Source organism: Cryptomeria japonica, chromosome 7, assembly GCF_030272615.1.
Source record: "Cryptomeria japonica chromosome 7, Sugi_1.0, whole genome shotgun sequence".
NCBI lineage: Eukaryota > Viridiplantae > Streptophyta > Pinopsida > Cupressales > Cupressaceae > Cryptomeria > Cryptomeria japonica.
In genome coordinates this window covers 290,605,077-290,677,165 of record NC_081411.1, presented here as the reverse complement: position 1 = coordinate 290,677,165, position 72,089 = coordinate 290,605,077, and the positions used below count along the sequence as shown (strand labels likewise).

At 36.9% G+C, this 72,089-nt stretch overlaps 1 pseudogene; it reads right to left on the bottom strand.

Annotated features, from left to right (window-relative positions):
• Positions 1 to 18,658: 18,658 nt before the first annotated feature.
• Positions 18,659 to 54,560, bottom strand: LOC131074745 (berberine bridge enzyme-like D-2; annotated as a pseudogene).
• Positions 54,561 to 72,089: the final 17,529 nt, after the last annotated feature.

Below are 72,089 nucleotides of genomic sequence, written 5' to 3'. Positions count from 1 at the left end.
AAAACTATTTGACAAAATGCCTCAAAGATTTGTCATCTCATTGAATGTCATGATTGCAAAACATGAACCAAATAGATTTATCAATTAAGTATTTACCTAGGAACTTTGAAGAAAGTCTAATTGGTAGGTGCAAATTTAAATTTCACAACCTTTTCCAGCATCCTTCGTCCTTGGGCCAAAATGGGAATTTTGTAAAATGTTATGGACAACCATCAAAGCATTAGTTAGAGGCAATTGCAACTATCCCGATATACATGTATGTAGAATGTGGAAACATAGACAAGGCACATGAATTGTTTGATGTAATGCCTCAAAGAGATGCCATCCCATGGAATGTATCATGGCTTGTAGGATATGCATAAAAAGGATTTTGCAAGGACACTATCAAAATATTTAAATATGAAGAACTCTAGAAAATATCTTGACATTGTAAGATGAGGGTTGCAAATACTTCAATTACAGGAATAACCATTACTGCATAGTACAACATTACCATTTAGCCTTGTGCTTCCTTGATAGGAAGTAATATATTTTAAACGTATCCTCCATATAACATTTTCGTGAGCTATGACTTAAAGTATTTTTTATTAGATTTATCTTTCCATAATATTTATGTCATTTATTCTCAAAAATTGATAATGAAACCTTATAATTGTCTTTACAAATAGGATATATATAAAGTTTTGAAAAGTGCAATTCTATTATTTAAGCCATTTACAAGTACCTCTCAATGCATGTACAAATGTGACAAAGAGAAGTCCTTTATCCTCCTCCTTCCTTGAGCTTGTAGCTATTGCAGTATGATTATAGTGGCGACCTAATTGTGTTGTTCATAGAGGCATTGAGTGGATACAAAGTAAAACCTGACATCATCAGTCCAGCCATCCATTTTCTAGCTAATTCATACCTCTCAATCCTATCTGCTCCTTCACAAGCATCTATGTTGACAATGTCTCATACAAGACATTTCTTTTCAAATTTCATACAATCTTTTCTTTCCCTTGGAAGTGTAGCATCCAAAGATGCAAAGACTGTTGAGTAATAGTTTAAAGCTTCCACAAACTGGGGCAAGAATGGTGTAGTATTAGTATTCACCTCTTGTTCCACTACTGTGACCACTTTAGGATTTAGAGACTTTACCATCCTTAGAAGTTGATCATGAGGATTCCTTGTAGACACACTTTCATCAGCTATGTGAAGCAGTTGGAATGCAAAATTGACTACTAGAGCAATTGGGGGTTTTTACCAAATACAATTTACCTATCTATAAAATTTTGTAGCAGTGATTGCAATTATAACTAATTTTTCCAATCCAACAGAAAGGTGTTTCTTGGAGTATGAAATGTCAAATTATTCATTCAGAATTAACATCAATCCTCATTTCCTAATCCACCAAATGACATTGGGATCATAAATTCTGTATACAATATTTGTTCCATTGAACAATAGTTTGAACTCTGGATATGAAAAGAATACATTTGACTTTTAGAAATTTCAAAAATGATCATTTTTTAATAGTGCAGCCCTGCAAGAGAAGTCATGCTCTCTTAAATATTGTAAATTAGTTTCTTTATCTGCTTATTGAAGTAGTCAATTTGACTCTATTGAAACCATGAGCAGTGCTCTTTGATCTTTGTTTTTTTTCTTAGTTACTTAAAACATTCAATTGTTGCAGTATTTTTTCATGAAGCATGAGAACTCAATTTTATTAAGAACTATACCATTGATTTGTTTCAAGCAAACTTAACATTTTTGGGGTTATGTTGACTATCTGACCTAGAAATAGTGCATCCTCTACTATTGATTTGTCTGAAGAAAACCTAGCATTTTTGGGGTTATGAAGACTATCCAACCTAGAAATATTGCACCATTCTATTGTATGCACCGAGAACACAGATAAATTCAAAACCATTCTTCCACTCTTTGGTAGGAACTAAGCTACCCTGCAACCCTTGTTAGTAGAGGTTTTGTGTTCATTTCCTTAAAAGTATTAAGGACTATCTCTATATTATATCTCTAAGTTTTATTCATAATGCTTAAAATCTCAATAGTAATATCATCTTATGTAGATAAATTAAAAGTAATTTTAATTTTAAGTTGAATTTGGTGATAATTTTGTGCATGTTATGGTACTAGATAGTTTTTTTTTAATAGAATCAAATATTATGTGTTTAGAAAAATAAAATTATAAAAATAAATTATAATTTGATAAAAAACATTATAAGGAAGATAATTATAAATCATAAGGATAAAAAAAGTTGAATAGACAAAGTTATAAATAATGTATTTGGATAGGGATCATGATCATTCAAGGTGCACCATTCTATCAAGGAAATCTTCTCCTTCATAAATTTGGGTTCCTACCTAGTAGAAGCAAATTGTCTTTGTTAGGTTGGAAGTTCAAAATTTTATGCTACAACTAGATTTGAGAATTATTCATTTGTTGAGAATAATAAGACACATATGACTGAAGTTATTTTATTATATAGGAGGGTCACACCCATTCTATTGAGATCATGTTAATAGAAAATAGTTAGGTATGACCATCCCACAAGTTGCAAAATAGGCAACTAATGACTAAGATGTTGCTCAACTAGTGGAGTAAGAGACCCCATGAAATGACTTTGCAAGGAACAACATGCAAAATCGAAACATAGATATGTTATCCCTAATGGGTATATCTAGAACAAGAATGTAAGGAGGGTGACACTTTGGCCATAGAGAAAAGGACATTCCTTAAATGTTTTAAAAGAACATAGACATGTACCACCTCTAATGTCACTTTGTTGCCCTATACATGAATCTACATATGAACATTATATACAACAAATGAGTTAGTGTCAGTATAAAAATGGTGTTGGGAATTAAGGTGTCTGAACCCTAGCAATTTCAAATTATTTATTTATTATTATTTAATATTTTTTTATGTTTATTTGATATTTATGCTATTAAATAATTGTGCTTGATCAAAAGGGGTGTGAGTTTTATCGGTTGGCACTTTTGTGACATTTTTATTTGCCTTTAAAATCAATTATTAGCTATTAAAATATGCCTATCAAGTGGTATAACATGAAAAGCCTATTTTTTAGGGATGCTATGATGGATTATATGACAATTTTAAGCAGGTGTAATGTCATGTAAGAGACAATGTTTCACATGTAGGGTTTGTATTGATTTTTACCATGGTGTTTTGGAACCTTGTTTTGATCCATGGTAATGTTTTATGGTGATATTTATGAGCCCCCATAAGTTTATATATTGAGGGGTTGAGTTGGAGACAAGTATTAGATTGTTCAAGTTTTATTTTATAGGGGTTATGCTATTAGATTGAAGAAAATATTAGAGATTCAGAGTTGTATTGTTATTTCATATTGCCGGTAATACAAGTCTTTCATCTCTTTTTGGTGGAGTTTTTTCTCAAAAAGGTTTCTCCACTTAATTTTGGTGTTATGTGTTTAATATTATTTCCTATTATTTATTGATGTTATAGTTGATTTATTTCATACGATAAAAACTATCAAATCTCATTTATAGTTAATTTGAAGCTACTATACATATATTGTTGTTCACCTCTTTTATTGTAATATATATCTATTTCTTGGGTGGTAGAAGGAAGTTTTCTTTAGAATTTGTGGGAGTTTCAATTGATCTATGTTTTGCAGATTTATGTTGATATCATGATTGTAACTTCATATCATTTAGACATGGATAAGTTCAATGGAATGGGTTATGAGTTGTGAAAGTTGAAAATGGAAGATCTCCTTGAAGAACAAGATCAATGGGTTGCTGTAACAAACAAAGAGAAACATGTGAAACTTTCTAATGAAGACTACGAGAATATGGATAAAAAGGCACAAGGTACCATTGGGTTGTGTCTTTTTTATTATGTTCTTTTAAGTGTGTCAAAAGAAAAGACTTCATATAGTTTATAGAATCAAATCAGTGATATTTACCAAGCTAAAATTCTAGTAAATAAACTTTACTTGAAATGGAAATTGTTTTCTCTTAAGATGAAGTAAGGTGACACAATAGCCAAGCATTTGAATTCTTTTAATTTAATTTTGAGTCAACTTGCCTCTATTGATATTTCAGTTGAAGAAGAGTATAAATGCATTATACTTTGTCGATCGTTACTTTGTTCATTGGAAAGTTTTATTCTTTCCATCACTGTTAACCTCAAAGATCCAAAGATGGATGCATTTGTTGCAGCATTGTTGGAATAGGAAATAATGAGAAACACTATGGATAGTTTAGGTGATTCTCTCAATGTTAGGGGAAGGCCCAAGAAAGAGGGTCTAAAGGAGATTAGAATGGGCCTAAATACAAGTCTAAGGGTAAACCTAGAACTATTGGTAAAAAGAACAAAGTGAATTGTTGGAACAATGGAAAGAGAGTACATGTTAACAAGGTGCATGAATTAAAAGAAATAGTTTGATTCCTCTATAGAGAAATGCTCAAACTCAAATGATGATGCTTTGTTTTCTTCTCTTCATGTTATTATTAAAGAGCATTGATTAATTGATTAAGGATGCTCGTACCATTTGACTATTAGAATGTACTGATATTAGGAGTAAATTCAGAGGGGGGGGGGGGTGAACTGACTTACTAACAATACCAACAATCAATTTAATTCTAAACCTTAAACCAGAGCACAACATAATGCAGAATATAACATGAAAGAACAACACACATAACACCAATATTTTGACGTGGAAAACCCATAAAGGGAAAACCCATGGTGGGAAACCTTACCCACAATCAGATGAATACTCTGCAGTAGTATTGTGAATGACTACAATTAGTTCTATGCATGCGGAAAGGCCAACAACCTAGAGCACACTTCTCATCACAAAGGGAAGTCTCACTGACTTACATAATCATCAAACTACAATCTGGAAAGAAATGAACTGTGAAAGTAGCATCTACTTATGCCCGATATAGTTCTGGTTAAGCACTGATGTCTGCTCTGCAATACAAAACCTTTCCAACAATCTCTGAAATGATATGACTTTATTCGAACATAATCCTTTCTCTGATAATGCAGACTTAGCCACCCATAACCATGACCATTACAAATTACATGAATAAGTCACTTATAAATACATATCATCAACTTTATTGACAAGGTTAGCTAAACCCTAAACCCATAAACCCATAATTACAAAAATTACATCACACGATATCATTGGACCAATATTATGATTTACATTACATAGCGTGGACAAAAATAAAATAACCAAACAATTATATCTGTCGGGAATTCCGCTAAGACCAAAATCCAACATGCTTCACTAGCCGGTAGAAGCCCTCAGTGAAAGTTTAACCGGATCCAAATAGGACCACCATAATAGCACACCATCCAATGCAAAGTCATCAAATAATTGGGATATGATCAAGAAGCACCAACAACATGATAGAAACTTATTCCATAAGTTGGAGCCAAAATCCACTGATCAAGTCACCAAAATGCATACCGGTAAAGCCAAAAGCTAGCCAGTAAAGGCACGAGCTAATCCAACACCAGTAGATACCAAAAGCGATAACCAAACCATGAACCACCAGAATATAGCAAGCATATAACCATCCAGAATAAGCATGTAAAATAGATTCTAGAGATCTGATCATACCAAATCAGAAACACAGCCAAAACCAAAATGATCACCAAGACTATTCGGGATAGATGCAACTGGGATAGTCTCCAACTGGGATACAGTGTTGACATCAATGAAAACATTTAACCAAATCCAACATATTGCCAACATTGACTCCTCATAAGGAGTGGTTTTCCACATATGAGAAGTATGATAGAGGAGAAATCTACCTTGGTGATAATTCTTCATATCCTATTATTGGAAGAGGTAAGATTTAGTTGTGTTTCAATGATGGGAGAATAAACTCTCTTTCAAGTGTTTTACATGTTCCAGGATTAGAAAAAAAATTAACTACAATTTCTATGTTGAATGATATTAGATTGCATGTAAGATTTGACAAGCATGGTTGCAAGTTAGTAGGAGGAAACTTAGTGGTAACAAGGGCCTGACAAGGAAGGGGAATTTGATTGAGATTGAAGCCACTACTATTGTTAAATCTTCTAATGTAGTTGAATTTAAAAATACTTGTATGGTGTGGCACCATAGATTGGGTTACATTAGTGAGAATGACTTAAAAAACCATTTTGAATAAAAAAGTTGCTAGATGGTTTTGCTTATTTTGATGAGATTTTTTTATTTTGTGAAGATTATGTGTTTGGCAAACAAAAAAGAAAATCATTTCCTTCAAGTAGTAGTAAATATAAAAATAAATTAGAACTTATTCACTCATATGTATTCAGTCCAATGGATATTGAATCAATTGGAAGATCTAGATATTTAATTTCTTTCATTGATGATTTTTCTAGATATACCTAGTGTATGCGGGAACACCTAGTTATATTTTATAAGACATAAATCCAAAGTTTTCATTAAGTTAAAAGATTTTAGGGTCTGGAAAAAAAGTCGTAAAATCAAGGTTTTAAGAATTGATAATAGAAAAGAATACTATTTAAATTTGATGAATTTTTTAAGCATGCAAGGATTGTAAGACAAAAACCTCATATCTTATGGTCTTTTTCCCTTCACTTATATAAAATCCTCATAATACAAAATTTGCTACAAAATTTGCTACCTTGCCATTATTTTTTAAAATAAATAATACTCACAGAATTAACAATTTCTTGTTTTTTTTTTGGGTAAACACCATCTGACAATTAAAAATGAATATCCGAATACGAATTTTCAATTTCCAGGCATAACCCTAAATACATTCATTTTAATCAAGTTTCAAAAGAACTCAAACTTTGTGTTACAATTTTTGTTTACAATCTTAGTCTTTAATGGCGCGCAGATTGCATGGCTTCTGACCACATTAGTTGTTATAATTCCGCACGACACTCTTTTGAAGTTCCGTCATCGATATCAAACATGCGTAATTACGTGATAACACGGTAACGTACATGCAAATGCTTTATTCTTACCGTCAATGAATGTTTGCGATTTCGAATCTAAACTTTCTTTCCCTGCCCATTTGCTATGGAATCAAATGCACATGTTCATTAGAATTCGACGACGAGATTTAAATCTATGTGGAAAATGATTAAAAAATTCAATGCTAACCCACTTGCATACATGGCACCTTACGCTTTCTCTAATCAACACGCATACTCATAAACAATGCTATCGTTACCATATAAGCCTACATAAAATACTATAATAATTTGTTTATAACATTTTAATAAGACCCGTTGTAATGTATCGAATCTATCTCGCTTCATGTCATCTCGTACCTATAGACGGGTTTGGTATTATTGTGACTGAAATCAGCATACCCACGTTTATTTCGTATTTAAATTTTGTTTTCATGGTGATATTAATGTTTTCAATTTAATAATATATTCACTAGCAATCACATCTTGGTGTGCCCAATGCCAAAGATATGTAATAGATCAATTAAAATAAAATTGTTTTGTTTTTGCATACATTTGTGTAATAGATGAAGTCAATTGGTAGGACATTTAGAAAATGATTTTTATGCAATAGAGGTATCAATGGAGAAGTGATAATTTCAAATCAACTATGCATCCACTTACAAGAACTTAAACAAGGCTGAAATAAAACCTCTAAACTAAGAAGATAATCATGCTCCATTACCAATAGAAAGAGAGAGGGAAGATAAAGACAGGGACAGATAGAGATAGAAAGAGGGACAGATAAAAGGGGAAGAGTAAGAGAGAGAGGGGAAAGGAGATAGAGATATGGGATATAGATTGAGATGGAGATGGAGATGGAGATGGAGAAGGAAAGGGATATGAAGAGGAACGAGAGAGATAAAGTGAGAGAGAGGGGGGGATAGATATGGATATGGTAAGAGAGGGAGAGATTGAATTATTAATATAGAGATTTGAAGTGGTATACAAAGAAAGGGTTACATAGAGGGGGAAAGAGAAAAATAGAGGTAGAGATGAAGATAGAGAGAGAAAAATAGCTAGATAGATAGAGTTAAAGGGATAGATAAAGATACAAAGAGATACATAAATATATAGGGAGAGCTAGAGAGGAAGAGATAAAGAGATATAGAGGAAGTGGGAGATGGAGAGAGAGATAGAGATATAGATGTTGAGATAGAAGGATAGGGAGATATATATACAAGGAGTGTTGGATTTTGCCAAGATCAAGGGCACAATGAAAAGCATAAAAGAGACAATAGAATGACAAGAACAAACTGTATTCTCATCAATATAAAAATGATCAACAGGATTAACCAATACAATGAAAAGAGGCCTACTTATATAGGCAAGGCCATATGGATGTATGAGCATAAAAATATGACAAGTGGCTCAATGAGAAACAAGGGTAGGTAGGAAATAGGTGTGGGTAGGTAGGAGAAATAATATAATATTCCACATGAGGTGGATCACCCACCGAAGGTGGAATTATCACTCCACAATAAGTGGATATGATAGTGTAATAACAAGATCAACACAATGCAATGCAATCTCTCACAAACGGAGAAAGGGAGAAAACCCAGTGGGAAAAAACTCCCCCCCAAAAGAGAGATGAATGTACAAAAGAATCTCAAGGAAGAAGGACAAAACCTCAAAGAGGAAAAAGTCCCCCCCATAAGAGAGGAAGGAGAAGTCAACTAACCCCCCCTAATGACATATCCCGCACCCCCAAGAGAGCTCGCAACTGCTGGAACTTACTCTCGGTGAAAGGTTTGGTGAATATGTCAGCAACCTGCTCTACTGTAGAACAATACTGCAAATCAATGACCTGCTCCTGGATGAGCTCTCGGATATAGTGCATATGAATCTCGATGTGTTTGGTCCGCTGGTGCTGGACTGGGTTCTTCGAGATGGCAATGGCACTCTGATTATCACAATATAGGACTGTCGGCCGTGGAGTAGTGAATCCAAACTCTGTGAGAATCTGCTGGAGTCAAATGGTCTCAGTTGCTGCATTAACAGCGCCTCGATACTCAGCCTCAGTCGAAGAGAGAGCAATAGCATGTTGCTTCTTGCTCTGCCAACAAATGGGGCCTGAACCAAGGTGAAAACTGTAACCAGAAGTAGACTTACGATCAACTAGATCGCCAGCCCAATCGGAGTCTGTGTAACCAACCAAGCGAAGTCCTGTGCCTGCTGCATAGTGAATCCCATAGTGATGTGTACCCTGGATGTAATGTAGAATGCGTTTGGCAGCTTTCCAATGAAGCTCATGTGGTTCCTGCATGAAGCGGGAAACCATGCCAACTGCAAATGAAATATCAGGGCGTGTATGAGTCAAGTAGATGAGACTACCCACAAGCTGACGATACAAAGTGGCATCAACTAGTGGAGAAGAACACTGAGCCTCAAGCTTGACTCCTGAAAGAAAAGGAGTCGGGGCAGGCTTACAATCAGCCATATGAAAGCGTGCAAGTAGATCAAGAGCATACTTGTGCTGCGATAGAGTAATCTCGGAAGATGACTGTGAAATCTCTATCCCGAGAAAGTAGTGCAAAAGACACAAGTCAGTCATAGAAAATCTGTCATGCAAAGCAGATTTGACCCTGCTAATGATGGATGAAGTACTCCCTGTAATGATCAAGTCATCAACATAGAGCACAAGTATCAAGTGAGAGTCATCCTATTGCAAAATGTAGACATTCGGATCGGAATGACACCTGGTGAAACCTGCGGAGAGAAGAAAGGAATCCATCTTGGCATACCAAGCCCTGGGGGCCTGCTTAAGGCCATAGATAGATTTCCTTAGTCGGCAAACCAAGGAAGTATCCTGGATGAAACCCTGTGGCTGCTCCATATAAATCTCCTCATCAAGGTCAGCATGAAGAAAAGCACTCTTCACATCCATCTGATGGACAACCCAACCATGAGCTGCAGCTATAGCAAGTGTCAACCGAATGGAGTTCATCTTAGCTACGGGTGCAAAGGTCTCAGTATAGTCAACACCTGTAACCTGCGAGAAACCTTTGGCAACAAGCCGAGCCTTATACTTATCCACACTACCATCCACTGCAAACTTGGTCCGATAGATCCACTTACATCGAACCATCTTTCTCCCCTTAGGGAGATGGACTAGATCCCATGTGTTGTTCCTCATCAAGGAACTATACTCTTCCTCCATAGCTTGGTCCCACTCAGGAAGCCCTGATGCTTCCTTAAATGTCTGTGGATCGGAAGCGGTAGCAATAAATGCATGTGGAAGATCCTGATTTTGTGATCGAGTTCTCCGTGTATCCGAAGGATCCCCAACAAGAGAACCCGCGGACTCAAGTGTCTATCGAGCCCAACGAGGTCTAGGTGGAGGTGGAGAATGAGGCACCTCAACTGCAAGTGGACCCTGCGGAGGTGTAACCCTGCAAGTCAGAGTTGAGGGAGTCTCATCATCGGAATCACTAACATCACTATCCATAATGGAGGAAGGTGGAGGAGGTAGAGAGGCTAAGCTAGGAGAGCTTTCCTCAAAGTGAACACTCCTCTCAATGAATACCTCATGTGTCTCTGGATCCATCAATCTATATGCCTTAACACCCTCAGGATATCCAACAAATATGCAAGGCCGACTCTGTGGTTCCAATGCCTTGAGTTTCTGTGGAGGTATGCGAGCCCATGCTGGACACCCAAAGACTCTGAAATGTCTCACAATCAGTTTCCTACCAGCCCAAGCTTCAAAAGGAGTAATACCTTGTAAAGCTTTGTGAGGAACCCGATTCTGGATGTGTGTGGCACAACTGATAGCCTTTGCCCAAAAGGCGGGATCAAGAGAACGTGCATGAATCATACAGCTAGCCATTTCTTTGAGAGTTCGATTCTTGCGTTCTGCAACCCCGTTCTGCTGTGGAGTGTATGCAACAGAATGCTGAAGATCAATCCCCTCAAATGTACAAAAATCCTCAAGTCTCTATTTCACATATTCCCTGCCATTATCTGTACGAAGAATCTTGACCACTTTCCCTGATTGCTTTTCCACACGAGTCTTGAAGTCCTGAAATCTATCAAATACTTCACTCTTATGAATGAGAAAGTAGACCCAAGTGAAGCGAGAGTAGTCATCAATGAAGGTAAGAACATAGCGGGCCCTACTAAATGAAGGTGCTGGAAATGGACCTGCTACATCACTGTGAACAAGTTGAAGAACTTCCAAAGCTCTCCAAGTTTTCTCTTTATCAAATTTCTCTTCGGGATGCTTGCCCATGGAACAACCTGAACATACACCCTCTGAAAAGCTGATTCGAGGAAGACCTGTGACCTTGTCTTTAGTGCTGAGCTGCTGAAGATAGTGGTAGTTGAGGTGACCAAACCGCTCATGCCATAGCTTACTTTCTGAATTTGAATGAGTAAGCAAGGCCCTAGAAGGTGAACGTGGCACAAAGTGGGAAAATGAATAAAGCCTTGAGTTGTCATTGACTTGTCCCACTGCTACCAAGGCATCATCATCAAGTTCCTTTACCACAACTGAATCTGGTGTAAACTCAACCTTTTTCCCATTCCCATAGTGAGTGATTTGGTAGATGGAGAGAAGGTTGGTAGACAAGTTAGGAACATAGAGAACATTCTCAAATGTTCCATCATCCATGTCAACTGAACCTTTCCCTTCAACCTCTACTTGTGTATCATCACCTATGTAAATGTGAGGTACCTTAGATGGCTCTAATGAAGAAAACTGCTCTTTTGTAGAACCCATGTGATATGAGGCACCCGAGTCAAGTATCCATTGCTGTGAAGAACTTGTTGTAGCCACAAATGCTTGCCCTTTTCCCTTAGACTGTGAGGAAGAAGAAGAAGATAAATCCTTCTTTGTGTAGGCGGATGGCAAGTTGATGTTGTTTTTCTTGAGAAGATTGGTTAACTCATCAACTTGCTTTGCATGGCATCGATGCTCATCATGACCATACTTTTTGCAATATGCACAAGTTGGTTTATCCTTCTTAGGTGGTGTCCCCTTCTTGGAAGAGGATTGAAGATTACCTTGTGATGGAGAGGATGATTGTCCTTTTTCCTGTTGTGGTTGAGACTTAGATTGCTTCTTCTTCTTGTTGGAATTTTTGCCTTGACTTCCTTGATTTTCTACCAAAGCCTTAGACTTTGAAGACTTGAGAAACCCCATGTTCAACAACTTAGATTGTTCCAATATCAACATTTCTGTGAAAGCTTCAAAAGAAGGCATAACATAAGAACTCCCCACTGTCAAACGATGAGTTTGGAAGCTAGATACAAATGCTGCATATTCTGGTGCAAGCTTGTCCAACAAGTTGAATATCAATTGAGCATCCTTTTTGTCTATTCCACAATCCTTTAGCTTTACTCTTAGCTCATTTGCTTTGGTTACATAATCTTGGATTGTATCAAAATTCTTGGGATCTAAGTTGGTGAGCTCATTATCAATCTGATAGCCTCTGATTTCATCAACTTGTCCATACAATTTCTGAAACATATCCCAAGCCTCTTTAATTGTTTTACACTTCTCAATGTGGAAAATGAGGTCATCTAATACATACTTGCGTAAGGTTCCAAGAGCCATGCAATTCTTAGTGAGCCATTCTAATTGAGTATTTGGATCAGCCTTAAGATCAGGTGGTGCTGTTATTGTTCCATCTATGTAGTGTGTGAGACCCTTTTCCATTAGTTTACTCCATACTTTAATTTTCCATGATGCATAATTATGTGGAGTTAATGGTGGAAACTTATTAGGACTCATTGCAACAAGAATGGAAAGAGCACAAGAGAGGCACAATCACACAAGACACCCCCCCAAATTCACTCAATCAAAGAACCCCCCCCAAATGTGATGATTTTGGCACTTTATAAGTAGTGCGTATACAATGGGCCACTTGCAAAAAATGGCAAAGTGGAATTTTGATTTACAATTTTACAACTGCCTCAAGAAGGCCAAAAGAGACTCAAACTGATAATGGAAGAGATCTAACTAAGATCCAAGCAATTTACAAGTACCTAATAGGCCAAATAAGACCAATATCTGAAAGTACAATTGTCACTCAATCTCTGAAATCTGATCATAGATTCTGAAAGTAGATGAAAAAATAAGCACTTTAAAAAAAAACGGCACCTGAAAAGGAGGTCGTATGAGCTCAAACGAGCCCTTTGAAGTTGCAGAATTGAGGATTGGACAGGTACAGCTGAGAGAATCTGAAAATTTCGAAAAACTTGTGCATCAAAATCAGAAAATAACCACACCACTACGAAGATCACGAAATTTTAGCCCATTTCAAAAAAAATTGCACCAAAAAAGGAGCAAAAATGAGCAAGATATGGCCTTCCAAAGTTGGACTACAAAACTGAAAAGCCCAATGGAGAGGGGTTTAAAAATTTTCAAAAAATGCTGATGTGGCACTGACATCAGCAAAACACTGTGTTAAATTTGACGGCCGTATGACCATCACGAGAACTTCGCTCCCTGGCTGACTGGGCGTCCGTACCGTACGGACAGATCTGCGTGGTGTGCTGACTGTATGTTCCGTACTGTACGGAAATGCTGACTGTGCAGGCTGATGTGGCGTATGGCTTCCTGCGTGGCACTGTACGGAAGGGCTGACTGGCTGTACGGTTTTCCGCGTTTGTATGTTTTGCCATGTAGCGGGCGTGGATTCGCTGCCTGGATTGCGGACGAGCAGCGCCGGTGGTGACGGAGGCTGCCGGAGCTGCGAGAGGCGAACGGAGCCGAGGCCGGAGCGGCGCTGGAGGAAGTAGCGCTGGCGGAGGTGGCGCCGGGTGCTGGGCGGTGCTGGGAGGGGCCGCTCGCGGGAGGCGGCGGCTGTCTTCGGTGCGGCGCGGGGCGGTCACTGGCGGGGAGGAGAGGACGCGGGACGCGCATGCGAGAAGTGGTCGGCCTCGGACAGCTTCAACGCGCAGACAGGTACGGTCTGCGGCACGGACGGAATCTGCAGGTGCACGGTCTGACAAACCTGCAGGTCACGGGTCACACAGGGGTACGGGGGTCTGCGGACCCCCAAACAACCAATTTTTTTTGTTTTTTTTTTTTTGATTTTTTTTCTCCCCTTTTTTTCCGATTTCGGATTTTTTCGAAATTTTTTTTTATTTTTCTAAAAATTGAAAAATTTTCCAGCAAAGAATTTTTTTTTTTTTTTGAAAAAAATAGTAATAAATCCGAAAATCCATACTATGTAGCAAAATTGGGGAAAATTTTTTTTCCTCACCAAAATAGGTCGACTTTATAGTCAAAATTTATGGAAATGGCCTCCCGGATTCAACGGTGATGTCCAAATCGCTGTAAGATGCCTCCAAAAAATGAAGATCCCCAAATCCGAAAATAGAAGCCTTCCACGATGTCTCCAAAAACTGATCAACGAAGCCCCAATAGCTCTGATACCATGTTGGATTTTGCCAAGATCAAGGGCATAATGAAAAGCATAAAAGAGACAATAGAATGACAAGAACAAACTGTATTCTCATCAATATAAAAATGATCAACTGGATTAACCAATAAAATGATAAGAGGCCTGCTTATATAGGCAAGGCCATATGGATGTATGAGCATAAAAATATGACAAGTGGCCCAATGAGAAACAAGGGTAGATAGGAAATAGGTGTGGGTAGGTAGGAGAAATAATATAATATTCCATATGAGGTGGATCACCCACCGAAGGTGGAATTATCACTCCACAATAAGTGGATATGATAGTGTAATAACAAGATCAACACCATAAGAGGTGGAATTTCTCCTACACACACTATCCCAATGTGACACAAACACCCAAGTGTCTCATATCCAAACTACTATGAAATGCATTATCCTAAGTAAACTTAAGTAAGTGTAATAATATCCATGATGAATAATTATTTACACCAACAAGGAGATATAGAGACAAAGGGATATATAGAAAGGCAAACAAATAGAGATGAGAAAGGGATAAAGAAGGGGAGAAAGAGAAAGGGAGAGAGAAAGAGATAAAGAAATATAGCAAGAGAAAAAGAGAGGGGTAGACATAGAGAGATATATAGGAGATAGGGAAGGAGCAAGGGGAGACAGAGATGATGAGAGATAGAGGGGAGAGATAGAGAGAGGGGGAGAGATAGAGAGAAAGGGAGATAGATAAGTAGAGAGAGAGTGGAGGAGAGGGAGATACATAGAGATATAGGGAGATAGAGGTATAGAATGACATGAATAGAAAGAGAGAGGAGTGAGAGTGGGAGAGATTGAGAGAGGGAGATATATATAAATATAGGGAGAGTGATACAGAAAGATATTGATAAAAAGAGAGAGAGAGGAGTTAGAGAAAGGTAGAGAGAGATGGAGAGATAGGTGGAGCAAATATGATAGATAGAGAGGTAGAGAGAGGAGAGGGGGAGAGAGAGGGAGATAAATTATTAGGTAGAGATGGATAGGGAAAGGAGAACATCTAGTGTTAAAGGGATATGTATAGAAAGAGAGAGAGATGGAGTCAAAGGTAGAGAAAAATATAGAGATAAAGTATAAAGCATGAGAGATGAAGTAAAGAAGAAAGAGAGTTATAGATAAGGAGATATAGATAGAGGGGAGGAGAGATAGAGAGATATAGAAAAAGGCACCAGAGATAAAGAAAAAATTGATAAATACAAGTAATAGAGAGAGGAAGGATAGAAAGATAGACAGGGTTACACACTTATACACATATATACACAGAGAGAGAGGTATATAGAAAGAGGGAGTTATAGAGAGAGATAGAGATACAAAAGGTGACAAAGATAGATATAAATTGAGAAAGAGGTTGTGAGAGATAAATATAGAGAAAAGGAGAGATAGAAGGAGAGGAGGAGAGGGAGGGGGAAAAATAGAGATGGAAAGATTAAGACAATTAGAGAGGTAGAGATAGAAAGATATAAACATAAGAAGTGATGTATAGAGAGAGAGAGACAAATACATATATAAAGTGAGGAGTAAAGTGAGTGTGTGTGTGTGTGTGTGTGTGTGAGAGAGAGAGAGAGAGAGAGAGAGAGAGAGAGAGAGGAGGTGACAAAGAAAAGCAATAGAGGAGATACATAGAGAGAGGGGATAGATAAGGAGATAAAGATAGAGATAAGGAGACATAAACAAGGAATGTGTATAATATTTATAAATATAAATATTTACATATACATATACAGAGTTGGACATTGAGGGAGTGAAAGAGAAGGAGAAATAGATAGAGATATATGGGAAGAGAGAGTGAGATATATAAAGTAATATGGGAAAATAAATGGAGAGAGATGTATAGGTAAAGAGATAGATACAAGATGTGGAGGGAGTGTGGGAGAGATAAAGAAGAAAAAAATGGGGGAGAGGGATAGCTAGCTCAATATATATAGTGGTAGAGGGAGAGGGAGAGGGAGAGAGATATATAGATATATAGGGAGATAGAGGTATATATATATATATAGAGAGAGAGAGAGATAGAGAGATAGAGAGAGAGAGAGAGAGAGAGAGAGAGAGAGAGAGAGAGAGAGAGAGAGATCTCCATGGATAGAGAGGTATAGGGAGAGAAAGAGAGAGATAGGGAGATAGCGGGAAATAAATATTGATAGAAAGAGAGATGACCAAGAGGAAGGTAGAAAAATAAAGAGTTAGAGCAGAGGATATGGAATTAATAAGAGAGGTATAGATAATTAGATATAGATAAAGACCTGACGAGACAAAGCCAAGGAGATAAAGATAAATGACAAGAGTGAGAGAGAAATAAGGTGACAAAGATAAGTAATAGAGAAAGGTAGAGAGAGAGAGACAAAGAGGGAGAAAGATAGAGAGATAGAGAAGGGAGAAATAGTGAGTGTGTGTATATGCATGATAGAGAGATATGGAGATTGAGATAGAGAGGGATATATCAAAAAGAGGTGATAGAAAGATAGATATAACCTGGAAAAATAGAGGGGTTGACAAAGAGATAAATATATAAAAAGATAGAGATGAAAGAAGAAAGGAATAGGGAAAGGAATAATTTGAGATAGAAATTGGGAGAAAATGAGAGAGGGGGAGATGGAGAGGTAAAAAGATAGAAATATAGGAAGTGGCGTATAGAGAGAGCTTTAGATGAAGAGATATAGAGAGCTACAGATGTAGAGATACAAATCCTCATTATAATGCATATAATCCTCATCTTAATATGATATCATCATTATACCATATTTTTCATCAAGCACATTATCAACATCATCATTAGGATCAACACATCATACTGATTATAGAAATTGGACATCAAGAAGGTGGACCTCCACAACATAGAGAATCTGCAACCATCATCCATCTATACTCAATATCAATAACACGTAACACCAATCTCCCATACTCTGACAATCATCACGCTGGACATATCATCAATGTCAACACACAAGCTATAGGCTAACATCACTGACAACAACTGCCAATAAGCATTCCCTTTTATATGCATGGTTACCACTCAACCTTTCCTTTTAAAAATATTTATTTAATTTATGAACATGAATTGCACATTCATAATAATCATCCCATGCCTTTCATAGTAGTGGTCGACATGAAACTAGAAAAAATATACCTCATCATATACCTTGTATGATGAATGTTGATGATGTGACAGCTCTTTTCTTCCTTCATGATATTGTTAGGCATTAAAAATTTTAATGTCATGATGATCCTATGTGAACACCTATAGATTTACCTTGTAATGATTACTCTCTCATGTCTTATTTAGTTCTTATAGATACACATGACATTGTTTTAGCTAGTATTTCTACTCATGTTGGTGATACTTCTTTAACTCTTCATGTTGACATTTTTGGAATTCACATATATCCTTATTCCATGGATGTTGATATTATTACACTTACTATTTTCTACATAATGATTGTGGTGGGATGGACAAACCCTTCTTTAGATGAGATAGTAGATTCTTTACTATTTCATACATTTAGATGGTGATACCTTATGGATTAGTGAATTGAGGCTTCATTTGAACAATATTAAGTTATAATAGTTTGATTCATCTTTTTAATTCTATCATTTAGCTGAGTGTTTAGAAAACATTTGTATCACTCATTTTTTAGCCCTAGTACACATGAAGATACTATGAACCATGTGATAACTTCTAATGATGAGTCTTTTTATGTTTGATAACTTACTTTTGCTCTTATGGATTATCTTATGTGTCCTCTCATGGCCTATCTTGGCATGTGGAATATATTAGTGCTTTTGCATTAAATTTTATAAAACATGTTTGATAAAATTTCTATGTTAGAATATATTTAAAAAGAAATTAATAAAATAGTTTTTTAGTTGATCTTTATCAATTTATATTTCATTAATTGTAATTCATAAGATCACATCCCTTATTAACATAAATTTTATTTTGTCCACAAAATATTTCTTACATCTAAATAGCATTAATAAGATAAGAATTTGTCAATTTCTTAAAATATCAAAAAAATTAAAATCGACAAATAATGGTATAGAAAATGAAGTTGCCAAACTTTGAAAAATAAATTTTATTTTATCCCCATAATATTTATAACATTTAAATAATATTTAGAAGATAAAAAATTCACCAATATCTTGGAATGCCAAAAGATATTAAAATTCACAAGTAATTCTACTGAAAATGATGTTTCAGAGTTGACATGTAGAGACGCGGTAAGACAAATAGAATTGATTGTATTATTGTGAGATTGAAAAGCTAAACAGCTTTATAATATTGGCTGGTACATTACACAGTGCTAAACAGAAAGCTAATGCATAATTTCATAGCTTTAATGAGCGTCTTATTACGCCAATACAAATATAGAATAAGCACTAATTGGCTAGAGGAGGAATGCTCTGAGAGTTTCTGAAGAAATTCTGGGGATCCACCTGGGTTTTTGCCTTGACAAGCCTATCATAATTGTGATGGAAATACTTGTCACCCCAAGCTCTCGCCTCTTCAACAGTAGCACTCCCGTTAAAGGCACTACCCAGATCAAGGTCGAGATAGTTCACATACGCAGCCCTTGGGGAATGGGACACATAAGGCTCTATGTATTTGTAAAGCTTCCTCATCCATTCAAGGTAGTGATCATCCTCACTTCTGTTGGTCCAAGTCACTTTATACTGAATGTCGAACAATGTCCCCTTCCGCTGAGGAAATGGCAATGCAGTGGGTGGTATCCTATTCATAATTCCTCCAAGAGGAGAGAAAATGGCGTATGCGCTCACCTCCTCTTCCATTATCGACCACAATCCTCAGAGCAGGTTTTGGCAGTGGAGTTTTCCCGAAGTCTGATTTGATTTTGAAGAAAACTTTGTTTGTATAATACCGGTTTGTCAATTGGCTCACGTTGGTGCTATCAAAGTTGCCGATTGTCTCTACCCATTTCATTTCTTTACAATCTGCAGCGACCATTCCCAACTCCGGGAAGACCTTGCCCATTTTAGTCAGCAGCTCGGGCTGACGTCCCAGGTATATTCCATGGAACGACGCTCTGATTGTTGTGCTGTTGTTCACTTTTATGCCGAAGAACTGTACTCGCATGAAGATATCTTCCTCCATTTGAGGACCCACATATTGCCATCTATGGACAGCCTCCGTGACATTATCTGTACCGGTTCTTAACACGTTGAAAGCCGTCAGAATGGTGGGCACGCTCACCAGCTGTAATTTCCAGGCATATACAACGCCCCAGCTGCCACCGCCGCCGCCTCTAAGAGCCCAAAAGACGTCTTTACCCATGGCGTTCTTACCCATCACCTTCCCTGACGCATTTATCAGCAGTGCATCCAACACGTTATCAGCTGCAAGGCCGTATTTTCTCGACAGGAAGCTCAGCCCTCCCCCGGTAATATGACCACCAGATCCGACAGTATGGCAAACTCCAGCAGGAAACGCCAGGTTAGGCGAGCTGTTTGCAATGGCAGAATAGACTTCACCCAAGGTGGCGCCCGCTTGTACCCAAGCCGTCTTCGATTTTACATCCACTGTGATTTTGTTGAGTTTCAGCAAATCGATGAGCACGAATGGCACGTCGGACGTGTAGGACAGCCCCTCATAGCTGTGTCCTCCGCTTCTCACACGAATCTCCCACCCGTGTTGTATGCTGCACACCACGGATTTCTCTAATTGGGTTTGGCTTTGGGGAATAATGATAACATAAGGCCTTGGTGTCTGAGGCTCAGTGAATCGAAGATTTTGAGCGGAGAAATTCAGAAGAGAATAAAACTCAGAAGCAGAGGAAGAGATGGTTGTAACGTTGGTTAGGCCGCTGGCATGGAAGCATGACAGCAGTCCTTCACGATCTCCATTTTTGGGTGATGTTGCAGTGGCTGAAGCGCTGCAGACTGCAATAATTAGAATCAAAAGCGCACAAAACAGTGGAGTTGAAAATAGGGTTTTAACGATCTAAAGTTCAAGCTTGCTACTTTTGAATTAATGGTGTCAACGTCATGAACGGTGCTGATGATTTTATCAGCTTATTAGTTTAATATATTATTAAAACCGCGAATACAATCAATATTATGGTTCCTCTGACAATAATGATATCAAATGGTTGAATCTGATTAATTTCGATGCCAAGAGTTTGCACATCTTTAAATTTTTAAAGCAATCGCTTTGCTGTAAACAACCATCACATTGTGGTCAACGTGCTTATTAAAATCGGTAATACAATATACATTACCCGACTTTTCTGGTTTTTCAAATATTTTTTTGTTTCGTAAACGTCGTCTAGCAACCACTAAAGAATATCAAAATATTAATTTTCAATTTACAGACGTAACCTGTAATAAAAGAACTTTCAAACTTTCTGTTCCAATTTTTATTTAGAAACTTAGTCTTTAATGGCGCGTGGAGTGCATCGCTCCTGCAGCATTAATAAATTTACCACAATAGTTGTCACTTAAAAATTATCTTACGGCACTGCTTTGGAGTTCTATAATCGATATCAAACACGAATACGTACATGACAATACCCTAAGGTAGATGAATATGCTCTATTCCTTTCTACAGTATGAATGTTTTTTGGGTTCAATCTGGCCAGCTTCAGGATAGGATACACCAATAAGAAGCCCATCATGAAGCTGAACCATCTTAGAATAGGAAACACTTAATATTTTAAAAATAAATATTATATAAAATAAAATATATCTTCATTAAAATTAAAAATTAAATTTTTTATATAGATATATAAATATTAAATAAAAGCAAAAATATTTAAAAATAATCTATTATTTCATAATTACAATATTTAAAAAAAAAATATTCTATAAATTTTTTATTTTTAATAATTTTTCGAAAATAATAAAAAGTTTAAAATTTAAATATAAAAAATTAGATGTCAATTATTGAATAAAAAAATTGTAGATACAATCAATCAATTAAAAAAATATTATAGATATAATATAATTTAAATATCCTTCTATAAATAAAATAGTTTCAATTGACATCTCTCGGCATTTCTTTAGATAGATATATTTATGACATCTATAGTAGTTTACATACACACATGTTTGTTTTTTATTACATTAGTAGGGAAGGGGCCCTGAACCCTCACAAAACAACAAAAAAAGAGAACAACAACACAACCACTGGCATCAATAGCCACACATCCAGAAAGAACAACAACGATTTTCAAAAATAATAAAAAATGAGCATACCTACATGACTAAACAAAATAAATTTTTCCATCCACCTTCTATCCATAAAATAACTACTAGTGCATATAAGTGTAAAGAGTCCATAATTATAACAGAAAACTTAATTCTGAAAGTAACTTTAGCAATATGACACATAGGCCTAATCAAATAAAAGTCCATAGTAAAACTTAAACTGATATCTTTCAAAGTAAACACAAACCAAAAAGGACACTGGACCAGTTGACACCTAGTCATCCTTGATGAGGTTCCAGTCTCGAACAAGCCACTGCATCTGTTCATTCCAAATCTAAAGGTAATGTGTGTCCTATTTCCGCTCCTCCTCCTACAGGTTGTCATCCTTTCCCAACTTCTTGGCCTTTTTCTTCATCCTTCTTTATCCGGAGACAATCACCATGCCACTTTTCAAATAAATCCATCAGTAATCACACATAGGGCATTCAAGGCTTTTCCTATTTGCTGATATCCCTGCCTACATTCTTCCACTTTCACTTCAAGAAACATGAATTTAACCTATAGGTCGTCTACCTAGTTTTGCTTCTTCATGGCACTGGAATTCCCCTTATGAATAGGAGAGTCCTGAGAATAGGGCACCATTTCCACATCCTCGAAGGATTTTTGAGTTAGGGAGTTTTGTTCATAGTCAACCTTGTCCTCCAAAGAATCACTTAAACCTTCAAATTCCTCCTTATTGTCCTCCTTATTATCCTCCTCTTGCACTTGGAGTTCCTTGTCCTCTGTCTCCTCACCAGATTGGCCATCATCATCATCTATATGCTTGTATAGAATATAGATGAGTCCCTAGTGGAGTAGCGGGGAAGCACCCTTAGAAATACTAGGAGAAAGTGAAGCGAAAAGAAAATAAGGAAAATTGATTCTATCGCCATGCCTAATATGTTTCAAGATAGGAGAATGGTAGCCATGCACAATAGTGTATTTTATTTCTAGGGTAAAGCATTTCATAACAAAATAATTGATTATAGCATAGGGTTTAGGGAGGATAGAATGATCATACCCGTTCTACACCACCATTGAATTTTCCCCCTTCTTGAAAAATTTCTTCATGTACCGCTTGTTATCACCAGAGCTTCTTTTCTCAAACTTCTTACTCTCCTTTTGCAACCCAATCACCTCAACAATTAGTTTTGGCGAGCCAATAAAGGAGATACAACCAATTGAAACTTCACCATTCTAACAGGAATTGCAGAATCTTGATGAGAAGGCTCTATTATAGCCCTTCATGGCTAGGAAAAAAAGTGCAATCCTCGCTCTGACAAAAATGTCCCACACCTCTTCATTTTTTTGAAGATCCTCACAATTTTTTGGATCCTATCTCTTCAATGGGCTCCCCATGTCAAGAAACAAAATTGCAATGGCTTGGTAAAAGAACCGAAAGAAACACAAAGAGAAACCATAGTATCAAGAAACAAGATTGCAGTGGCTTGGTAAGAGAATTGAAAGAAACACAAAGAGAAACCACAGTTCTAAACTTTAACTCCACCAAATCAAAAATGATAACCGAAAAGGAAATCTTTAAAATGATCTTCACCGATGTCCCTACAAATGAAGACATCTCGCATCATGAGAAAAATTGCCAATATGTGAAACATAACCGCCATGTTTTCAATGAATAATTTTCTCATCCTTAGATCTAAGGCTAAGTAATGGCTAAAACCCTCTATACCACTGACACTAAAAAAAGAATTAATGTCCTTAGTGCCATCACTAATCTTATTAGGATTCCCACATGATCCCTACAATAAGACCACGTTAGCATCATGGTCATTATCCAGATCATCACCTTGATTTGACTTTGAAAAAAGTTGGTGCCCATTTCAAAATGACAAAAGATACAATCTACCACCACAAAACACTAAATACAAATATAGAAGACAAAGTTAGTCAAGTATGACTTAGTCCTTTCCTTCAACAAAATATTTTTAGGTCAATAGGGCTCTAAAGGAAATTGAAAAAAACATAATCTTTGTGATCCAATCATTGATTCACATATTCAAGAGCTGCACTACTCCCCTCCCTAAAAGTATTTTGGATCTATAGTTTAGGAAATGAGCGCATCAACCTTTTTCTTTCTTCCATGACATTTTTTATTTCCTAGGGGGTATTTATCTTTCCATTCAAGCAATCCACAATTAGCTTAGAGTCACCTTCCAAGATGAAATTTTGATATTTTAAATTATTGAGGTGCCTAAGCCCTTTCCAAGTAGCAATTGCCTCTGTCCTGTTATTAGATCCTATTCCCAAATTAACACAGTACCCTTCTTTCAGATGTCCCCTGCTATTTTTGATTAAACCTCCAACTCTAGATAAACTAGGGTATCCTTTCAAGCAACCATCAAAATTGCATTTTACCTAGCCATCATCCGGAGAAGACCAAAGGAAATCATTTCTCAATATCAATTTGTGCTATTTCATGTTAAGAAGGTTATGAGTGATTCCCAATCCTTTTTTTATTCTTAAATCCAATAAGTTTGAGATAACCATAGAAGGCCTAAAAAAAGCCAGATTCACATTCCCTTTAATAAGTTGTTTTATGATTTGGGAAAACACTTTACTATTACGAGCTTCTTCTCTAAGTATCCTATTGTTACGCTCCTTCCAAATGTTCCAAGCAATAAAGGGGGGAATTTGTGGCCACATGTTTTTGATAATTGGGTGTGTGAAAGGACTATGATTCCATTGTTTTGTAAAGTCTTTCATTTTCTTCGGGAAGGTCCACATAATCACAAGATCAGTAAGTAGTTCACTCCAAATCTCTTTTGCAAATTGGCAATGCATGAATAAATAATTTATACTCTCAGAATATCTATAGCATAAGGTGCACTTGTTAACACAGGAGAACCCTTTCTTATTTATATTATCAATAGTTGGGAATCTTCTACCATGAGCAATAATCCACCAAAAATAATTGATTTTTGGGATAAGGCTATTAATCCATACCATATTCCATTTGAAGTTCTCCTTAGGCACTTCCTCAATGACATTATAGAAATATTTGACTCAGAAAGAACCTAAGGGATTGCAATACCAAATCCATTCATCCTCCCAGGAGGGAGAAAAAAATGAGTAGTCCCCCAAGGTAGAGACTAAAGACTAACCTTCCTCCATAATTTGACTTAGGTTAGCTTCAATGTGTTTTTCTTGTTCGAAACTTGATCTACAATGTTTCTCCATCTGACTTGATCCCCCTACCATGAAACATAACCATGAACCAAGGCACCATAGCACTGAATTAGGACCCTTTTGACTATGTTGAATTGGTTCATATCTATGAGGGCCTTATATTTTAACCAAATGTCATCCTAGAATCTAGTACACCTTCCATTACCAACAATTTTTTTCCCTCACTTTCTTATTATAGTCTTGATTTTAGAGATATTATTCCATATACATGAACAAGAAGGCAACACCTTGTCAAGAAGAAGACCACAATAGCTGGCATTATTTAAGTATTTGGCCTTAAAGATTTTGGCCTAGTATTTGACAACTTGAATCAATTTCCATCCAATTTTAGAGATTAAGTCCATGTTGAAAGGTTTAAGTGGGTAAGTGCACAAAGATGGTGGCAAAAAAGGGGGGTATAAGTGGACATTTTTTTTTCTGAAATCAGGTGAACCTAAACTTGGAGGCAAAATTTGAAAGTCATCCACTCAAGATATGAAGATAATCAAAGAACAAATATTGTAGTACTTTGAATATAGTTTCCAAACTACTAAACATTTTCAAAATTGGATAAGATTAAGGGGGTCAAATCCTTTGCGCATGAAAAATGAACCTTGATTTTTTCTGAAAAACATAACATAGTGTTTGATGTGTGCATCAAAAAAAGTCATAGTTAGATTTAGTATTTTGACAAATCCTTTGGTAGAAAGATAGTTAGGAGTGAGCACTAGAATATGTGTATTTTTGTGTAATTTTTTGTTGAGTATTTTTTTTTTAATGATTTTACCAATCGAGCACATCCTGAAAATTAGGTACCTATTCATGCGTGAAGCATAAGTTGCACTAAACAAATAGAAAATACAATTTAAAAAAAAAATTGTAATGAATCAAGTGCACTACAATAATATATAATTTTTTTAAATTTTGGATAATTATATCAAAAGTTATTCAAAAAATGGTGCACCTATGTCTATGAGAACTATGGAGACACTAGTAAAAGAAATTCAATAATAATATGTTATTGTTGTTCAAATTGAAAAAAAATTATACGGTTAGAAAGCTCAGAAGATGGGTGAAAATATGGTGGCAATTTTATAAATATCCACTTGATGAAGTGTAAACCTGATGATGACAAAGTCGATAAACCAAGTTGATAAAATAAAACATGTCAAAAATGAGAGAAATGGAGGGAAATCAAACTTCCAAACTGTAGCTTTGTCATCCAGGCCTATTTCCAAGCCTAAATAGTCAAAAGTGCATACGGGGTACGTATGGTTTAAAAAGCGCGTACGGGGTACATATGGTGTAAGAAGTGTGTACGCGCTCTTTTTACTATAAACAGCGCGTACACGCTATTGTATAATATGATATTGTATATATAATATGTGTATATACATATTATATATCACATATGATATTGTATATAATATGTGTATATGCATATAATACATAATATATATATATATATATTAATATATAATATATTAAGTATATATATACACATGTAAGTGTATTGTCTCCCCCTCTCAAATGCATACAAGGTCTCTCTCTCTCTCTCTTTCTCTCTCCATAACCCATCCCTCTCTCTCTCTCTCTCTCCCTCCCTCCCTCTCTCCCCTTCTCCCTTCCTCCATACCCCATCCCTCCCTCTCTCCCCTTATCCCTTCCTCCATACCCCATCCATCTCTCTCTCGCTCTCTCCCCTTCTCCCTTACTCCATACCCCATCCCTCTTTCTCTTCTTGTCTCCCTCCCTCCCTCCATACCCCACTGCAACTGTGTCTGCACTTCTATAGAAGTAAGTGAATTTATTTCTTGTCTGCAACTTCCTCTTTGATTTTTATCATGTATGCTCTCCTAAGAAAATTGACTAATGGATTTGTGTGTGTATATTGAATAGGAGGAATAGGGTTTGAAATTGAACCACAGGTGCATTACCGTGACAAACAAGGAAACTTGCAACAATATTCTTCTCGAATATGTTTTTAATGAGCAGAGTAGATGTGGAAAATAGTGTCAACAAAGCAAAATGATGAGTCAGAGTACCTGCAATATGTTTTGCAGACGGAAACAACCGGTAGGAAGATAAAGAGGGAGAGTAACACAGATGATGTCTTAGAGAATGATAGTGGTGGGTATGCGAGAGTTCCCATGTTGTTACACAATGCCTGTCACCTAAATAAATTAAAGTTTGTTATATGCATGGCAGTGGTAGTATATGATGATCATCACTTGTCAAACGGCTTGGAACGGTACATACCTATGAAAGAAATCAAGTGTGTAATTCTTATAGTCACAATTGATATCAGTCCTATAACCTTGTAGATTTAATAGCATCATATGTTTTAGAACTTAGGCAGTACTCTTAGGGTTAGGTCAAGCTCTTACACTTGCTTTTTAGCGAAGCCTCGTTGTTTGTTTGCTTGGAGTCTTGTTGTATGATGTTCTATTCATAACTTTAAATTTAATATATCATTTTATTAGCCCACCATATGACCCCTTAGGTGTCATTAGAGGTTGTATTGTTTCCTAAGAGGTCATATGGTGTCCTGTGACCCCTTAGGACACCATATGACCCCTTAAGACACCATACAACCCATAACAACACCATATGGTCTCCTAAGGGGTCATAGGATGCCATATGACCTCTCAGGACACCAATGACCCATAACAACACCATATGGTGTTCTAAAGGGTTATATGGTGTTCTATGACCCCTTAGGACACTATTTGGTGTCGTTATAGGTCCTATGGTGTGCTAAGGGATAATATAGTGTCATATGACCCCTTAGGACACCTGGTGACCCCTTACATGTTGTTAGGGGTCATATTGTATTCTAAGGGATACAATGTTACGGGTCATATTGTATTCTAAGGGTCCTATTGTGTCATGGATTCGATCTCTCTTCCTCTCCCTCCCCCCTCCTTCTTCTCTCTCTCTCTCTCTCTCTCTCTCTCTCTCTCTCTCTCTCTCTCTCTCTCTCTCTCTCTTCCTCCATACCCCATCTCTCTCTCTCTCTCGCTCTCTCCCCTTCTCCCTTCCTCCATACCCCATCCCTCTTTCTCTTCTTCTCTCCCTCCCTCTTTCTCTTCTTTTGTAATTCCTATAGTCACAATCAGGATCAGTCCTATAACCTTGTAAATTTAATAGCATCATATGTTTTAGAACTTAGGCAGTACTCTTAGGGCTAGGTCAAGCTCTTACACTTGCTTTTTAGCGAAGCCTCATTGTTTGTTCGCTTGGAGTCTCTCTTATGCTGACAATGGTCTAACTTAGCTCTATCAAAACTAAACTACTAATGTTCTATTCATAACTTTAAATTTAATATATCATTTTATTAGCCCACCATATGACCCCTTAGGTGTCACTAGAGGTCGTATTGTTTCCTAAGAGGTCATATGGTGTCCGGTGACCCCTTAGGACACCATATGACCCCATAAGACACCATACAACCCATAACAACACCATATGGTGTCCTAAGGGGTCATAGGATGCCATTATTGTTTCCTAAGAGGTCATATGGTGTCCTGTGACCCCTTAGGACACCATATGACCCCATAAGACACCATACAACCCATAACAACACCATATGGTGTCCTAAGGGGTCATAGGATGCCATATGACCCCTCAGGACACCAATGACCCTTAACAACACCATATGGTGTTCTAAAGGGTCATATGGTGTTCTATGACCCCTTAGGACACTATTGGGTGTCGTTATAGGTCCTATGGTGTGCTATGGGATAATATAGTGTCATATGACCCCTTAGGACACCCTATGACCCCTTAGATGTTGTTAGGGGTCATATTGTGTTCTAAGGGTCATATTGTGTCCTAGATTCGATATCTCTCTCTCTCTCTCTCTCTCTCTCTCTCTCCCCTCCTCCCTTCCTCCACACCCCATCCCTCTTTCTCTTCTTCTCTCTGTCCCTCTTTCTCTTCTTCTATAATTCCTAGTCACAATCGAGATCACTCCTATAACCTTGTAAATTTAATAGCATCATATGTTTTAGAACTTAGGCAGTACTCTTAGGGTTAGGTCAAGCTCTTACACTTTCTTTTTAGCAAAGCCTCATTGTTTGTTCACTTGGAGTCTCTCTTATGCTGACAATGGTCTGACTTAGCTATATCAAAAATAAACTACTGATGTTCTATTGTATGATGTTCTATTCATAACTTTAAATTTAATATATCATTTTATTAGCCCACCATATGACCCCTTAGGTGTCATTAGAGGTCATATTGTTTCCTAAGAGGTCATATGGTGTCCTGTAACCCCTTAGGACACCATATGACCCCTTAAGACACCATACGACACATAACAACACCATATGGTGTCCTAAGGGGTCATATGGTGTTCTATGACCCCTTAGGACACTATTTGGTGTCGTTATAGGTCCTATGGTGTTCTATTTGGTGTTGTTATAGGTCACTCCCTCCTCCCTCTTCTCTCCCTCCCTCCCCCCTCTTCTCTCTCTCCCTTCCTCTACCTCTCTCCCTCTCTCTACCTTCCCTCCTCCCTCTCTCTCTCCCTCTCTCTCCCTCTCCCTCCTTCCTTCTCTCTCTCTTCCTCTCCCTCCTCCCCTCCTTTCTCTCTCTCTCCCTCCCTCCCCCCTCTCTCTCTCCCTCTCTCCCTCTCCCTCCTTCCCTCATTCTCTCTCACTCCCCCTACTCTCCCCACCCTCTCTCTCTCTCTCCCTCTCCCTTCCTCCATACCCCTTCTTCTCTCCCTCCCTCCCTCCCCCCTCTCTCTCTCTCTCTCCCTCTCTCCCTCTCCCTCCTTCCCTCCTTCTCTCTCCCTCCCCCCTACTCTCCCTCTCCCTTCCTCCATACCCCTTCTTCTCTCCCACCCTCCCCCCTCTTCTCTCCTTCTCTCCCTCCCTCTACCTCTCTCCCTCTCTCTACCTTCCCTCCCCCCTCTCTCTTGCCCTCCCTCTCTCTCCCTCTCCCTCCTTCCCTCTCTCTCTCTCTTCCTCTCCCTCCTCCCCCTCTCTCTCTCTCTCTCTCTCTCTCTCTCTCTCTCTCTCTCTCTTCCTCTCCCTCCTCCCCTCCTTTCTCTCTCCCTCTCCCTCCTTCCCTCTCTCTCTTCCCCCCCTCCCCCTTTCTCCCCCCTCTCCTCTCCCTCACTCCCCCTACTCTCCCTCTCCCTTCCTCCATACCCCTACTTCTCTCCCACCCTCCCCCCTCTTCTCTCCCTCTCTCCCTCCCTCCTTTCCTTCTGCCCCCCTCCTTTCTCCCTCCCCCCTACTCTCCCTCCTCTCCCTCTCTCTCTATCTCTCTCCCTCCCTCCCTTTTCATTCACATTTTTTCTACTACCAATAGCATGTACGTGGTACTGAACCTATTAGTTCACTACCCTGCCATAACTTTTTTTAAGGCATAGGAGCACGTACGGGATACTGAGCCCATTATTCGCTACCCCACAATAACATTTTTTAGGGTTAGGAGCGCGTACGCGCTATTTATTAGTACATAATGAAAAACAATACCGTTGGGCTTGCCAAAATTTTATGGACTAACAGCGCGTACACGGTTATTAATGTAGTGTGTACGTGGTACATAGACATAGTTTTAGCTGCCCAAGAGACTCAATGGCCTCAAAAGAAGTTTTTGAGGTCATTAAAGGCCCCACTGGAACTGTGTCTGCACTTCTATCACTATTTTATACATAGAAGTAAGTGAACTTTTTGTTTTTGCATGATTTAAAATAATTGAATTGTTGTTCTTATTAGTTTTGTCAATAGTATTGTGATTGTTTAATAGTTTGATTCCAAAAAATAGTGATAAGATGCATATTTATGGTTATTTGTTTGTTTATGAACTTTTTTTTACATATATATGTAATATGATTCTATTTAGGACAGCCAATATCAACCATGGGAAAGAACAAGCAAGGAATGATGGAACAATGAGAGGTTGAAAAGGAAAGACAAAGGCAGCGTATGAAGAAATTATGTGACATAAGAACAATGGGAGAAGAAGGTATGAACATTTGATTTATCGTATGAACCTACAACAATTGAAGAAGATACCACATTGAATAATCAATTAAATGATGAACATACACCTTCTCTATTTGATGAATTGAATGTACATAATGCACCGATGTTAACACCTCCAAGAATCATTCGTAGGAAACCAAAGTATCTAATTGACATTGATGAGAATATATTGAAGCCAATTCCCAATAAAATGAATGAATGAACTTGTAGGAGAATGGTTAAAAGAATATGGTAAAACCATTTTGAAAACTTAAATCAGACCGCAAGATGTCAATTAATTGTTCAAATGATTAAAAATTTGAATTTTAGAGAGACAATGATAATTCTAGGGCTAAGATCATCTGAAAGTAACAGTGAAAGAACTATTGTGAGAAATCTATTTGATGCATATCAAGCTATTGGTTCAAAATAATGTACTAGAGATTCTAATGCTACTCGACATGTCATTACATCAACCTTAATGAGCAAGAAAATAAAAAATAGAGGAACCTAACAATAATTCTCTTTGGGCATTCTCGGGTAGACTACCACACAAAGACAAGGTTGTTGTTGATGCACTAAGAACATTAATTGAAATTTTTTGGCATGACAACACAAGAGTTTTGCTGAACCAAAGAGATGTTGTTAGAAGGGAAATTGGGTCTAAAAATCGTGAGCCACATGCCAAACACTATTTGGATATGACTCAAACTAAATTTTATGAAAGATTCCTTCAAAAGTTTCTTCAAAGAAGAATTTCTCAAAGATTTTTTGAAATGACAAAACCTTTTTATATTAAGATTAATCATGTATGCACCACGTGTTGTTGTAGGATGCATATCAAATTTTCCATGCACTATGATATTTTTTGTCATAATTGTTCTACTTTGCACACTAACGATGTTTTGCAGGAATGCAATATACAAGCACCTCCTAAGTCGGTAAGAGAATTTATTTCAATTGTGCTATGTAATAGACATGATGGTTGCATTTATTATAAGATGTCTTGTTTGGAAGGTTCTTGTGCTATATGTGGTGGTTTGCAACGTTTACCAAGATGCATACATTTGGAGAGAGCACATGAAATTGGTACGAAACTAGTTTCTTTTGGAAAATACAAGACAATCACATATGTAGTTGAAGATGGAAAAGATTTGAAGAGATGTGAGCTAGTGAAAAATGATATATGTGTAGTTGAATTTATGAAAATGTTTCAAGAGAAACTAGTTTATGAGTACATAATGCATACACATAGAGCTCGATGGTTAGATGAGCAATTCAAGTTATGTAAGGACACATTTCCTCTTGGTACCATTGTCTCTATCATTGATTTCACTGAAAATTATACACTACAACCTCAAAATGAAGTGCAATCTATGTATTATCACTCTACACAAGTTTCTATTTTTGTACACATAGCATTCATGCATGTAGATGATAGCACAGAGGAGGATAGAAAGGTTGTAAGAGAGCATCACTTCTACATAAGTGATGATTGTACTCATTCATAAGAGTTTGTACAAGGATGCTTTAAAGTTTTCTATGATAGTTTAAGGGAAAGGAACATACGATACAACCGAGACTTAATATGGGCAGATAATTGAACCACACAATTCAATAATGCAAGGATGTTTTATTGGTTGAAAAGGATGCATATGACAAGTGGTGTGCAACATTTTTGGAATTTCACTGAGGCTGGACATGGTAAGGGAGAGCATGATGGTGCTGGAGTATGTGTGAAAAGAGCCCTAGCTAGACAAGAATTGAAGTATGAAGGTGGTGCTAAGTTGATAGATGCAAAAATAATTGTGCGATGGTGTAAGTCTACGATGGGTCTAGGTAATCCAGGTACGTCAATAGTTCATAGATATTTTTGATTGATCATTGAATCTAACATTGAAAACTATCTAGATTGTTGTAAAGTTGCAGGATCAAGTGACATGCACTCATTTATGAGTTCAAATTCAAGTTCACTAGTAATTTATACGAGACAGATGGTATGTTTTTTCTCTTCATGCATGTATTGTTTGTGGGAAGGATGTGAATCACAAGAGTGGGTTGACAAATGGTCTTGTAGACTGTTGGTTCCCATTGATTCCTATCAAATCCCCAAAGCACTACAATTGAGCCAGATGGAGACATCAGTGGATTTTGACCATGTATCTGACCTAGTGGATTCAGGTGTTTTTTTGAGTTAATTTTTTTGCAAGTATTCTTTTTGGTTCATTTTGTTGTACATCATACTTTATTTTTGGTATTAATTAACACTTTATAAAATGAAGGTCATGTGTATGTAGTTGTTGCAGAAGAGAACAATGGAGAAGGAACAAATTACTATTTGTGTCATTGTGTTGAGCCAAAAAGAAAATTGACAACCACAATCATTGATGAAGAGGGTATTGAGTACCCAATAGGGTTTGTTGTCATGACAGGAACATGGCTTCGGAGATACCCTATCAAGAATTTTGATATTTCATTGTTTGAGGACTTTGAAACACACAGACATATTCTTCATTTCTCTAACCTTGTTGTTGCAACAAATATTCATTTGATTAAGTATTGTTGTAGACCTCGTAACAAGATTTTATGGAAAGTTCATGAATCTGACCATGAGGCAATACTTGACACAATACGGGTTAGAGTCGACCTTGAAGGCTCACTTGATTGATTCTACGGTTCAGAGTAGAATGATTTTGATAATTTTGTATAAATCATCGATGAGTTGTTCTATATTCATTTTTTGTATATATAAATTCCCATGAGCTGATTTTTACATGTTTAGGGGCATAATTTTGTATATTTAAATGGCAATGAGCTGATTTGTACATATGTACATGCCAAATTTTGTATATTAAAATGGCGATGAGCTGAATCGTACATATTGTAATGCCAAATTTTGTATAAAATTCCATGAGATGATTTGTAAGATATTTTTTTGTATAATCAAATAGCCAAGAGCTGATTTGACCATATTTAGAGGCAAATTTTTTAATAATATGTGAATGTTTTGTGACTATTTTGTGTGTCAATGTTTTGTGACTATGTTTTGAGTATATGTGATGTGTCCCTGGTCAATCATGAGAATTCTTGATTCTTGTATAATCATGAAGAATTATTTGAGTCATTATCAGGTCATAGGGGTCATAGATTGAGACTAGATACAATTTGAGCAAAAATTGTCATTGTTGTCAAAAAAAATGTCAAAAAAGTTGTCAAGCAACTTCTACATTGCATCGGTAGGGTATGACTCTCGATGTTCCAATGATTTGGGATGCATGATAGGGGCATGCCTAGCATAAACCTACCCACCCAGATGCTCTCGTCATGTCGGTTTGTGCACAGGACAAACCGAATCAATTGTAGCCAATCCTGCAACTTTGCATTGCACTCAACTGATGACTTTTGTAGCAGGCAAAAAAATGCTACCAATTGAAAATAGCTTTGAGTCGTCAAAAACTAAGATAGGCCATTGTAGAGGAGCCTCACATGACCCCACCGGTTTAAATGGATCAACCATATGTGTCTTGGATTAGAAGAAATAGTCCGTCAAATTTTGACAATTTTTTGGACTCATGGCACTTGAGAGATCGCCCCGATACGGTATGACTCTCGATGTTCTGATTCTTTGGGATGCATGATAGGGGAATGCCTAGCATAAACCTACCAACTCAGATGCACCTATGATGTTGGTTTGTGCACACGACAAACCAAATCAATTCTAGCCAATCTTGCAACTTTACATTGCATGCAACTGATGGTTTTTGCAGCAGGCAAAAAAATGCTACCAATTAAAAATGGCTCCGAGTCATAAAAAACTAAGATAGGCCATTGTAGAGGTGTCTCACACAACCCCATGGGTTCAAAGTATTGACCATATGTGTCTTGGATTTGAAGAAATAGTTCATCAAATTTTGATAATTTTTTGGACTGAGGGGACTTGAGAGATCACACCGGTATGGTATGACTCTCAATGTTCTAACACTTTGGGATGCACAATAGGGGAATGCCTAGTGTAAAAATTCCCACTCGAATGTGCTCATGATGTCGGTTTGTGCACACAACAAACCAAATCAATTCTAGCCAATCTTGCAACTTTGCATTGCATGCAACTGACGATTTTTGCAGCCTGCAAAAAAATGCTACCAATTGAAAATGGCTCCAAGTCGTCAAAACCCAAGATAGGCCATTGTAGAGGAGCCTCATGCAACCCCACGGGTTTGAACAGATTGACCATATGTGTCCTAGATTTGAAGAAACAGTCCGTCAAATTTTGATAATTTTTGGGACTCATGGCACTTGAGAGATCGCCTCGATACGGTATGACTCTCGACATTCCGGTGCTTTGGGATGCATGAAAGGGGCATGTCTAGTGTAAACCTACCCACCTAGATGAGCTCATGATGTCACTTTGTGCACAAAACAAACCGAATCAATTCTAGCCAATCTTGCAACTTTGCATTGCATGCAACTGACAGTTTTTGTAGCAGGCGAAAAAATGCTACCAATTAAAAATTGCTCCGAGTTATCAAAAATTGAAATAGGCCATTGTAGAGGAGCTTCATGTGACCCCACAGGTTCAAATGGATCAACCATATGTGTCTTGGATTTGAAGAAACAGTCCGTCAAATTTTGACAATTTTTTGGACTTAGGGCACTTGAGAGATCGCCCCAGTACGGTATGACTCTCGACGTTCCAACACTTTGGGATGAATGACAGGGACATGCCTAGCAAAAAATTACCCACCCAGACATGCTCGTGACATCGGTTTGTGCACATGATGAACTGAATCAATTCTAGCCAATCTTGCAACTTTGCATTGCATGCAACTGATGGTTTTTGCAGCAGGTGAAAAAATGCTACCAATTGAAAATGGCTCTAAGTCATCAAAAAAAAAAGATAGGCCATTGTAGAGGAGCCTCACGCGACCCCATAGGTTCAAATGGATCAGCCATATGTGTCCTGGATTTGAAGAAACAGTCCGTCAAATTTTGATAATTGTTTGGACTTAGGGCACTTGAGAGATTGCACCAGTATGGTATGACTCTCGATGTTTTGATGGTTTGGGATGCATGAAAGGGGCATGCTTAGTGTAAACCTGCCCACCTAGACGCATTCGCGATGTTGGTTTATGCACATGACAAACAAAATTTGACCATTGCGAGCATGAGGGTGCTCTCGCACCAAACACATATTGTTGTTTATATTCATATTGTTGATTACATATGCAAATATTCATTTAAATTTATAAAAGGGAAGCCACCAAATACAATGAATACACAATAATGAACTGAATACAAGGAGTTTTGTAGGGTTAATTCAATATTTTAGAAATTTTATCAAATCATATTCCACGATTGCAATGTTTTATATCATATATTTTTGTTGTTTATATTCATATTATTAATTACATAGGAAAATGATCAATTAAATTTATAAAAGGACAACCACAAAATACAACTAATAGAAAATAATGAACTCAGTACACATTTATTGGATCGAATATCGATATTTATATATATATAAAAAGGGCATGTCTACCAAGTCAATACAAGTATTACAAAAATGTGGCATATACTATGTCCAAATCAATATATAATAAAAATCTAGAATATATCTACATGTATTGGTCATTCTATGACCAAAACTAACACTATATGATCCTAAACTTGTGGTGGATCATCAAAATCAAGCCTCTTCGATGCAGTACGTGGCTCTGTAGATGGCTGCAAAACCACAATTCAAAATCCAAGTTACAATTCTTTTGTAGAAAATAGTTCATAATTAACAACATAACTATGCATTTACCTATAATTCCTTTACAATTGAAATGTAGATTACCTCATCGGTTGATCTAGGAGCTAATGTCTTCGCTCTCCTCTCCTTGTCACTCTTAGGAGTTTTCTTGAAGACATACTTAAATGGATCCATGTTATGGACATACCGCGAAGGGGTCTATTGTAAATTAAATGTACAATTAATACAATGTACTAACATAAATATATCAAAAACACTTAAAATCTATAATATAGAGAAAAATGACTTACCTATGCCTGAGATGCTTCTCTAATGAACTAAGGATGGTTCACCATTGATGGAGAAACTATCGCTATTGCCTATACAAAAAATGTTCAAATATTAAATACAATTAATATAATGATAAGTATTGTAGGTTAAAAACAATTAATTTTACATATCAAACAAAAGTGTACCGGATCCTGAGATGCTTCTCCAGTGCACAGAGGAGGGTTCTCCATTGATGAAATAGGTATGGATATTTTCTGTATGAAAAAATTATAAGATTATAATATATCACAAGTTCACATGTACGTGTGCATATAATCAAGAAATAAAGAAAATAAAGTAGAGATACATACCTCCGCCCTCTCTTGATCCACGGGCGAATCAAGTGCATTCAATAAATCTACATAGCTCAATGGCCACTGTACATTTAAAATAGACAAAAAATACTAATCAATCTACAAACCCCAACTAATACTTGATTTCAATATTTTCAAACAATTGTACAACTAAAAATGTGTTCAATTAATTTCTTCCCATGTTTTGGCGTCTTCGAGGAATTCTTTTTCTTAGGACGATCCCTAGACGCGGACGGGGTACCCTAAAAAAAAAAAATTAACATGAGATATTAGTACAAATAATAAATTAAATGTAATTTTAAAAATCTAAAATGAAATGACTTGCATATTCCATCAAAAAATACATAAAAAGGGTTGTACAAAATATGATATTGTATAGCCTTGTAGGCCAAAATCGATCGCTAAGAGCGTGATATCATCAATCTGGGACATTTGGTCCCTTGTCAACACCTAAAAACCAAAAATTGGACCAAGCATTAAAGATAGTTAGTATATATTGTATTTTTTTGAATTCAAAGTGTACTATTCTATTTTAACATGTTACAAAATTTATACCTTAGGCATCGAAGTTGTAGCTATAGTAACTGGGGGAGGAGTATGGGATATCGCTGCTGCATCCTAAAATGCATATTATTTGTCTAAATTTAAATCGATGTATAAATGAAAATTTATTTATGTAATTACAAATTTAAAGTGACTGATAAATAAAATGCTATGAATTTAAATCAACACACCTACGTCTGTTGCTCATGGGCAAACAACATGTCCATCAACTCATCTGTCAGTGCGAAATCCTCAGTCGTGCGGGCCTGCCATCTACTATCACAAATCATGCACATATGAGATGAGGATCTATCTGCACCAGCTGCATCATCTATCCCCGAGCATATTCCCGAGCAACTGACACACATATGCTGGATGGGCTCTATGTCACCACCTGGAGAAACTAATGGCTCATCATGCAATACAATAAGGTGTGCTAAGGATGTCCCATGCTGGATGATGGCACCAGTCAATGTTGTGGCCTCCTGAAGAGTTTGTAGCTCCATCGACTCTTTCAGCTCTACTGGGACAACTTGATACACCTTGGGGTTGGGTGCTAGGGGGCGGCGACTCTCCATGGGTAATCGCCTACGGGCTCTAGGTCTATCTTGGGTAGAGCCACCACCTCTACCATGGAACTCTCTCATGTCAAAATAGTTTTGACGCACATTGAGCACAAACTCACAATATACTTTTCTGAAAAAATATAATGGCACCTCATAATTATTACCAGGTGGATCATCAAAGACCATCCACCACCTCTGCTAAAAAAGATTCTTCATCTGCACATTGGTACACCAATGTATGGGAAACCTCTTTGCATTAAGAGGTAATGATTGACCAGCTTTGGGATCAATGAAAAGGGCACACATTTGTTGTTTACTAATATTTTTATTTTTTACTCCCTCGTATGATATCCCATCAGCATAGAATTGATGACACCTATCCCTAAAGCTTCCCCATTTGGTAATTTGTGTGGAAACAACTATGGCACTACTAGCTAATATTTCTAGGCTAGTGGCAAGGGATTGATGATGCTCAAGTTTGGATGTTTTCAATTTAACAATCAGTCTATTGATTTTAGACGTATTTTGTCCTAATTGATTAATTATTTGCTCTTGTGTTTTCAGGAGGTGCATTTAGTTGTTCTTGTGGGTTTTCAGGAGGTGTATTTGGTTGTTCTTATTGTGGATTAGAAGAATCTAGTTTTTGAAACAAAAAATGAAAAAACCTAATCAAAATTAATGAAATTAAATTGAAAATGTAAAAAAAATTGAATAAACAGGAAATAAAGACAAAAATAAACAAAAACTAACCTTGATCCATAGTCTAGAGGAGAAATATAGCACCCCATTCACGGTTTAGGAGAGAAAATGAAGAAAAAACAAAGTAAAAACGTGCTATTCACGGGAAAATAAGACCCAGTTTTTTTTTAAAAACTTTTTTTGATAGGCACCACGTACACAGTTATCTTAGGATTATTAGCGCGTACGTGCTCATTTTCTTATAAGTAGCATGTACATGCTCATTTTCATATGGGTCGCACATACACGCTCATTTTCCTAAAAGCAGCGCGTACGCGCTACCTTCTCTAGGCTCGGGAACAACAAACCTAAGTACGTACGGGGTGAATTCAAATTTTAGAACCGCATACGCGCTGCTTGTTTTTCCATGTTTTTTTTGGGTGGTGTCAATTTTTTTGACCACCATCTTTGTCCACTTACCAAATTTCCTTATCTCAAGCCCTCCCTCCTTTTTAGAGTGACAAACTTTATCCCAAGAAACCAGAGACATTCGAGTTTTCTCTTTCATATCTATCCAAAAGAAACGTTTTTTAATTTTCTTAATTTTGTCAGCCATACACCCAGGAATCTTAAAAACAGAAAGATAATAAACCAGGTGGTTTTGTAAGTAGGACTTAACCAGTTGTACTTTACTAGCCAAACTTAAAAGTTTCCCTTTTCATCTAGTAAGCCTTTTTTTAAACCTTTCAATGATGCCATTTGTTGGTTAACAAATTTTGTTCTCTTCAAAATATGACAATATGACTCCTAGACCCAGACAAGGGAACAAACCATGAACAATAGTTGGAGAATTTGCATTTTCTTTGCAACATTCCTCTGAATTTGAGAGCTATAGTTCTCTCTTATGATGTGAATTTGTGATTTTTCTGGGTATGCTTCTAATGAAAAAGCAAGGAAGGCAAAACTTTTGACCAGAAAGTTCTAAAGAAAAAAAAATTAACCACATAGATAATGAAATAATTTTCTTAGTCAATTATCAACTACCCACTATCATACAATACTCATGCAAAGATGAATATTATACAACAATAAATAGTAGAGGGAAACAAGTCTTTTAACAACTCATCATATAGAAATTTGAACAAAAAGCACCCACATAAGAAGAATGCAAACTCATCTACTATAGCACAAAGTCTAATCATATTAGATAGACTATTCAAAAGTTTCCATACTCAAAGTTAAATAGAAAACTCAAGTCCATATTGTACTTGTCTTTCAGAATACAACATAAAGTCTGCTTTTCTAAAATTCCCCCCATTTTCCTATCTATTGTCTATCTCTTTAATATCTAGAAACCCCCTTTTACCATTCCCAAGAAACAGTTCCTTCTAGAGTAATGGTCTTGAAAATGACCATTTAAAACATGATTTTAGATATTAAAAAAATTACCAGAAAGTCACATTAAGTTGTCATTTTATGACACCCTTGGTCCATAAGTAAGAACTGATTAGAGATACAATCCATGGACCAGCGCTGCCCTAGTTGATTGATCAAGGAGAAGGTAGAAGAATCATGAAGTGTGAAGTGTTGCCTTGTCTGGAGGAAGTTCTTCCCTTGGCCTTTTCTTCTCTCCCAAAAACCCTAAAACCCCGAGGTTTCGAGGTTCTTTCCCTTTGCCTTCTCTTGTTTTCCTTTTCTGGAACTCCAGAACATTGAGGTTCCCAAGTTACCTCTTTGTTTTCTTCCTCAGAAGTACGAAACCCTGAGGTTACGAAGTTCCTTCCCTATGCTGCCTCTCCTTTCTTTTCCAAGAACTACGAAAACCTGAGTTTCCGAAGTTCCTCTCTTTCTTTTCCCTTCTCTTCAGTTCCCCCGAAACTTCAGAACCCCAAGGTTCTAAAGTTCCTTTCTCTTCTCCTTCCCTTCTTGGAACTCCAGAACCCCGAGGTTTTGAAGTTCCTTTGCTAGGTCCAACCTTTTCCTTGCATCCTTTTCAGTTCTGTGAAACTTGAGAACCCCGAGGTTTTGAATTTCCTTTCCCTTTCCTTCTCCAGAACCCTAGAACCCCGAGGTTCTAAAGTTCCCTCCTAGCCTTTCTTCATTTATTCCTTCAAAACCCCAAGGTTCCAAAGTTCTCTTCTTTTGCTTACCTTCTTCTTTCCTAGACCCCCAGAACCCCGAGGTTCCGAAGTTCCTTCCTTAGCCCTTTTTTTCAATTCCCTAGAACTCCAGAATCCCGAGGCTTTGAAGTTTCTTGTTGCTCTCCTTTCTCTTTCTCAGAACCCCAGAACCCTGAGGTTTCGAAGTTCTTTCCTTTTCTTCTCGACTTTGGGAACCCGAGTTTTTGAAGTCCCCAGACTTCTTTTTGATTAGCGACACTTTTGAATGGCATGATCAACACTCAAAGCTTTAAATGCTCTGGAAACTTTTCTGACTTATGAACCTTCTTTTGTGGAGCCACAGAAGTGCATTTAATGTTTTTGGCAAGATTTCCATCAAGGGAGGTACAAGCTAATGCTTGTTGTGGTGAATTATGTCATGTCTACAGTCAATCCACCCTTCTTAGGGTTGCCTTTTCAGGGTATGGTTAGGCTACTTGCATGTATAGATGTCAAGTGCATGCACTTCCTTGCACTCCCAGACTAACATATAGGGGTCATGATCATTGTTGTAACCAATTTTCTATATAAAGGTTGTTAAGCCTCATTATAAAGGGTTCTCTCCTTGTTGGCTTGAGCTATTCTATGCTCTCCCACTTCTCTTGTATTATTTTGTATTTTGCAACTGTAAGTTGGCCATTGGCCTTATAATTAATTGAAATCACTATTCTTGCCTTCTTTCAACTTATGTATGTTGTGTATGTTTTCTTACCTTCATCATAGGTGTATGTTTTGTGGCTCTTCTCTCATTGATGTTGTGTTAGCTTATTTTTGAGTGTGACTTGTTGGAATCCAAGAACACTGAGAGGGGGGGGATGAATAAATCTTGTACTAAAATAATCAATTTTAATCTTATTAAACCATGCATTCACCAACCGGTAAACCGGTACATATAAGATTGAAAGAAGTAAAGAAATCAATAAGACAATCACATAATTGAATACCATAACACAGAGAATTATATGTGAAAAACCTCAAAGAGGAAAAACCATGGTGTGATTTATGACCCACAATATCAATCCACTGGCCATATGAAGAGATATTACAAAATATAGCAACCTACACTTGTAGGAAGGCTTACAGCCTAGAGCACACTACTTAATCACAAAAGGAGTCTCAGTGACTACATAAAAAATCTAGACTACAATCCAAAGAAATGAGTGAACTACAATGATATCATATCCTATGCCTGAATACAGTTCCAGTTAAAGCTTTGTGTGTTCTGGTCTGAAACCTTAAACCCATACCAGAATACCCCTTACACAATGAATTTTTTTCGCATTAAAATTATCACTCTCTCATTCACATTCCATAATATCTCAAAATGATCTAATCAACTGACCTATATACCCTTATAATCCTTCATGCCTTATGTTGGCTTACATAGATAATTACAAAATGAATATACATGTTGGCTCAATTACATATATACATTAATATCAAAATCAATTGACGATTACTGGATCTCCCAAATGATTTCGACCTCCAATACTTGTAACCTGATGAAGGCACGTCAGCCTGCAATGCCTGACCCAAAGAATTCCTCCTACCGGTGAAGATACCTGCTGGTGCCGGTGCCGGTGAAATGTCTGTCGATAAAAAACCAAACCAAAATATGAAAGCCAAAAATTTTTGCCATCAATGACAACATATTGAAACCCAATCAAATGAGTGTTAATTGCCAACAATCTCCCCCTTTGGCATTGATGGCAACACTCATGTAAAAAATGATAATGATTTCTAGCTACCATTTTTCACCATGAGACAGCTCCCCCTGAGCTGAATATCCATTGGTGATCATGATCTAAACAAAATACTCCATATCTCCATATCTCCTAATGTCAAGAATATATTTTTCACCTATACCTCCCCCTTTGACATCAATGCCAAAAAAAATACCAAAAACCAGGACGAAGAATGAAAGTCTGTATAAAGAATGTCCCAAAATACCTTACCGAAGCTTAATATATTTGAAAATTTCCGGATAGGATTTCTCTAAGAGCTCTAGATAGCAATCTCAACCTGATTTGAGTGTGCTGGAAATAGATACTAGTCCATTAAGCATGTGAGCATATGACTCTGTATCCTTAAGTTCTGTCGGTGTGGGCTTACCAACCATATACATACACTCCTTATGTAAACTTAATGAGTCCAACCGGGGACTCACCAATCCTCTATGATTTTATCTTTATCTCTCTCAAGAGCTGAAACTTGAGCTTCCAAAACCAAAATCTAACCATCAATAGATGTTGTTAAAGAATTTAGGCCATCAAAAGAATTGACTATACCTACAATCTTCTCCTAAATATCCTTAATCCTTTTATCTAAATCTGCTATAAGTAAACCTATGTTACAACATACTCTGTAAATATTAGTACATTGCCTCAAAGTATTATCAATCAACTTCATCTTATCATTAATCTCCTTCTTCTCTGACTCAATCATCTGATCAAAAGTAGCTCTCTTAGCCTATGTAAATATCTCCAATGCCTGCCGGTTTGATATCTACTATAAAGATTGAAAGTCCTTAGAAATGTTCTCTATGATTATTTTAAGCTTTCCAGATGGGCTTGCTCCTTTATCAAATTTGCACTCTGAGAAAAGTCCATGCAAAATAGGGATAGACTAATCAATAACTTCTTTGTCCATAGATCCTTCCTTCATCATTTTCTGTGTAGCTATCATCTTAGTTAAGCTTTTCTGTTATACCTATGAGGTGTCAATTGACAATAATGATGCACTCACTATCGGTTCCCTGTCGGATTCCTCTATCTTTTCCTCTGATGGTTTATTAACTTTTATAACTTACACTTTTGCACCGGTGGCTTCGCCACTTGGTGCAGTAATAGTTACTATGGGTTCCTCCTTATGAACTGTGACCTCAACATGTACATTCTAATCAGGAGGACTATTATCCTCAATATTAGTAACCTGTACATTAGTAACCTTTATTTTGAAATATCTTAATATATTTCAAAATAAAAGTTGAAGTACCCACAATACCTTTACCTTTCCCTTCAACTAGGATGTCTATGTTGACATTTCATGGAGATTGCATTGAAGAAGTATATTAGGAAGTGTTGTCATTGATGTAAATAGAAACGGGTAATGAAGCAATAAAGCAACCGGTAATGAATTAGTGAAGATAAACCGATAACCCTATCCAGTTGAGAAGTAGAACCCTAACCGATGAAGCTTGGAGATCGGTTGTGATGATTTATGACCAAATGATGATTGGTGATGAAGATGCCATGAAAGCATGTTGCACGTGATGAGTTTTAAGATGGTTCTGGTGCGTAAAGATAACCGTTTATCTTGGGAATGATCAAATTCATAGTATGAAGTGACAAATGCATGTTGTGTTACAATATTCAAAGTGTGATGATCTAGGAGCGGTTGTAGATTCCTAGAAGAATATAAAGTTGATTGCATGTAATCTAATAGTCAATATTGAACCGATGTGTTTATAATCTCTATGAGAATTTTAGGGTTTGTGTTGTGTTATCGATCTAATGTATTTGTTTATAAGGTTGATGAATTGATTGAATGAGTGGTTGGTAAATTTGATTAAGTGTGAAAGTGATTATTATCGAACCAGGAGGTGTGTTTTCAGAATGGTGTGAAGTAAGGTAGGAGCGGTAAAGGATCTCATTCAGCAAGGAAGTGCTATTTCCAGATCTGTCAAGAACCTGTTATTCTCTAACAATTACAACAGTTTGAAATCCCCTCACAGGGTAAGCTCTAGCAAGATTGTTGTTGAAATCCTCTAACTAGGTGATCCATTAGATTGGATTTGAAATCCTCCATTGAGGTTACCTTTAATAGGGTATTACCTTTAACATGGTATTTGTAGTCAATCCCTTAACCGGGTGGTCCTTAACTAGATCTATTCCTAGTATAACATTCTTGTATAAGATTCTAACTAGGCTTGGCTCCTAATAGGACGAACTTTAGAAGAGTTCACAAATACATGTGTGTATTCATCCCCACTGTGGATTTTCCCATTTGGGTTACCATGTGAAAAATCATTGTGTCAATTGCTAAATGATTTTGTGGATGTGTTTCTGCTATGGTTGATATGAATGATTGGTAAATCTGCATAGATACATTTTAAATGATTGGAAATGATCTGAAATATGTTATTATTGGTATTAGTGAAGTGGTTTAAGTTTTTGTTCAAAGGATACTTAAGTTTCAGATCTATTGCATTATATCATTGAAGTATTAGGTCAACCGGTAAGGTTTAACAGTGTAGCTGTAGATTTGTTAAAGTGACTAAACCGATAAACTTTGTGAGTTGATTCTAAAGTTGAAAATGAGTTTGGTGAAAATTTAGTTTATTTTCCAACTATAGATTCACCCCCCCTCTTAGTGGTTGACTGGATCTTTATAGTTTCATCATATTATCAATTTGTATTAGAGAATTTCAGGTCGTCTTGAGTATAAGCCTAATATCTTGAGGAAAAGATCTAGGAGAAAATGATGAAGAGAGAGGGTCTGAAGTTCAATAGAGATAATTATAGAATCTGAAGTGATAGGATGAATATTTACATCAAGAGCTTGGGAAGTCAGTATTGGGATCATGTTGTTACTGAGTATAACTTGCCTAGTGTAATTCTGACAGATAATCAGAAGATGGAGCAACAAGAGAACAACCAAGCATTGGAAGCCATCATCATGTTGGTAATTTGGTATGGTTTTGTCATTAATGTCAACACCTACTAACACTTATCAACTCTAGCACTTTGGAGAATTAGTAACATTCACCGGCAAGCAAGTGACTTATGCACAGTCACTGGTATATGGTACACCGATAGGATATAATGTTCAATGACACTTGGAATAGCATGGAAAACACATGATTATGTTGAAGACATCTTTTTGACACTTTGTCTTCAAGATTGGTTTATTGGAATAATTGTATTTGCATATTTTCTATTACTGGCAAACAAGTCCAAGGTATACACTGACAGGTTTATCTTTTCCAGATCAGCATGACACGCTTTGAAGATGATTAATTATTGTTGTAAATGCATTAAGATGACATTTTCAATTGGTTATTGCATCGGATATTGTTTTGTTTATAAAATGCTTTTATTGTAATATCTTGTAGAGCCAACCTACTAAAATTGGTCTTAGGTTATTGTATAAATGTAAGATCTTAATTGTAAGATCGAATGTGTGAATGTGAAAAAGAATTGTGTGAAGGTATATGTGAGAATAAGCAGAGCTATACACGAAGACATCATTTGAAGGTTGAAGGAGGTTTTTGTGAAGAAAAGCAGAACTACACCGGTACTAAATCTAGCATGCAAAGATGCTAAATTATGCAGTACATTCATATTGGATTTAACCATCCAACTGTAAGTCAGTGTGACTTCCCATTTGTGATTGAGCAGTGAGCTCTAGGTGCTTGGCCTTTCTGCATGTGCAGACCCCATTTGTATACACTTACTATTTGTAGTAGTATCCTCTTATTGTGGGTAAGGTTTCCCACTATGGTTTTTCCCCTTATAGGGTTTCCACATATAAATTTTGGTGTTATGTGTTGTGGATGACTTTATCTTTCTGTTTCATGCATTAATCCTTACTGGTATTGCAATTAATTGATAAAACTATCTACCGACATAAAAGGCTAGTTCACCGGTATTGTGCATTAAAGTTGTTAAAGTTATTTTGGATTAAAATTATTAGACAATTGATTCACCGCCCCATCTCAGTTGTCCCTAGGACCTAACAATTGGTATCAGAGCCGAGTCCTCTTTTGCAAAAGTTTAATAGCTTGAGGAGATCCAATGTCTAGCAACTATTTCAGGAAGGACAGTCCTAAACTTGATGGAACCAACTATGGGATATGGAAGATCAGGATGGAGACACATCTGAATTGCATTGGAAAGGACATCTAGGATGTAACAAAGAATGACTATACCGCTCCTACTATAAGCCAGCCTAATCCACCAAATCTAACTAAAGATGAAGAGAATGATTGCAAGGCAAGAGAAGCACTCTTGAGCGCTCTATTAGATCAGCAAATCATGGGATTATCAGATAGGTCTAATGCTAAAGCTATTTGGGGTCACTTGGAAACACTAAATGAAGGAGATTCCATAGTCAAAATTGCAAAACTTGAAAGCTTCCGGATCAGGTATGAAAGTCTAAAAATGGAAGAGGATGAAAGAATTTCTGCTTTTATGGAAAGAGTAAATGAAATTGTTTTGGGTATTAAATGTTGTGGAGGAACCTTAAGTGAAGACGAAATTATTTCAAAAGTTTTAAGAGGATTGCCACCGGCATATAAAATGAAAGTTATTGTAATAAATGAACTTAGAACAATGCCTAACACATCAGTAACTAGGGATACATTGATTGGAAAACCATCAGCCTTTGAAATTAAGGAATTCAGTCATGTTGCTACTATAAAGACAGACTTATCTTTTAAGGCATCAACATCATATGCATCATCATTTGACAAATCTGATTGGAATGCTTTTTATGCAACAGAACTTAAAGAAAGTAGGAGAGAAAATGAAGAACTTGAAGAACTTGAAGCACTATTTACAAGAAAAATGCCTAAAGGTCTAGTTGGAAGTAAGTATGAAGGTAAAGAACCCTTTAAATGTTTTAACTGTAATAAAATTGGTCATATGGCTTCAAGATGCCCTGATAGACATGCTAGGTTAAGAGAAGAAGCTAGAAGGACATACAGACCTAACCCTGAATATCAGAGATACAAATTCAAGAAGAATAAGGACAAATCTTGTTATGTTGCTGAGGAAGGAGTGACTGATGATTTTGATGAGGATCTGGCAGACAATGGATGGGTTTTTGTTGCTATAACAGAAGATCAACTGGCACCTACTGTTCAACCGATAGAACAGGCCTTGGCAGCTAGAATTGAAACTAAGGATGAATGGATCATTGATTCAGGATGCTCACATCACATGACTGGTCACAAAAGTAAATTTTTAACTTTTTAGGAGTATAATGGAGGTTTAGTAAGACTTGGAGATGATAAATCTTGTTTAATCAAAGGTAAGGGTTCAATATCTCTTGATGGTAAGCATAATACTGACAATGTTTACTATGTTGAAGGTTTAAAGAACAATATTTTGAGTGTTGGTCAATTAGTTGAAAAAGGATTTCAGTTACAATTCAAAAATGGTAAATGCAAAATTATGAATAGGACTGGTTTGGAAATTGCAACCGGTAATCAAACTAGAGGTAACATCTTTCATCTGAATAACAATGATAAGACATGCTTGATTGCTCATATTGATGAAAGTTGGCTATGGCATAAGAGACTCTGTCATGTAAATTTTGATTGCATGGTGAAGATCAGTACTACTAAGGCAGTTAGAGATCTACCTAAAATTGTTAAACCTCACAATCTGGTATGCAAAGAATGTCAATTTGGAAAACAAGTTAGAGCTATTTTCAAAAGTATTCCAAAAAAATCTAATAATGCTCTTGATTTAATTCATACTGATTTATGTGGTCCAACTAGAACTAAAAGTTTACAAGGAGATAGATATTTTATGCTAATCATTGATGACTATTCTAAAAGATGCTGGGTTACTTTTCTCAGAGAAAAATTAGAAGCACTTGGAAAGTTCAAACTGTTCAAAGCAATGGTAGAAAATGAAACTAGCAAGAAAATCAAATGTTTAAGATTAGATCAAGGAGGTGAATTTACATCTAAGGACTTTAATACATTCTGTGAAGTGAATGGAATCAGAAGACAGCTATCAGCACCCTGGACACCACAGTAAAATGGAGTTGTAGAAAGGAAAAAAAGAACTATCTTGGATGCAGCCAGAAGTATGTTATCAGAAGCAAATCTACCACATGTATATTGGAGAGAAGTAGTAAGTACAACAGTCTATACATTCAACAAAGTTCACATCAAAGGTGAAACCGGTAAGACCCCTCATGAACTATGGTTTGGCATTACTCCTACTCTTAAATATTTCAAAATTTTTGGAAGTAAATGCTATATTAGAAGAGGTGAGTATATTGGAAAATTTGATCCTAGAAGTAATGAGGGAATATTTCTTGGTTATTCATCTAAGAGAAAAGCATACAGATGTTTTAACAAAAGATTGCAAAAAATTGTTGAAAGCACAAATATAAAGATTGATGAACAATTCAGAGAAACTTCAAGGTATACATACTTTGAACCGGTAATAGAAATACTGACAAATGAATCTGTACAAAATCCACTGGTACAAAATGAAGATCCAGTTACACCGGTACCATCTGAAAATTCCACTATGACTGAGGAACAACAACAAACAAAGACACCCCGGTATGTAAGATTGAATCATTCTGAAGATTGAAACAAATATAGAGGAGTTATGACAAGAGGAAGACTGGAAAATGAAGAGGTATGTCTTATTTCTCAAATTGAACCAACATCAGTTAATGAGGCATGTGAAGATAAATTTTGGATTAAAGCTATGGAAGAAGAATTAGAACAGATTGAGAAGAATAACACTTGGACATTAGTTCCCCGACCTAAAGATAAAAATGTTATTGGAACCAAAAGGGTATTTAGAAACAAACTTAATGAAGATGGTAAAGTAATTAGAAATAAAGCAAGATTGATATGTAAGGGATATTCTCAGAAAGAAGGAATTGATTAGAATGAAACATTTCCACCAGTAGCAAGAATTGAGGCAGTTAGATTATTCTTGGCCTTTGCAACACACAAGAACTACAAAGTATATCAGATGGATATTAAATGTGCATTTTTGAATGGAATTCTTGAAGAAGAGGTTTACATTGAACAACCTAATGGATTTTCTCTGACAGAAGACAAAGATATGGTTTGCAGGTTAAGGAAAGCTTTGTATGGGTTGAAGCAAGCTCCAAGAGCTTGGTATGCAAGATTATATAAGTATCTTTTGAAGATTGGTTTTTCTAAAGGTAATACAGACAATAATTTATACTATAAAGTGACTAATTATGACATCTTGGTTATAGAAGTTTTTGTTGATGATATAATCTTTGGAGGAGAAGATGGATTATGTAAAGATTTTTCTATCAAAATGTAGCAAGAATTTGAAATGTCTATTATTGGAGAAGTAAAATTTTTTTTAGGATTACAGATTTCACAGACTGATAAAGGTATATTCTTGAGTCAAACTAAGTACTTAAAGGAGTTACTAAAGAAATTTGGGATGGATAACTCTAAACCGGCAAGCACACCTATGACTACAAGTGACAAATTATCACTAAGGGATGAATCTACACCTATTAATCTGACTAGGTACAAATCTATGATAGAAGGTTTACTATATTTGACACAAACAAGACTTGATATCATGAATGTAGTATGTATTATTTCAAGATTTCAGAGTAATCCTAGAGAAAATCATGAATCAACAGTAAAAAGGATTTTCCGGTACTTACAAGGCACTACAAATCTTGGATTATGGTATCCTAGAGATGAAAAATTTGAATTATATGCATACACAGATGCAAATTGGGCAGGAGATGTAGATGACAGAAAAAGCACCACCGACAGAGCATTTTTTCTTGGAAACAGATTAATTTCTTGGTTGAGTAAGAAACAAAGTTGCACATCTTTATCAACAACAGAATCAGAATATGTTGCAGCAGCAACAAACTGTACACAGGTATTATGGCTTAAATAAATGTTAAAGGACATAAAGGTAAATTGCAAGGAACTTATAACTATCTATTGTGATAACACTGCAACAATTGATATATCTAAGAATCCAGTACTACATTCTAAAACTAAACATGTCTCTATCAAATTGAATTTTCTAAAAGAGAATGTTGAAGGAAAAGAAGTCAAACTGGTTTATGTGAATACTAAAGAGCAGATTGTAGATATTTTCACTAAGCCTTTGCCTAAGGAAACTTTTGAATATCTAAGAGATTAGCTTGGGGTCATACCCCCACTGGTAGAGACTTAGATAGTTGATGTTTGTCATCAACTGGCAGAATTAACAGAGAAATCTTTTACTCCGGTCTTTGATGAGGAAGCTACTTCTAAGGGGGAGTAGTTGGTATATTGAATTGGTTGGTATTTTGTATATGAACTTGGTTTTAACTTTGGCATTTGATGTCAAAGGGGGAGAGATTGGTATGGAAAAACACAAAAACACAAGAAAAACACAAGGAAAACACATGTTACTCTCAGGGGGAGAGACTGTTATTTTAAGGAAAGACTATTCATATCTGAATTCTGGTTATAATTTCTTTTTGGGAAATTGTTGGTTTTTGGTATTTGGCATTTTTGATTTGGCACTTTGATGGTTTTTCCATCTTGTGTTGCCATCAATGCCAAAGGGGGAGATTGTTGGTATTTTGGTATGGTTTTGTCATTGATGTCAACACCTACTAACACTTATCAACTCTGGCACTTTGGAGAATCAGTAACATTCATCGGCAAGCAAGTGACTTATGCATAGTCACGGGTATATGGTACACCAGTAGGATATAATATTCACCAGCACTTGGAATAGCATGGAAAACACATGATTATGTCGAAGACATCTTTTTGACACTTTGTCTTAAAGATTGGTTTATTGGAATAATTGTATTTGCATATTTTCTATTATCGGCAAATAAGTCCAGGGTATACACCGACAAGTTTATCTTTTCCAGATCAGCATGGCACAATTTGAAGATGATTAATTATTGTTGTAAATGCATTAAGCCAACATGTTCAATTGGTTATTGCATCGGATATTTTTTTGTTTATAAAATGCTTTTATTGTAATATCTTGTAGAGCCAACCTAATAAAATTGGTCTTAGGTTATTGTATAAATGTAAGATCTTAATTGTAAGATCGAATGTGTGAATGCAAAAAAGAATTGTGTGAAGGTATATGCAAGAATAAGCAGAGCTATACATGCAAACATCATTTGAAGTTTGAAGGAGGTTTTTGTGAAGACAAGCAGAACTACACCGGTACTGAATCTAGCATGCAAAGATGCTAAATTATGTAGTACATTCATATTGGATTTAAACATCCAACTGTAAGTCAGTGTGACTTCCCATTTGTGATTGAGCAGTGAGCTCTAGGCGCTTGGCCTTTCAGCATGTGCAAACCCCATTTGTATACACTTACTATCTGCAGTAGGATCATTTGATTGTGGGTAAGGTTTCTGACCATGGTTTTTCCCCTTACAGGGTTTGCACGTATAAATTTTGGTGTTATGTGTTGTGGATGACTTTATCTTTCTGTTTCATGCATTAATCCTTACTGGTATTGCAATTAACTGATAAAATTGTCTACCGGTATAAAAGACAAGTTCACCAGTATTATGCATTAAAGTTAAAGTTATTTTGGATTAAAATTATTAGACAACTGATTCACCCCCCCTCTTAGTTGTCCCTGGGACCTAACACATCAGAACCTTTTCAGATGTAAAATATGTTGATGTTCATGGAATGGAGACTGCATATGAAGTTTAGAAGAAATCTATGGTGGTGATGAGCATGTAAAGATAGCCAAGGAAGAGAGTCTCAGATGAAAATTTGATGATATGAGAATGGTTGAAGGTGAAAAAATTCAACAGTATGGTCAGAGAATCGAGGAGATAGTTGGATAAATCAAAAGTGCTGGAGGTACAGTGGAGGATGCCATTGTGGTTAGCAAGGTATTGAGAACCCTTCTACTGGTCTATGCTATCAGAGTTGCAGCCATTCAAGAACTCAAATCTATTGTCATTGACAAGACAAAGGTAACTCTTGACTCTATCATTAGTAAATTGACTACATTCAAATTAAATGGTTTTGATAGAAGTGTTCAGAGGTTAGAATCTGCATTTAAAGCCTCACTCTCAACCCTACTAGTAAGAAAAATCATAGAAGTAAGTTACAATCATGAATCTAGATCCATCAGAGAGGTAGATGATGATGATAACTTGATGGAAATCAAAGCATTGTTGGCCAAGCGGTTACCCAAAGGTATCGGTAAGTATAGAGGTAAATTGCCACTAAAATGTTTTGCATGTAACCGGATAGGACATATTGTTGCTAACTATCCTAATGGAGATAACGAGAAAAATTGAGAGAAATATAGGAAGTTTAAAGGAAAAGGAAAAATAAATTGTGTCATTGCAGTGGATGAAGGTATTACAGATGAAGAATCCGAGGAAGATACAAATGAGGACATTGTCTTTGTTACTATCAAAGAAGACACATCAGATTAGGAGGCATTGGTCTCTAACTTGGATAATTCAGATGACTAGATTATTGACAGTGGTTGTTCACATCACATGACTAGTGATCATAGCAAGTTTCTAACATTGGACTGTTAGATTATTCGAGTATTCATTTGATTAATTAAACAATATTTGTTTAATTATTTAAGTTCGCTTTATCTCTTTTACAGTTAAGCTAACTTTAAGTGCATAATAACTAATTCTTTATGTGCAAACCTAGGTTTTCCTTTTTAGGGTTTCTTGACCTATTAAAGGTTGAGTTCTTTCTTTTCATTATAAGAAGGAGGATTATTACATTACACTTTTTGTGAATATTGAGCTCTCTCTTTTTGAGCATATTTTCTGAGTATTTCTTTCTTCTATGATTTGCTTCCTTGCTTCTCCTTGTAACAGGTTTTTCAGCTTGTAGAGATCATTTGGGCTCCTATGGTGTTGTATTTTCTCAACTCCAATATGGTATCAGAGCTTCAGATCTACAGCTACCTGTTCTTGTTTTGAGAATTTTTGCATTGGAAGCAGATCTATGGTTGCAGGAAGTTTTTTTTTGTACTTAGGGATAGGCCTTTTTTTTTCCTGAGCACTTTGGGCCTAAACGGACCTCACCATCATGCTCAGAAGGCCCGAAAACCCCTATAGTCATATAAAACTTGCCTAGTTTTGGCTCCTGAGCCTCTAGGAGTATTTTTTCTCCAAATCCAAGTCGTACGACCCTGGCACGCAGTTCAAGAAAAAAATTCAAAAACAAAAATATTTTTGCCTTTTTACAGCATGTAGGCAGAATTTTTTATTTAAAAAAAAAATAAATTCAAAAAAAACCAAAAAGAAAAAGGGAAAAAAAAGCAAGGGTTTCACAAAATTTTTTTGTCAAAAATCATTTTGTGGGGGGGGGGGGGTTCCCCACAGTACACAGGGTACCGAAGGGCCTCCTGAGCCTTCTGCTACCACAGATATGACCACCATGAGCCCTACCACCACTGACATAGTGGGCCCCACCGGTGTCCTCTGGTCCTCGGCTTCCCGGCGGCCCCGCGTTTCGGCAGCCTTGCTCCCCAGCCCTGCTGCTGTAGCTCCTCACCGGCCCCCGCCGATCCCTGGTTTGTCGGCCGCCCCAGCAGCCCTGCCGACCCTTGCCTCCCTAGCCCCACCACTCGCAACTCCTTGCAGGCCTCCCTGCAGCCCCGCTAGTGCTCCGGCCACCTGCTGGCCTCGCTGGCTCCTGTTGCCGCCGCCCGACCCTTGCCTTTGCTGCTCGGCCATTACTGCCGTCGTCGCCTCGGGCTCAACCTGCTAGTCACCCTACCACCGAAAACTGCCCTCGCTCCACCACCCGGCCACTGGGGTACTACCTGGCCATCAAAGCTCCACCCGACCGCCACCGGAGCCCCGCCCACTAGCCACCTCCGCCCGTCCCAGCCACCAGACTACCCCTTCCTCTTGTTTTGAAGGGGGTTTGGTGTTTTGGTCATATCTTGGGCATATGGAGTCATATTTTTGAAAAAGAATAGGCATCAGAAAGCTGATTCCGAGACGGACCTCGTGATGTTGGTATTTTTTTCCAATTTTTCTGTTTGACTATACTTGTTTCCAGTCAAAGTGGGGTCTCTTTTTTGCACTCCAGGAGACGTAGAATGAGCATCCAAACTCTGTTTTTTGTAAAAATTATATCTTTGGAAAGCATGTGCTGTGTACTTTCCAACCATATGAGTTTTATTTCCAGATTCTTCTCCATGCATATTTTATTTAGTTTTTTTCTTTTCAGCACTCTGGTGGATATATTGGTTGTTTCAGGTCCTGGGATCTCTTCTCTGAGTAGGATGTCTCAGTTTTTGTTGTTCTTTCCATTTCCAGTCTTATTATCATTGTAGCATTGTATTTATGCAAACACACTGAAATAAAGTGCCATCATGCATTGTTTACTTGGGATCTTGCACATCTTGTGCCTTATTGTACATGCACTCCTTCTAAAGTGCCATGAGGGGGTTGATGTTTGCCTTTCATTTGCCATCTTCCTTTGTCCAGTGAGTGTTCCTTCCACGACATTCACCTCATGATGTGTGTCAAGTTAGTGTTCCTTCCATGACATGATGTACTTTTCTCAGCACCTTTGATGTTCTTGGTTCTTCATCATGCAGCTCTTCTTGGTCATTCTTTTCAGTGTACCTATCCCTCTTGATCATTATGGGGAGGTTTGTCCTATTGGTTCTAATGCTTCTATGGTTCGATTGATCAACTCTTCAGGCTTTAGTTTCACATGCCATCTGCATCTTTGATTTTAGTTGTTTTCCTTGTTTGCCATCTGATTCGAGTAGTGTCATTTGAGGGCACTCATATATATTACAGTCTTCTCTACCTGGTCATGTTCTATTTAAGTGGAGGTTCTTCAGATCAATAGTTTCTCTTCGACAGTGTTTGCATCTATTTCATGCTTCAGTGGTGTTCTTTTCGATCTCTTTTTGGAGTAGAGCTTTTTCCCATGTGGTTTTCTCTATTTCTCCATTTCATAGAAATTTCATTGTATTTGGATACCTTATCAGGCCTTGTTGCCGGGACCCATCTTTCATACTTTCAGTAGCTGTTCTAGGTTTTAGCTTCTCCCCCAGTCCAGCTTAAGGGGGGGTGTTAGAGTATTTAGGTATTTACTTGATTAATTAAAAAATATTTGTTTAATTATTTAAGTTCCCTTTATCTCTTTTACACTTAAGCTAACTTTAGGTGCATAATAATTAATTCTTTTATTAATTATTATGTGCAAACCTAGGTTTTCCTTTTTAGGGTTTCTTGACCTATTAAAGGTTGAGTTCTTTCTTTTCATTGTAAGAAGGAGGATTATTACATTACACTTTTTGTGAATATTGAGCTCTCTCTTTTTGAGCATATTTTCTGAGTATTTCTTTCTTCTGTGATTTGCTTCCTTACTTCTCCTTGTAATAGGTTTTTCAGCTTGCAGAGATCATTTGGGCTCCTGTGGTGTTGTATTTTCTCAACTCTAATATGGACAAATTTGATGGAGGTGTTGTAAGATTTGGGAATAACTCTCCCTGCATGGTGAAAGGCAAAGGATCCATTTTCTTGAATGGTAAGAGTAGTGCAAATGATGTCTACTGGGTTGAAGGTTTGAAACATAATATTTTGAGGGTCGCTCAACTCAATGACAAAGGTTACCCATTAGAACTCAAGAATGGAGTATGCAAGATCTTTGGAAGCAAAGGTTAACTGATTTCAACTGGAAAAAAAACCAAAGGTAACCTATTTCACTTAAACTCTAAAGTCAATGGTTGTTTGATTGCAAAAGTAGAAGATAGTTGGCTTTGACATCAGAGGTTTTGTCATGTGAATTTAGATAACATTTTAAGAGTTAGCAAGTCAAAATTAGTAAGAGGATTGCCACAGTATGACAAACCGGTGAATGATTTGTGCAAGGAATGTCAGTTAGGGAAAATGACAACCTCAACCTTCAAGAGAAAATCTTTCTTAGCTGAACATTTCCTAGATTTGGTTCATATTAACCTATGTGGACCAATGAGGACTAGGAGGATTAAAGGTGATTGGTACTTCATGATATTTAGTGATGTCTGCTCATGAATGATGTGGGTCACATTCTTGAAAGACAAGATAAAAGCATTCAAAAAATTTAAAGCATCTAGAGCCTTGGTTGAGAATGAAAGTGGAAGGAAGCAGAAATGTTTAAGGATTGATAAAGGTGGTGAATTTACTTTAGATGAATTCACTAGATACCATGAAAATAATGGGATCAAGAGGTAGCTATCTATACCAAGGATACCACAGCAGAACAGTATTACAGAAAGGAACAAATGGTTAGTGGTTGAAGCTGCTAGGACTATGTTAATTCAAGGATGTGTAGCTAAGACATTTTGGAGAGAAGCTATCAGCACAACTGTTTATACAATGAACTGGATAGTGGTCAAAAGAGGTAAAGACAAAACACCCTATGAATACTAGTATGGTAGATCACCGAATGTCAGTTACTTGAAAGGTTTTGGTAGCAGATGTTTTATTAAAAGAAGTGATTATATTGGAAAGTTTGATGCCAAAAGTGATGAAGGCATATTTCTTGGTTACTCCACCAAGAGAAAATCTTACAAGTGCTACAACAACTGGACTATGAAGATCATTGAAAGTGTCAATGTTCGAGTAGATGAATTTCCTAAAAAATCTAAAGAAACCAACAAGTAGAAGGAAGAAGAAGAACCAAACACTCTATTTTTTAAATTGGAACCGGCAAAGCTAGAAGTTGGAGAACTGAACATAGAAGCCCCAGTTCAACTGGAATGTGAAAGTCCAACAGAAGATGAAGAAAGTGAAGAAGAAGAAGAACGTGAAACCAAGATCATGTTATTCCAAGGTATGTCAGACTCAATCACAACCCTGATTAGATTATTGGAGACAAGAATGTAGTTGTGTTAACTAGAAGAAGGCTAAGAGAAAACTCTTTTATGTTCTCTACCATTGAGCCTAGAACAATAAAAGAAGCCTTTGCAGATGAAGACTGGATCAAGGGAATGAAAGAAGAAGTTGATCAGATAGAAAAGAATAATACATGGTCATTGGTACCCAGACAGGAAAACCAGAATGTAATAGGCATAAAGTGGGTATTCAAAAACAAATTGAATGAAGATGGAGTAGTGGTCAGGAATAAAACGAGACTGGTATGCAAAGGATATGCACAAGAGGAATGTGAAGATTATGGTGAGACATTTGCACCAATGGCAAAATTAGAAGGAGTGAGGACTCTACTTGCATTTGCAGTATACAGAGGATTTAAGGTATATAAGATGGATGTGAAATCAACATTCTTAAATGGAATATTGGAAGAAGAAGTCTACATAGAACAACTAGATGGTTATGCATTAACTTAAGAAAAGGATATGGTGTGCAAGCTACATAAGGCACTATATGGAATTAAACAAGCACCAAGAGCATGGTATGAAAGATTGCGCTCTCACCTAGTAAAGATAGGTTTTTAAAGAACCAGTGAAGATAGTAACATATATCTCAAGACGGAAGGATGTAAAATACTCATAAGTGAGGTATTTGTTGATGATATCATTTTTGGAGCTAATGATGATATGTGTCATGATTTTGCTAATGAAATGAAGAATGAATTTGAGATGTCATTGGTAGGTGAGATAGAAAAACTCATAGGTTTGCAAACCCAGCAGATGAAGGAAGGAATTTTTATCACACAATCCAAGTATGTGAAGGATGTGTTAAGAAATTTTGGAATGGGAGATTGTAAACTAGTTGGAACACCAATGGGTATAGGCTATAAATTGTCAAAGGAAGATGAATTTGCACCAGTTGATGAAAAGGAATACAGAGCCATGATGGGTAAGCTACATTATATTGTCCACAATAGACCTGACATTGCTCATGTAGTAGGATTGGTTGCTAGATTTCAAAAAAATCCGAAGGAGTCACACATGATTGCAACCAAGAGAATTTTATGATACTTGAAAGGCACAACATATTATTGATTATGGTATCCATATGCAAGAGAATTTGACTTAAAAGTCTATACCGATGCAAATTGGGCAAGCAATGTTGATGATAGGAAAAGTACAACCAGAGGAGCATTTTTTCTTGGAGGCAGATTAGTGTCTTGGAGCAGCAAGAAACAGAGTTGTATATCTCAATCAACAACACAAGATGAGTATGTTGCACCTTACATGAATTGTACCCAAGCAATTTGGATAAAACACATATTGGAAGGTTTCAAGCTGAAGATATCAGAACCAGTAAGAATTTTATGTGATAACACTAGTTCTATAAATATTTCTAAGAACCCGGTGTTGCATGCTAGGACAAAGCATATAGAGCTGAAGTATCATTTCATGAGAGAGAAATTTCAAAGAAAAGATGTATCACAAGAGCATGTTTACACTAAAGAACAAATAACAGATATTTTTACTAAACCTCTACCTTAAGGCTACATTTGAATATCTCAGAGGTGAGTTAGGGGTTGTACCCCTACATGAAGTTAATTAAGAAGATATGGAAGATATCAATCCTGAAACCTATTGAAAATCTTGAAGAAGGATTGGTGAAGAATGGAGCTACTCCACAAGGGGAGCAACTAATTGCAGATCGGTGAAGCATGGATAAGAAACATAATGGTTTACCTTCACTTTGGCATTGCTGTCAAAGGGGGAGAAAAGTATATGATTGAGGGACAAAAAGAGAAAAGTATATGATTGATAGACTTATATATTAAGGAGAGAAGATAGATTGTAGACTAGTGGTTTAAATTATTGGTATTAGTGAAGTGGTTTAAGGTTTTGGTCAAAGGATACTTAAGTTTCAGATCTGTTGAATTATATCACTGAAGTATTAGGTCAACCGGTAAGGTTTAAATGTGCAATTGTAGATTTGATAGAGTGACTAAACCGGTAAACTTTGTGAGTTGATTCTAAAGTTGAAAATAAGTTTGGTGAAAATTTTATCTATTTTTAAACTACTGATTCATCCCCCCTCTCAGTGGTTGATTGGATCTTTATAGTTTCATCATATTATCAGTCTAAAGTATCTGTATTAGCTTCCAGTGAACTATAGAAACCAGGGTTTGTAGCTAAGAACCGAACCCATGCCTTGTGTGTCTCAATGACTATCTCATTAACCCTACCTAACATAAGACTGATTGTTCTGTGCTTACTTTGAAAGATTTTCCTATCTGCAACCTCAAGAGTCCTATCCAACTCCTTTGGAGTAATGGATGCACAAGTAGCCAATAACTCTTGAATTGTTATATGCCTATCCTCCTCAATAGTTGATAATCTTCTAGCATATAAATCTTTGAATAACTATGCCGATATTTGATTTTCAATTTCTAACAAAGCTTTCTTATATATCCAAATACAATAAAATGACTTCCTCAACTTCTCTTTGTTCATCATTATCTAAAAGCTCATAATAAAATTGTACATTTTTCAACATACCATCCTTAGTAATTTCATCAACCAATTCTTCACAAGTCTTGGTTGTAATAATAGTTACATTACCAATGCCAAATCAATGTCATCCATCTTCCTTCTTCTTCTAGTACTGGGTGGAGCTGAAGGTGTTTCCTTCAGAGCTCGCTTTTGTGCCGGTACCTTGATAGTAACCTTCCTAATGAGATTCTTCCTTGCTTCTTCCTTAGTCTCTTCACCTTTCTTCCTTAATACCCTCTTGAATGCTAAGGGTGTGTTATCCTCTAATCCAAAGTCTGATGCAATAGGTTCAACAAAAAATTTCAGGCTCTTTCCTCTTCCTTCCTTTTTCTAGGACATAATCAATTAATGCATTGATGTTGTGAGATACCTGTTCCAGAAATTTTATTTCTTTGCCCTACTGTTTCTCCCTCTTCTTTTGATTAAACTTAATTTCAACCTTTTTCTTTTTCTATTTTGCAGTACCAAAGGATTTCTCAGCTTCATCAATAGGTGCATTAATTAACATCTTTGCGTAAGCATCTAGAATCTATGCATCAGCTTCATAACCCATTTATTCAATCTATATCATCTGAGGCTTGACAACTTCATCAAAGTCTCATCCTTTTTAACCATGAAGCATATCTCAGGTGAGTATTTCTCAACAATTTGCTTTGGAAGCCTTTCTCTAGATTTATTAGCCTTTTGGAACACTTACCTTATCATCTCACTGACTACCCAATGTAGCAATAGATTGTTTCAGTTGTCTTCCTACCGGGATATCAAATGCTCATTGTCTCTTCTGAAAATTGGGAGTTTCATTAATACTAAATAGCATTAGATAGACAATAAGATTCCCATACAGGATTTTTCCCTTCTTCTCTCCTTTGATCTTCCCTAAGTTAATTAATAATTCATCCAACATCCATCCACATATATCTAACTTCTCATTTTCCCTCATCATCTTATGTGTTGCATAGATGCATGAGCTAGAAAAACAATTCAGATGGTTTGATTGAGTTACCTTGTAACCAATAATCATGCTTTTGAATCTAATATCTTTATCTATGATGGTGCTAACCCTCATTGATCACCAATTCGATGTTGCACCGGTGAGCTTGTTAACCTGATCATTAGAAATCTTCTTCTCCAAATGCAAACCAATCTGTGGTAGACTGGTGATGGCCTTAATTTCCTCCTTTGAAATCTTATAAGGTCTATCCAACTAGATGAATTCTCCATGAACTCTACTCAAAACATATCTGACAATCTCATCCTCAAATTTAGGAATATCCAGAATGCCGGTAAACCCTAGATCCTCAATATGTTTGTACTCGGGCTTGATCTTTCAAGAATCTCCCAATAACTCACTCATATACATGCTCTTAATATCATTGGTTCCCAAATCCTCAATCTAACAGTGAATGTATGCTTAGATATCTTCAACATATACAACTCCTTCTGGGATAGGGAAAATGCACCAACCGAATCATCCAGGGTGGCAATACACGGGCATTGTTTGAAAATAAACCTAGGATGGTCCTTGACCTCAACAACAGTAGGATTTGCAATAAAAGTGCGTGCAAAGGATGATCCCACTTCCATGATGATAGATAAATACCTGATAAATAGTTGTCGGTGAAACCTTAAAGAAATCTTCCAATTGCTAGTGAAATCTCTCTAGAAGACATCGATCACATTGAATTGCCTTAGACTCACTTTGAATCACTCTGAATGCAAAGTGATCAGAAATGAAGTGAATTCAATCTTTGAACCTCCAAGAAAAACCCTAATTTGTCATTGATATGAATGAATTCTAGTGAAAGATATCGGATCTTCAGTCGAACATCTCCATATCGGATAAGCATTTCCAATGTCTGGAACATCTTCCAGAACCTCTTTCTGGGGCATAAGAAATATTATCATGAATTTTGCCTACCCCTAAGGCATTTGCCTTAGTTACCGGATGAGCTTCCTCCCGGTGCAGGCGCAACCTCCTCTACCAATTGAGTAATCAGAGCATTTCTGTCTACTGATTGTTCATCTCACTTCCTGACCCATCTCTTGGTATGATCTTGCCAGATTTCATTGACTTTGTCTTTTCCTTTATCATCTAATCCATCATTGTTAACCAGTGGATTTTTGCTTCTACAGAACTTAGCTATGTGTCCAACCTTGTTGCATGCATAAAATGTAACATTGTTCTTTTGAAATGCTTTGCTAAAACTGATATAATTGCTTGACCTGCACTGATTAGCCACATGTCCAAATTTTACACATGCATAACATTTAACATTCATTCTACAATCTTATGTCTTATGACCATTCTTATTGCACTTAGAACATTGACCGAGAGCAGAATTATAGTTCTGATTTTCTCTATTTCTACATTGCCTAGCCATTGCGACCAAATTTATTACAAACAAAACATCTACCATTAAAATTGTAAGCATTAAGCTGCCTTGCCGATGGCTTCTAGTTTTGATCTTCATTTGCAATATCAGAGCTCTAACCTTATTCAAATCCAAGTCCACTAGAATCTCCATTCTATCTGTCTTTTCAATAATTAATCAAGCTATGCTGAACTAATCTTGAATTTGTGCTTGTACTCACTTGCAGTAGTTAGATCATCTTTCAAAATTATCATTTGTCTCTCAAGTTCTTTTTCATTACTCTAGGATTGCACTAAATCAGTTCTCAAAATATCATTTTCATGAACCAACCTAGTGCATTCTTCAAATTTGTCTTTCAGAGATACAAGAAGATTTTCTTCCTTCTTCTTCCAGTCCTCAATATCCTTTGACATCCTCATAGTTATGGCTTGCATTTCATTCCTCATGACCATGTTCTCCTGACTTGGCTTCTAACATCTCTCATTAAGCGCATCTTTTTCTTCATTATCCTGATTTTGCAGAAGTTCCTTCCTCCTAGCTTGAAAAAATGACAACCTCTCTTGTAGGACAAGAATGAATTCCTAAGTAAAATCTAATTCATCTTGTAGCTTCAAGTTTTTCATCCTTTTAGTATCATAATCTTCAAGTGCTACCTCAAGTTACTTCTCCAAACTCATATCCATGGATTCTGGATTTAGGATCTCCCTCAAGATGTTAAACTTCCTTCGAGGCACAAAGCTCTGATACCAGTTGTTGGAATCCAAGAACACTAAGAGGGGGGGTGGGTGGGGGGGCAAATCAGTGTTCTACTGGAATAATTAATTTTAACCTTATTAAACCATGCATTCACCAACCGATAAACTGATACATATAAGATTGAAAGAAGTAAATAAATCAATAAGCCAATCACACAATTGAATACCATAACACAAAGAATTATACGTGGAAAAACTCAAAGAGGAAAAACCATGGTGGGATTTGTGACCCACAATATCAGTCCATTATGAAAAGATATTACAAAATATAGGGGCTTGCACTTGTAGGAAGACTTACAACCTAGAGCACACTACTCAATCACAAAAGGATTCTCATTGACTACATAAAAAATCTAGACTACAATCTGGAGAAATGAGTGAACTGCAATGATAGCATCTCCAATGCTTGAATACAGTTCCGTTTAAAGCTATGTGTGTTCTGGTCTAAAACCCTAAACCCTTACTAGAATACCTCTTACATAATCAACATTCCTCGCATTACAATTATCACTGTCTCATTCACATTCCATCATATCTTAAAATGATCTAATCAACTGACCTATATACCCTTCCTATCCTTCATGCCTTATGTCAACTTCCATAGATAATTACAAAATGAATATACATGTTGGCTCAATTACATATATACATTAATATCAAAATTAATTGCCAATTACAGGATCTCCCAAATGATGTCGGCCTCCAATACCTATAACCTGATGAAGTCATCTAAGTCTGCAATTCTGGTACCCAAAGAATTCCTCCTATCAGTGAAGATACTTGTTGGTGCCGGTGCTGGTGTCAGTGAAGTAGCTACTGGTAAACAACCAAACTAAAATATGAAAGCCGAAACATGTTGCCATCAATGACAACATATTGAAACCAACCAAATCAGTGTCAGTTGCCAACATGACTTTTGGGAAACCTTCTCCCCTCTTGGCATTTAGTGAATTATAACCTCCATACATGCATTGGGGTCACTCATACAACTGAAGTTTGTGCATCTCCTGGGTTTTTTAGTTGATTCTTTATCTCATTTCGGGTAGGGAGAGGAACAATCTCTTCTTGGTGCATCACATCCTTTTATTTCAAGCATTTCTCTCTTCCCTTTACCTTTGCAATTTGTTAGATAGGCCTAGGAGTTAGTTTTGAAGTGTTGAGTTGGTTCAACACCTGCACCTAGATTGAGAGGGAAGTTGACCTTCTCCAGAGATTCAACCCCGTTGCGCAAGGTCCCACACTTCAGGGTTGTTTCCATGTTTCACAAGGTTGCCGATTTGATAGCTCAACAAGAGCGCGAGCTTTGTTGCTAATAATTTTTGGCATGCCCGGTGGGACTTAATTCGATTTACATGCTAAGGATTCAGTGTTGTTCTTGGCATCTCATCCTTTAGAGGAGGTCATATTTAAGCACTTAGCGACTCTTCTCACAAGACCCGTCTCTTGTAAATGACTTGTTGCTAACTCTAGAACCCTAAGGTCTCCAGGTTCCGAAGCCACTAATCCATCTCAACCCCGGAACCCCTAGGTTCCAAAGCTCCTAGGTCCACTACTTCGAAAACCCTAGGTTCTGAAGTGCTCACCTTCAGAACCCCTAGGTTCTGAAGTCTCTGCTCACTAGTTCAGTCTCCCGCTTAAGAAGGTTGTTGATTTCATTTCCAAAATTCATACAAGGGTGTCTTCTAGAGGAATTTTCCAATTCATAGAGGTAGAAGGCGAAAAGGTAGGCCTTCATTGTCACTAGTCAGGGGTGTCAAGGTTGAAAACACTCCATTTCCTAGGTCTTGTTCTACCCCTCCATTCACAAGATCATTCCGATCTAAGGCTCCCACCACTCATATCAATAGACCATTGTTTCACATGGCTAGATATCATGTTTTTGTTACCTTCAATGGGCGAGTGATCTCATTTTGACCTAATGGAATGATATACCAATAGCTATGTTAAAAAGTATACCATACTTCACTGGTGAAACAACTAATACCCCCATTGCTCACATTCAAGACATTGCAAACATTTGCTCTGTCCATAATATTACTTAGGATGATGTTGTTGTTAGACTCTTTACCACATCTTTGAAAGGAAAAGATTTGCAGTGGTATAGAGGGTTTTTGTCTGACTCAATTCACAATTGGGACGAATTAGGAGAGAAGTGAAACAATTTGGAAGACAAAAGTGATCACGTATCACTTGTGGAGTAGTTGACTACAATTAAGAGGGAACCCCATGAGTTTATGGGAGACTTTAATTTTAGATTCCAGAAGACATGGAATAGGATCCCTGCTCTAGTAAAGCCATCTCTGAATCATGTCTTCTTGTATTATCAGAGGGCTGTCAACAATGATGTAGCTATCATGATACAATCAATGGGTGGAGCCTTTAAATAGTGTGAACCCCACAGCTGCAAGAAAATCAAAGGCGATAGTTCCAATGCAAAATAACCTTGCCCAAGAGAAGGATTCGTGTCAACCATGCAATCAACCACACAACCAAGGTACATGCCAAAATGAAGGGTTTGTCCAAACCTTAGTGGTGCAGGATGAGCCAACCACTTCTGGCCAGCAATATGACCCAAATCATCCTAGTGTTGGCACTTAGGATTACTTGCAAGGGGATTCTACCTTTGTCAATTGGTAGGAGGTAAAATTTTGTGGTTTGAACCAAACAAATGGTGAGTCTATGCTGCAGTACACAAGGTCAAAAAAGAGAGCCATGGAGGTTGCCTCACCTTCAACACTAGACCAAGCTCCAACGCCCAATGCAACTATCCATGATACAAGCCAAAATACCTTGCAAGGGAGCAAGAGGCAGGAGGAGGCCCAAGTTGTCCAAAGAGAAAAAGTAGAACTTGTAGCCTCAAAGGGACCTCTAAATTCAGCTGGTGTTCCTTTCAACATAGTTGATTAGATGAAGAAGGCCAACCTCAACGACATTATGTGGGAGGCCCTTTCAATTCCATCTCAAAGGGATTTGCTTAAAGAGGAACTAAAGGAAGTTGATCAGTTAGGTGATGAGACAATAGTTAGCCGAAAGGTAGTCTCCACCAGTTTGGTGCAACCCAAGGAGGAAGAGGATTCAAGCAAGGTCAACAAGCCTCCCCCCTTCCATCTCTCCTTAATCATAGTAGATAACTTGGTTCACAAGTTTATGATAGATTCAGGAGCTAGTAGTTTAGTCTGGCCTAAGAAGGTAGCTGATCTTCTTGGCATAAAATATGAACCTATGACTAAAGGGGTGGTCCAATTAGATGACACTTCTATTAAAATAGTTGGGGTTGTTAAAAATTTAAAGTTAACCTTCCATGCATACCCTAGTTGCACTGTCTTGCAAGATGTATCAAACATCAACCTCCCTACCTTCTTTGCCATCTTCCTGTCTAGAGACTTCACCGCCAAGATAGGTGGGTACCTGCCTTCTGATTGGTCCCACATGCTATTTTGAACAAGGTATGGTACCAAGGTCACCATAAGGGCAGAGGCCATTTCCCAAAACCACATTGAGCCTTATACCCCTAGCCCTATAAATATGAATTGCACTTTACATGAAGAGGGGGTGGAGTGTATTGTCCGTGAGCCTGCCACTCTTTTGCAAGAGGTTCCTAATTGCTTGCTGGATGAATGGGCCAATGATTTTCAGTTTGATCTATTAGCTGAGACTGAAGAGACTAGTTTTGGCACCTATTGTATCCATGAAGAGGATACTCCTATCCCTAACCTCATCAAGACACAAGGAGACCTAGAGGGGTTATGGAGCATGTTTTTTTATGGTTCAAGAAACAAGAATGGTGTAGGTGCTGGTGTGATGCTTGTTTCTCCTGAGCAAGAGAAATATTTCTTCTCATTTAGGCTTCAATTTGGTTGCACCAACAATATCACTGAGTATGAAGCCTTAATACAAGGTCTCCAACTTGCACAAAGCAAAAAGACTAGATATTGCAATTATTTGGAGATAGTGAGTTGGTTGTTAATCACATCCGAGCTCAACATGTAGAAAAAAATAACCTACTCAAATCATATAAACACAGAGTTTGGGATTTGATTGAAGGATTTGAGGACTTCAATATCCAAAGCATTCCTAGAGGTTAGAACAAGCATGCTGATAGGCTTGCAGTAGTTGGTGCTCAATTTGACATACCAGCACATGTTGCATGTGAGAAGGAGAAACACATCAGGCTTGTTGTGAGGTTTGCTGTCCCAGACAATCAAGTAAATTGGCAAGTGTTCGAAAGCGATCAATAGATCGTCAACTTCTTGCAAAATGAAGTAGAATTTTCTACTAAAAATCAGCCTAAGTGGCAAGACTAGTATGGATACCACATCATGCAACTCAACTCCAACAAGCTGCCTAAAGGTCTAGTTACCTTGGAAGGTATTTTCAACTTGGATGATCAGTTGAAGAAGAAGATGAACCTAGCTGCAAAGAGGAGCAATTAGAAGCCAATTGTTGTCACTGAAGGTAGGTCTCTAAACCTGGGCAAGGTGTGTTCCTCAACCGAGCAAGAGGTCTTTGTTGAGCTTTGCCAAAAATATGATGAGATAGTTGCTTGGACCTATAATTATTTGAAGGGTTTTGACCCTAGCTTAGCCCAACATACTATAGAGCTAAACCTAGATGCAAAGCTAGTTAGACAAAAGAAAATGCCAATAAACCCCAAGATTGAGCTACTAATGAGGAAGGAGTTGATCAAGCTCATAGAAGCCAATATCGTCTTCCCTATCAAGCACTCCTCCTAGGTGGCCAACCTTGTCCCTATAAGGAAGAAGAATGGGGAAATCAGGCTGTGTAGACTTTAGGTATCTCAATAGAGCCTCTCTTAAGGATCACTATCCCCTTCCCTCTATGGAGAAGATTCTCCAAAAGGTTAGTGGCTCAAAAATATTTTCATTCTTGGATGGGTATTTAGGCTACAATCAAATCTTGGTCCAAGAAGTAGACCAATACAAGACTGCATTTACTACTAAGTGGGGTACCTATGCTTATTGTAATATTCCCTTTGGGCTAACCAATGTAGGTGCCACATTCCAAAGAGCAATGGACATGGATTTCAAGGGTGTATAAGCAAAGTTTGTGCTTGTATACCTTGATGACATAACTATTTATTCAAAGCATGCAGCTGACCATCTTAGTCATCTTAAGCAGGTGTTCATGAAATGCAGGGGAGTATGGTGTGTCCTTGAACCCTAGCAAGTGAGCATTTTCTACTAATCAAGGAATATTTCTAGGACACATCGTATCCAAGGAGGGTTTGACCATTGACCCAAAGCGAGTGGAGGCTATTCTTTCTCTTCCACTCCCCAATCACAAGAAATGATTGCAAAGTTTCCTTGGTAGGATAAACTTTGTGAGGAGGTTCATTCCCAACCTTTCAACCATGGTAAAACCCCTCACTTCCATGTTGAAGAAAAACTTGGCTTTCAATTGGACCAAGGAGGGGAGAGACGGTTTTGAAAAGATCGAACAAGCAATTGCTCAGGCCCCTATCCTTGTCAATATTAATTATGAAAGGGATTTTATCCTCTATACCTTTGGAGGAGAATCCAACATCTCAGCTGTCCTTACACAACTGAATGATGATAATCTGGAGCAACCTATTTCCTTATTTAGTGATGGGCTAAAGGACTACGAGCTTAAGTATAGTTATGTAGAGAAGCAGGTCCTCACTGTTGTAAGGACATTAAAAAAGTTCAGACACATGTTGTCCAACAATAGGATCTAACTCTTATTTCTACATGCAAGTGTCAAATATTTCCTTCTAAACCAGGACATCAGTGAGAAGAGAGTTGGGTGGATAACCAAGGTCAAGGATTATGACATCAACATCAAGATCATCAAGCTTGTAAAAGGTCCCCTATTGTTCATTGGGAGTGGGAAGAGAATGATTCTAGATTTGAAGTCTCAATTGTCAACATAGTTTGAGATGAAAGATCTAGGTGCAACAAGCTATATTTTGGGAATGGAGGTCATAAGAGTTAGATCTTATATAAATCTTTGAATCGAATAGAGAAAGTATGTGAACTTTGTGTTGGAGAGATTCAACATGACAAATTGCAGACAATTAGTTGTTCCTGTTCTACAAGGGACTTAGATTTCTATGGATTTTTGTCCAAAGTATCCTACTGAGATGGAGGACATAACCAAATTTTCTTATGCAAGTGATATTGGTAGACTAATGTATGATATGGTCTAGACAAGGTTATACATTGCACAGGTAGTGGGAGTCCTTAGTTGGTTTATGGCTAATCATCGATGGGTGAATTGGGATGCAGTGAAGAGAGTGTTTAGATATTTGTGAGGTACTTCTGAATGTTTTGTATGTTTCCATGGTAATCCTACTAGACCTCGACATTATTTGACTATTTGTGGATATGTAGACTCTGATTGGGAAGGTGACATTGATAGATGAAGATCCACCAATGGATATGTTTTCATGATGTTTGGTGGTGCGGTGAGTTGGATGAGCAAGCAACAAGCTGCGGTCTCTTTATCGACAATTGAATCTGAGTACATGGCAGCTACTCATACTTGCAAAGATGCCATTTGTCTTAAAATATTATGTTTAGACATTGGTTTTAATTTGGGACGATCACTATCTATTGTGACAACCAAAGTTCCATTTGCTTGGCAAAGAATCCTACTTTCCATGCTAGAACAAAGCACATTGATGCGTAGTTTTATTTTGTTCGTGATATGGTGGAAGATGGAAAGGTCAAGTTGGAAAAGATAGACACTTTGGTGAATGTTGTTGATGCATTAACAAAGCTAGTGAGAACTGAGAAGTTCATGTGGTGTGGCAGTTCTACAGGCCTTGGGGTCTAAGCTATGATATGATGATTCTTGTAAGGTCTTCGTCAAGTGGGAGATTGTTGGGATTAAGGTGCCTCAACCATAGGAGTCCCAAGTGGTTTTTTAATTAATTATTTAATTGGTCATATGTGCTAATTTAATTAATTTAATGTTATAATATAAATTTTCAAAGTGTAAACAACAAGCACTGAGGAGGAAGTGGAAATGTAACACTTGTCACAAGGTAGGAACTTTGAGAAGAAATTTTCTTTGGAGCTCTTCAAACCTCCCCCTTTGCGAAAAGTGGCTACATAGTTTTGTTTACTTTACTTGTGCACATTTTTGGAAAGATTTTTTAGTGGGACCAAATATTCCACAAGGATAGACTTGGAGCAAAATAGAATGTTCTTGTTTTTGGTAGAAAGACTATATTTTCTTGGACACTTTGCATTTGTGGAATAAATAAAATTTATATTAAATATTATTTATGAAAGAGTTGTGCAAAAAGGAATCTTCTAGAAATAAGTTGTAGATACATTGAATGTGGATGCTTTTGAGAAGCCACTTCCTTTTGTATTGCAAACTCTATAAATGCAATGTGTTGTAAAAGAGAAGTAGAGTTGAGTATTTTTGAAAGATGCTGTTATGCTGCTAGAATTATTTTGGATTTAGATATCACAGTTGAAGAAACTTGCAAGAGCATAGATTATACATTTTGTTTGTTATAACTTTTTTACTATAATACAATTGATCTGTGCTTTGGTTTGGTGGTTTTTTTTTCAAAAAAGGTTTTCCCACGTTAAATCTTCTATATCATGTGTTTATGTTAAATATGAAATTTATTTGTGTGTGTTTTTCTCTAATCTGTAACGTTGTTAAGGGGTTTGCAAAGATATTTGCATTCAATCTCGTGGGGGGTTTGCATTAGGAAAGCTATTTCCGCTCCTTTGCTTTCCTTTCATATTCAATGCACAAGTTATTTGAAGTTCCACTTCCCCCAACAACTTCTCCATATCAAACATTATATTTGATAATTTATTTAGTAAATAGTGCTAGTACCTTGGTGAAGCACAACAGTTTGATGCGTCCAAATATAGAGAGTAAAATGAATCAAAGGTTTACTAGGCAATAGTAAAATTGATATTATTTTAGCATCTGCATATTTTGGAGAATATTTTAGAGAATTTGGAGTAATTTTATTAATTCTCCTCTATACAATTTTTTTAATAGTTTAAGGGGCTCAGTTTTATACATTCAACTAGGTTGTGAAGAAGTAATTTACATAACATATGTATTGAAGTTTGAAAGTTGCAAAACACTTTTGTTTATACTATGATTAAATAAAATATTGAATATTGAAGATATAACATGAGGTTGGCATTTCATTTGTAATTGACTATTGGAGAAATAAGGTTGTTATCAAATTGAGAAGGAAATGAAGTATGCATATGTTAATTTGTTTTCTTTTTTGTTAGACTTTGAGAGATAAGTCTATTGTATGGAAAGGTATATTGTAAGATAATAGATAAGGGTGGTAGTTTTCCATCATTACAAATCTATGATACCATATAAAGTTTGAATATGATTCTTCTACCGATTATCATATTTTGATTGATTAATCCAGAATCATCTATTAGTATCCCTCCATAGGACATTGTAGTGCTTCCTCTAGTGCTACTTTTGGATAAGGATGAGAAAATTTCCTTAGAGGCTAGAGCTATTAGAGGATGAAGAATTTATATCATCTCACGATATCTAATTGCTTTGGATGATTCTTTACATGAGAAGAATTTTTTACTTTAAATTTTGGCTTTCTTCTTTTTTGTTGACATTATTTTAAGAATACATGTACTGTGAGGTTTGATTTTTAGAGAATTTTTTTGATTTTGGTAAAGAGCTCGAGTATGGATGGTTTACTAGAGAGTTGAC